The 72,089-nt window shown below is 40.7% G+C and overlaps 3 protein-coding genes across 12 annotated transcripts; 2 read left to right on the forward strand and 1 right to left on the reverse strand.

Moving 5' to 3' along the window:
- Nucleotides 1-9,011: 9,011 nt before the first annotated feature.
- On the forward strand, nt 9,012-25,943 carry LOC131227106 (uncharacterized). 5 transcript variants are annotated; one of them, XR_009162071.1, is made up of 5 exons: nt 9,012-9,962; nt 10,912-11,664; nt 11,828-13,337; nt 13,453-13,576; nt 13,663-13,928. XR_009162071.1 is itself a non-coding variant. In XM_058222816.1 (5 exons), exons 1-5 carry the CDS (start codon nt 11,738-11,740, stop codon nt 25,879-25,881), a joined length of 651 nt encoding a protein of 216 aa, XP_058078799.1. In that variant the 5' UTR covers nt 11,671-11,737; the 3' UTR covers nt 25,882-25,943. The 5 variants fall into 5 exon arrangements, 4 of the variants coding, with proteins under 4 accessions (XP_058078799.1, XP_058078801.1, XP_058078798.1 ...); XM_058222816.1 differs by lacking the exons at nt 9,012-9,962; nt 10,912-11,664 and adding an exon at nt 25,806-25,943 and having other exon boundaries at nt 11,671-12,052; nt 13,236-13,349; nt 13,487-13,576; nt 13,667-13,722; XM_058222818.1 differs by lacking the exons at nt 9,012-9,962; nt 10,912-11,664 and adding an exon at nt 25,806-25,943 and having other exon boundaries at nt 11,671-12,052; nt 13,236-13,337; nt 13,442-13,576; nt 13,663-13,722.
- A 2,738-nt stretch (nt 25,944-28,681) lies between these two features.
- On the reverse strand, nt 28,682-40,260 carry LOC131227105 (uncharacterized). Of its 3 annotated transcripts, XM_058222813.1 has the most exons (3): nt 40,107-40,260; nt 29,936-30,076; nt 28,682-29,686 (listed from the first exon to the last, which is right to left on the reverse strand). In XM_058222813.1, exons 2-3 carry the CDS (start codon nt 30,062-30,064, stop codon nt 28,763-28,765), a joined length of 1,053 nt encoding a protein of 350 aa, XP_058078796.1. In that variant the 5' UTR covers nt 30,065-30,076; nt 40,107-40,260; the 3' UTR covers nt 28,682-28,762. The 3 variants fall into 3 exon arrangements, with proteins under 3 accessions (XP_058078796.1, XP_058078797.1, XP_058078795.1); XM_058222814.1 differs by lacking the exon at nt 29,936-30,076 and having other exon boundaries at nt 40,107-40,257; XM_058222812.1 differs by lacking the exon at nt 40,107-40,260 and having other exon boundaries at nt 29,936-30,176.
- A 7,072-nt stretch (nt 40,261-47,332) lies between these two features.
- Nucleotides 47,333-67,229, forward strand: LOC131227320 (F-box protein At4g00893-like). Of its 4 annotated transcripts, none has more exons than XM_058223098.1 (2): nt 47,333-47,592; nt 65,837-67,229. In XM_058223098.1, the coding sequence occupies exons 1-2, from the start codon at nt 47,348-47,350 to the stop codon at nt 67,149-67,151; spliced, it is 1,560 nt and encodes a 519-aa protein (XP_058079081.1). In that variant the 5' UTR covers nt 47,333-47,347; the 3' UTR covers nt 67,152-67,229. The 4 variants fall into 4 exon arrangements, with proteins under 4 accessions (XP_058079081.1, XP_058079082.1, XP_058079083.1 ...); XM_058223099.1 differs by lacking the exon at nt 47,333-47,592 and adding an exon at nt 47,629-47,876; XM_058223100.1 differs by lacking the exon at nt 47,333-47,592 and adding an exon at nt 56,270-57,146.
- Nucleotides 67,230-72,089: the final 4,860 nt, after the last annotated feature.

Raw genomic sequence — 72,089 nt, forward strand, 5'->3', positions numbered from 1 at the left:
TCCACAAAGAGAGTTGCGCTGATGTAAGTGTTTGTCTCTGTCTTTGGTATACCCAAGTAGGTCCTCTAATGTCCCCATCAACTCTCCCCGACTGAGAAGAATTCGTCACTGTCAAAATAAAGTTATGGTAACACTTGAGGAGGTCAGAATCAATGCGCTGGAACTCTGCTTCTGTAATCTAAGAGTTGTTTGACTCCCGCTTGTTCTTCCACTTCACAAGGTATTTCCGAAATCCTCAATGGAGGGTAGAGACCGTTTGGTAGTCTAGAACATCGTCAATATCTTCTTTCCGACCAGGTAGTGATGGAAGAGAAGGCAATGGGTGGGAAGTCTGGTAAAGGCCACGGGTTGGGGATGGGGTCAGGGACAGCATCATCTGGGATAGGAGAAAGGTTTGCAGGAAGGCTATAAAATGAATGTGGTCTGTCACAAGGCAGAAGGTCCTCTACATTGAATGTTGCACTAATGCACATCTCAAATAGAAGATTCACCATATACACATTATGGCCCACTATTGTCAAAATTTTATATGGACTTGCAATGCGAGTATGCAATTTCCTCATGGTTCCCTGTGGGAATCATTCGGGCCTAATGACGACCATGATGTAGTCACCCACATAAAACTCCTTAGACCTACAATGTGAATCTATAAAGATTTTATAATGTTGATTACTATCATGAATGCGCTTCTTGATCTCACTATGCAAGTCATGAATATGATGTGCAAATGCTTTTGCAGACTCAGATGGCTTGTGTGAAATGGATATGGGTATGAAATCTATGTGTTCTAGACTTGTACCCAAATACTATCTGATGCATGACATGAAATTCAAATATGATGTGCAAGATTTTCAGACTTAAGATCACATTAGTTCATAAATAATTACATAAATTTCATATCCCACACAAAAGTTCAAACATTTAATTAAGGGAAATCTATGAGGGTCCAGGCCTACACATGTTAGGGTTGGATCAATAAAAATTATGAACCAAACGATACTCAAAGGGAAGCAAATTCATCCACACATGCACAACAATCTGCCCCTAATCCAAGGGATTAGCAAGTTTCAGTTCAGAGAACCCTAGGATTAGGAAAAGGGGCAAACAAATTAAGAATAATGCAAGCTAGGGTTAAGGTTATGGAAAATAAGTACGAGAGGGATGAAAGGGGTGGAAAATCTGGACTTGGTGATAGTCCACACGTGCAAACAACAGGCTAAGCTTGACGCACGAGCGAGGGGGCCCCAAATCTGAAAACCGCCTCATTGGCTCTGGTTGGCCAGGGGAGGGCTTCAAAAACTCCAAGTTTCGTGTCGATCGGATGCATTGTCTGTGCGTGGTGCTCCGCCAAAGTTTCAGCCATCCTATAGGGCCAGATTCTAGATTTCTGCGGTAAAGAGGAAAATTGCTACAATAAAGAACGGATTTGGATTGTAGATGATTGTAAGAGATGAGAAGTATGGATGATAGAAGATGGAGGCGAATTGGGATAGATGTGGCTTCACGTCACGGTAATCAACCCTTCGAGGAAGGGAGGGTTTCACACCCAATTGGATTTTCACACCTCAGAGGCTCAAAGGAGTAGGAAAAATGCAAGAATTTTTTATTAATTTTCATTAAGAAAAAAAGCCTACAAGAGGTGCCTATTTATAAGAAAACCCTATACCCCAAAACTCGAGCCATGTGCACGACCTATTACTTAGCGATGAAATAAGCACAAATAATAACTAATCAAAGTAATATAAACCGTCTATGATATTCTAAATAACATTAATAAGCAAAACCTAAAAATATGAGACTGATCATATTAGCAGGCCACGATCATGAGAACCCATAATGGGCTTTATTTTATTATCGGGCCCACTCCAACGAGCTAAAACTCAATCTTCAAACAGGGAGCCCTCCCTGGATGTCGTCATCGATCCAGATCAATGATGAGGCCCTCCTCCTTGCGTACGTTCGTAGGCGGGCGGCGTGCGTGTGTGTGTGCGCGTGATGTCCCCATCAACTCTCCTCAGTTACAAGGATTTCGCCACTAGTAAAACAAAACTCCTGAACCGCTCAAAGATATCAAGATCAAATCTCTAAAACTCCTCCTCAATGAGCCACGTGCTGTCTGAAGCTAGGCGTGACTTCCATTTAACCAAGTACTTCTGAAACCCGCCATCCGACATTGAAACTATTTGATGGTATAGACTATCCTTTATCTCCTCTCTGGGTATGGGAAGGGTAGGTATGGGAGGTAGAGGCTGGAAAGATGGGTCGGAAGAGGGCCATGGATTAAGGGAAAGGTTTGGAGAATCGAGATGGTTAGGCGGTAGGCCGGACAATGTATCAGTGGTCCCCTGAAATGCAACTAGATCCTCTACATTGAATGTGGTACTAATTCTCATGGAAGGTGGAAGATCTACCACATACGCGTGGAGACCGTTTCGTTTTATAATTTTGAATAGTCCAGCGCTACGCGCATGTAATTTATGAATGGCTCCCCGAGGGTACCACTCTGGCCTGATGCAGACCATCACAGAGTCTCTTACATTGAATTCCTTGAAAAGTTTATGTTAGCATGCAGAAAGTGTGTAATGGTCATTACTAGTCATGATCTTCTGCATGATTTCTTGATGTCATGAATGAATGTGATACGCAAAAGACTCTGCAGACTTTGGCTGCCTATGGGATAGTGACATAGGGACAAGATCAATAGGTTTCATAGGTTTCTAGCCAGTGGCAACTTCAAAAGGACTTAGACCTCTGGACCTATCTACAAAACTATCAAACGTAAACTCGACTATAGGTAGTATGGTGTTCTACATCCTGGTGTGTTGTACAACCCTCATAGGGGAAAACTCATCTGGTAGATCATCAGGAAAGATATCACGAACCTCATCCACTACCAGAATGGCCTCAGTGGGTAACTATACCCTAGCCTCTGGTGGACTCTCACTAGCCACAAGGCCATACATGTCGTACCACTCAAAAAGGTGGCCTATGTCTGCCTACCAATCTCGAAAAATTTTAAGGTCCAAGTGGCCATCAAACGTGGGGGCATCTACTCTAACTCCTTTGAGAAGTTACGCATCGGGGTCATAGTGGTCTTGATGTACCTCACGGGGTGGGTGCACGAGTGCGCACCCATAACCGATTCCTTAGCCACCTCTCTTCCTTGGTTTATCCTCCTGACCACCTACCTGAGATTGGGCATCTTCCCCCATGGTGGAGTTTGCCCTAACGGAGGTCTCTAGTTGGGTAATGCGCACATCAAGCTGCTCAAAGTGTTAGTCCATACGTTGTTCCAAGCGCTTACCTAAAGACTCAACCTGCTGGGTCAACTTGTTCACTGATTCTTGTAATTGCTCCATGTTAGTATAGGGTGCAAGCCAAAACCACGACCCGTACGTGTGGGTATACAACTACTAACTCCACTTAAGGACCTTCTACTATGAGTATATGCAACTAAATAGGACTAAATGATCCTATGCGACTCTATATGAGGAAAACTACACAACGCTACCAAAATTTAGCAATATAGTTGTCAAAATATAAGAAAGTTTTTTTCTTTTTTTTTTTTTAAGAAGCAACCTAGTTTCTAAAAACGAAAAAGGAAAGTTTCTAAAAATAAATTAGAAAAGTTTCTAAAAAAATAAATTAGGAAAGTTTCTGAAAAAAAGCAACCTAGTTTCTAAAAATGAAAAAGGAAAGTTTCTAAAAACAAATTAGGAAAGTTTCTGCAAAAGCAACCTAGTTTCTAAGAAAAGAAAAAGGAAAGTTTCTAAAAATAGAAAGTAAGTTAGTTTCTAAAAAAAAAAAAAGGAAAGTAAAGTGGTTTTTAAAAAAGAAAAAGGAAAGCAAATTAGTTTCTAAAAATAGATTAAGAAGGTTTCTAAAAAATTAGTTTCTAAAAACAGAAAAGGAAAGTTTCTAAACCTATAAATAGAAAAAGCTAAGTTAATTTCTAAAATAATTCAAATAAGGGGATAACATAAAATTTCAGCAGCTTATGTCAGGGTTTATGGACCTCTAAACAGCCATATATGATGAGAATTAATGCGTAATGGACATAAACAAGTAAACCCTAAACATGTAATGCATTCCCCTATAAGAACACTAAGCTCTGATACCAAATTTTACGCAGGACATGAAATTCAAATATGATGTGCAAGATTTTCAAACTTAAGATCACATTAGTTTATAAACAATTACACAAATTCCATATCCCACAAAAAAGTTCAAACATTTAATCAAGGGGAATATATGCGGGTCCAGGCACACACATGTTAGGGTTGGATCAATAAAAATTATAAACCAAACGATACTCAAAGGGAAGTAAATTCATCCACACATGCACAACAATCTGTCCCTAATCCAAGGGTTAGCAGGTTTCAGTTCAGAGAACCCTAGGATTAGGAAAAGGGGCAAATAAATTAAGAATAATGCAAGCTAGGGTTAGGGTTATGGAAAATAAGTACGAGAGGGATGGAAGGGGTGGAAAATCTGGACCTGGCGATAGTCCACACGCGTGAAGAATGAGCCAGGCCTGACGCACGTGCGTAGGGGCCTGGCCGCACGTGCGAGGGGGCCCCGAATCCTGAAATCGCTTCATTGGGTCTGGTCGGCCAGGAGAGGGTTTCGAAACTCTCGAGTTTCGTGTCAATCGGATGCGCGGTCTGTGCGTAGTGCTCCGCTGAAGTTTCAACCCTCCCGTAGGGCCAGATTCTGGATTTCTGCTGTAAAGAGGAAAATTGCTGCAATAAAGAACGAATTTGAATCATAAATAATTGTAAGAGATGAGAAGTATGGATGGTAGAAGATGGAGGCGGATCGGGATAGATGTGGCTTCGCACCACGGTAGTCAGCCTTTCGAGGAATGGAGGGTTTGACACCCAATTGGATTTCCACAACTCAGAGGCTCAGAGGAGTAGGAAAAATGCAATAATTTTTTTATTAATCTTCATTGAGAAAAAAGTCCTACAAGGGGTGCCAACCCTATACCCCAAAACTCGTGTCATCTGCGCAACCTATTACTTGGCGATGAAGTAAACACAAATAATAACTAATCAAAGTAATTTAAACCATCCATGATATTCTAAATAACATTAATAAGCAAAACCTAAAATATGAGACTAATCAGACTAGCGGGCCACGATCATGGGAACCCATGATGGGCTTTATTTGACTATCGGGCGCACTCCAACGAACCAAAACTCAGTCTTCTAACTGGGGATCCCTCCCCAGATGTCGTCATTGATCCAGATCGACGGTGGGGCCCTCCTTCTCCTTGCATACGTGCATAGGAGGGCGGCATGCGTGTGCGTGTGCGTGTGCGCGTAATGTCCCCATCACTATCTCAAATGGACTCATTCCTGTGGACCTATTAATGGAATTGTTGTATGCAAACTCGATTACGGGTAAAACTGCATCCTTGGTCCCAATATGGTATCCCACCAGACATCGTAAAAGATTCCCTAAGCTTTTATTAACAATATTTATCTAACCATCAATCTAAAGATGGTATGCCGAAGAGAACTGCAACTTAGTTCACATCATGTGCCATAGAGTTTTCCAAAAAACAACTTATGAACCGCATATCTCGATCTGACAAAGTGGTCTTAGACAAACAATGCAAACGAACTACTTCCCTAAAGAATATTTTAGCCACATTACTGGCATTAAACGTTTTAGAACATGGGAGAGTCATTTTCAAAAAACGGTCAATAACTACGAAAATGGAATCGTGCTTTTTAATCGTCTTGGGGAGCCCAGGCATGAAATCCATGCTAATATCGACCTATGGCGCGTGAGGGATTGGCAAAGGATAAATAAACCAATGTTCTGCTTCATCCGCTTTGCGAGCTGACAAGTCCTACATTGCTATATAATGTTAGCCACATATCTCTTTAGACTTAGCTAATAAAAGTGATCATCTACAATGGTAATAGTCTTGTCAGGCCCAAAATGACCGATTATGTAAGGTGAGAAGAAATCAATTGTATTTCTGTATATCTCATACGGAGGAGAGAAACCTCTCTTATAGCCATAGTACAAACTATGGGATGTCCTAGATGTTGATGCCATAGGGCTGAAGAGGCCGAAGAAGAACGTAAAGCAGTGAACGCGGCTGCGGCTTGTGGTAGAAAGTGATAAAGGCCACCTTGCTCTTTACCCAGTCCAATCGTCGTCTTCGTAAGTAGATCCTAAAATATGCAAAAGTCAAGATAAAATGTGACAGAGCAGTTTAAAGAGCAAGTTAATTGGCTAACAGATAAAAGGTTGAAACGAAATGAAGAAATAAACAAAACATTTTTAAGTGAGAGATGGTGTGAGATGGACGGTGCCTATATGGGAAACCGGTGCAAGTTGGCCGATGGGTAAGGTGACTGAAGAGACTTTGGGAGAGTGGGAAGTGGTGGAAAATAGAGAGGAAGAATGAGACATATGAGTGGTTGCCCCGGTGTCAATGACCCATGAAGAAGGAGGAGAAGAAATGGTAGAGGAAGAGGAGATACCTGCAAGGTAATTAGCTGCAGGCTGTGTAGGAACTTTATCAAGTAGATTCAAGATTTGGCGGTACTAATCTAGAGTAAAAGTGGGGGGGAAACACGGCGTGGTTGAAAGAGCCTGGATTGTCAGGAGCGGATGTTTTGGGGGGTCTTGTCGGAGTAGTGCCATGGAGACGATGACCCGGAGGATAACCATGGAGTGCATGGCATCTATCTTTTGTATGACCAACCCATCTGCAATGGGCACAAGTGAGGGGAGATTGGCGCCGACCATGAGTGTCATTAGAAGAGATTTGTCCAGAGTTGCGAGAGAGGCCCATGGATAGAGCAACTAGTGTTGTTGCATCATCAGATGACTGGATGGGAGTGCAGATCTCACGTTGTTTTTCCTCTTGAAGAATGAGGGATTGTACCATGTTGACAGTAGGGAGAGGATTCATTAAAATTAACTGACCCGGATTGCTAAATAGCTTTCATTGAGTCCCATGAGGAACTGCATAAGATGCTCTTGATTTTGATGAGGAATGATATCCTTGGCAACGCCACAAGTGCACACGGGGAGAGTAGTAAAAAAAGATAGTTCATCCAAATATGTCTTCAATCAAGAAAAATAGATTACAAGGGAAGTTTGTCCTTGTGTGTGGGATCAAATGGATCATTGCAGTTGAAAGAGGCGGGGGCCGTTGCTTTGAGAAAATTGGTCTCACAGATCTGTCCACACGTCATGAGCATATTCCATGTAGATGACCGAATTGGACAATTCCTTGGTGAGGGCATTGAGGATCCAAGAAAGGACCATATTATTGCAACGAGTCCAAGATGCAAAGTCAGGAGAGAAGGTGGATGGTTGTGGATAAGATCCATCAATAAAACAGAGCTTGTTCTTGGCACTTAACGCAACGACCATGGCGCGACTCCAAGTGGCATAATTGTCACCATTGAGTTGTTGGGAGACAAGTTCAATACTTGGTTGATCAGAATGGTGAAGGTGCAGTGGATTGGAAGAATCATGAATTGCTTGAACATTGGTGGAATTGGATTTGGGGTCAGGTGAAGTAGCCGATGAAGTAGCCAGTTGGGACTAATCTGAAAGAGGGACACCAAATTTCTATGCATCTACGAAGCACAAAAAAATAGGCAAAAAATAAGGCAGTCTTCCGTGATGCAAATGAAGTAGGTAGACAGCCCCTATGACAATTGAAGAGGCTGGGATGTGCGTCTCACAGTAGGGGCACGGGTGTTGTCGCACAGCAGCGGTGGGAGGTGCACGGCCTGATGTGCACTGTCAATGGTGTATCAACGGGGTAGTGAAATGATGGTGGTGGTGGGTCTTGATGGTGGAGACAATAATTACAACAGTAACAGAGGAGACAGAAACAGAAACAAAGGAGAGTGCTCTTTGATACCATGTAAGGTGAGAAGAAATCAATTGTATTTCTATATATCTCATGCAGAGGAGAGAAGCCTCTCTTATAGGCATAGTACAACCTATTGCTAGCTGTATTTACAAGGAAAAACCTATAATAGGATATTTACAACTGTACAATCGAATAAGGGAAAATCCTACAATAGGAGATTTACAACGGTACAATCTAATAAGTTATCCCTCTAGCATAAAGCTCTTATATAAGAAAGTTACGGATGGATGTACAGATTTGAGATAGCACAAAGCCTCATGGTAAGAGAATAAGACAAACTCCTACGGTAATAGATAATATTGTCAATGGCGCAAAGATTGCACCACCGTATAAAATTCATTGTCATAGGTATAATACTTTTGTTTAAATTCATTTAGTTTTTTGCTAAGAAAGTGACATGGTACTCTTCTTAACTAAGCACTCCACCTATATTTACACCAGACGTATCACAAGAGGTATCAAAAGCCTTGAAAAATTCTGGAAGTCGCATGATATGAGCTTGAGTCATCTTAATCTTGAACTCCTTGAATGCCCTAAAGGCTATTTTAGTCCATTGGAATCCTCCTTTTTTAATGTAATCGACAATACGAGTCAGGATGGAACTAAACCCTCTAATGAATCGTTTATAAAATATGGCTAAGCTGTGGAAGCTATACACCTCATGAATATTACCCGGCTCAGGCAAAATTAACTATGACTTTGACTTTCTCAGGATTCATAGACATGCCCTTAGATGACACAATAAAACCTAAGAATATCGACACTATTGGAAGAAAAAAAAAAAAAACCACTTCTTGAGGTTAGCATATAACTTCTCTGTCCTAAGGATCTCACATACTTGTCTTAGATGGTGGAGGTGTTGTTCCCTAGGTCATGCTATAAATAAGGCTATAAATAAGGATGTTATCAAAGTACAACTAGGAACTTCCCCAGCACCTGAATCATTACTCGCATAAATGTACTTAGGCCATTCACTATAAGAAAATGCCCGTTTACCGGCGGCCATCTCAAACTGCCGATAATAATGGGAATCACCAGCAGCCACCACAAAACGCCCCTGATTTTAAAAAAGGGCACCGGTAAAAGTTCAAAACAGCACGCGCCATGCCCTTTCATTTCTTCCCCTCTCCTTCGCGGTCTCACTTCTCCCTCTCCCTTCCTCGATCTCTCTCCCGTTTTGCTTATCCCTCTCCCTTAGTCGATCTGATCTCTCCCATACGTCTCACTTCTCCCTCTCCCTTCCTCAATCTCTCCCCTGTCTTGCTTCTCCCTCTCCCTTCTTGATCTCTCCCTCGTGCTCTCTCGATCTCTCTCCAACAGTTGAAGAGAAAGGAAGAAAATTAGAGGAAGTCAAAGGTACTCTCTCTATCTCTCTCACTTCCCCTTTTGATGGCCAGAAATTGGGCAGCAGCCATATCCGCCGCTGTCCATGGCGGCCAATATGTGTATGTTAATTGTTTGATGAAATGCTTCAACCAAGAATATTCTTGGAAAAAATGGATTGTTGTTGTTTTGTTTTCTCAACCATCTGTTTGTGGATCACTGATGAAATGGTTAGGATATTTCATCTTGGGAGAATCTGTGGAGCATGGTCCATTTATGGTGGTTCCCACCAGGCACCAGATCAGGCAGCCTGAATCAGTGAACCATGTGCCCCATGTGTGACCCACTCCATATCTGATGAAGACCATACAATGCATATTCCATCATTGGAACTTTCGTTTTTGTGAACATGTGTTGCATCTGACCAAGCCAGAGAAGTGTTCTCCCAATGCATATTCCATCATTGGAACTTTGGGAATATGTGTTGCATTTGACCGAGCTAGAGAGTTGGTCACCCAATGCAACGTATCAAGCAACAAGGATTTTCTCATCAAATTTGGGTGTAAGAAAGGCCCAACGCTTCTACAATCTTGTCTTGCTTCCACGGGTTAGAGAAGACATTCAAACGAACAAAAGGCTTCATTTTGCCCTCTATCAAGCATTGATGAAGTCTCTTTACAAGCCAGCAGCCTTCTTCAAGGGGATTTTGCTACCACTATGTGAGGTATGGCTTTCAATACAATTTGAGCTACAAATTTTTGATATGTTCATCAAATGAATTGATAATCTGAGGGAGCAATCATATGTGTGCATCCTAAAATTAAATCATGGTTTGTTATTGGATCACAGGTTTTCCAGCCTATCTTTAAGCTTCTCATTGTGGGTAAGGCTCTGTTTGGTAGCGGGACTAAAAGTAAATTGTTGTAGGAACGTTTCCTGCCAGTCTCTGTTATTGGCCTTTTCCCATGGGAATTGTAATTTTGAATAAGTTCAGAAATCTTGGAATTTAAGAGCATTATAGTTTGAACACAAAATGACCAAACAAAAGATGGAAAAGGTTTAATCATTATAGTTCCAACACTAATAATTGCTCTAAGGGAGCATTTTTTCCTTTTGGGCAATGCTCATGTGTCTTCTTGTTTGTAGTTTTGGGTGCTATCTCGATGCCTCTTTAATGAAGCTTGTTGTTATCTTTCAAAAAAAAAAGGGTAGAAAGGTTTAATAATTGCTCTTGGCAGGCCATGTTCCTACTGTAATTTAGTTTTAGCCCTACCATGCATTGCCTAAACAAAAGCCATTGTGGGCTTCTATCCTTCAATCCTTCAGCTCATGGGTGTGAATTTGGTGGTTCTATGCTTGTCATGAGCAGTGGGGTTTTGCTGGGCAGTATCCTATCAAATTCCATGGTTTTAAGTTGTAGTGCGGAATTGCAGGCCAGTAACAGCCCCAAGGATCTCTTCTGATTTTGACTGATTCATAGAGTTTGGTTGTTATCATAAAATGAAATGGCCCCATAAATTATTTGTATGGGCTGCTCAGATGTCAGACACTCTTTCAGTGATTCATATATTGCAGCATCTTTTTGTTTCCGAATTGATGCAGGTGGAGTCGATTTCTTTCTTTTTTTCTTTCTTCTTACTTGGTTTCTTTCTTTTCTTTTCTTTTTTTATTAGTTGAGTGCAGATGATGTCCATTGGTCATTCTATGCATTAGTGGCTATCTGAATCCATTGCTTGGGATAGTTTATTTTGCAGTGGATTCATTGATGGAGACTAGGTGCAGGTCAGTGGTAGCTTGAATTTTCTCCAATTTTTTGTGCATTCATGGTCTTCTGATGTTGGTATGGTGATATGGTGATGTCTTAGATATGGGCAATTTGTCTAACTTTGAGCAGTCAAAAGCAGGCCACTCATTTATGCATTGTCAATTTGCAGACTTCATGTGAGAAGCTTTTCCAATGTCCTTGGCATAGGTTTACATACAGGGCTAGCAGCATGTGAAAAAAATGTACCATTGCATATGGCCACTGTCAAATCCAAGTGGCTTGAGGCAGACAGAGAATGGTAAGAGTTTCAAGCTTTGATTGTCATTACCAGCTTTGGAAAAATCCAAGAAAGGAAGATAAGTTCTTATTCATGAAAGAATCTATTTGATGTGTCAGAGACTTCTTCAAGTCGAACCTAATCCATGCGTTTTTTCAAGCCATCTTTGCACACGCAAGGAAACATGTTTAAAAAAAAAAAAATTAATTAAATTAAATACATGCAATGTGTGTGTGTGAGCAGGTTGGGTCTTTTTTAACAAGATCATTGGGTGCAAGAAGTGCTGAAAGTAGAGGAGAATGGTTCATCATTTCCTAAAATTGGAAAGAAGTTTCCTTCACTACGTGGTGCTCTTGGTACCAAAGCTACAATGGATGCCACAGTGTAAGATTGCTTATTTAATGCACCTTTTTAAATTAAAAGGTGAATCCTTAAATGTTTGGTTTGGCACTTTACAATGATTTTGGTTCAACCTGCAGGACAGAACAGTCATCTAATGTTGTCTATATTAGTCAAGCACTTGGATCACAAAAATGTCAATAAACAGCCCAGCATGCAGATCAATGTAGTCAACGGTACCACAAATCTAGCTCAGCACTCAAGGCTGGAGCCTTCTGTAGCTATAGTTGGTGCAATAAATGACCTGATGAGATACTCGCACAAATGCTTCCTGTACTCCATTGAATTACCAAAATTGGGAGATGCCATAAATGAGCAGAGGGCTGCTCTGCATTCTGCTCTAGAGAAGTACCTTGTACAACTAGCAAATAAGGTGTGCTAATCTTCTCTACTCTTCATATATCAATAAAAACTGCAATCTCCTTTTTATGTGTTTCCAAAACTAAAAGGAGCATCTTGGAATCTTGTAACCCATTTCCTGTTGTGGTGTTTAGGAACCAAGGAAGCTGTATCAGGCATTTTGGGCATTTTGGGATCCTTAGTAATAATTCCAAAAAAAAGAAAAGTTGTGATGCTCTAGCAGAGTGTAATGGATGTCACCTTGTCAGATTTAATTATTCTGAAATATTCCATGGGATTCCTGTGGTAATAACTGTCAAAAGCATCTAGACCAATCAAACATGGGAAAGATATTTGTCTTGGATTGTTAATGTCAAAATTCAAAAATGGCAGAATCGATCATCTGTATAAAAAGGTAAGGCTAGGGTGTTTGCTCTTGGTACATGCATGTGGCTCTCATAATCTACCAATACACTCACACTGACACCAAAAATCACTGTCCTCCAATTACTTCTCCTTTCACCTGAAGTCCCATTTGGTAATCTAGTAGAGTGTGATTTGTTTGTTGTAGAAGTATTATAAACTGATGTTTGATTAAATGGTTCTATTTTTTTTTAGGTGTTGGGCTTGATACCTTTTCTAATTGTAGCAATAATATGTTTAGGGGACCTGTGGATATTCTTCATTTGGATGCTCATCCAGATATCTATCATGCCTTTGAAGGAAACAATTATTCGCATGCTTCCCCTTTTGCAAGAATAATGGAGGGTGGTTATGCCCGGCAACTTCTACAAGTAAAGTTGTTTTCTTGTATTTCTTTGTACTTCACCATTTAGCATATAGATTGTGGAACCACAATATGTTTACTTAGCAGCAACCATGTCTGAAAAAATATATGATTATTATTATTATTATTTGTTTCTCTGTTGCTTTCTCATAATTCAATGCCTCAGTTTCAGCATATCCTATCATGTCAAATGTCTCTTCATCCACATTGACTTTCTCTTCTTTAACAATCTTACATACATGTAATTTTTATATGTACTTTTTAATTGTGGGTATTATATCCGTATCCATGGCCATGATATGTTATTAGTGTTATATCCAGCAACCTTGGGGGCTTTGAAGGTTCTGCTTGTTGTAGGTGTAAATGTGGTAAAGGATGAATTTTGTGATGTACATTTGGCTTAATTACAAATTTAAATTCATGTTTTCAGCTAGAAAAAGGTGTAGATGGGCTATTTGATAGTTTTGCTAGATTGGATTCACATGTCTCTAGTGTGGGACAGACTGCTGCCAAAATTGGAGATCATCTGCAGGTGAAACTGATTCTTTATGAGAATGGTATTAAAAAATGGTCACATAATGATTGTTTAATGTCACACATAGATAATATCATAATACATTAAGAAAGCCTTCTAAGGTTTCTTGCAGGAGTAGGATCACAAGTCCTACAGGCCTACATCACAAGCCTTCCAAGGTTTCTGGGGACCGAGAAGCTACCCTTGTTCAAGCACTTGAAGAACAGAGGCAGACTCTTAGTAGAACAGAGCAGCAGGTATTTATTTGATCCTGATTCTTGGCGTGTAATTTCTCTAAGTAACAAAAAAAAAAATTGATTCATTTGTTGGTTTGTTGTTGTAGGCAGTTTTTAGAGAGGACGTGCTTCGAAGAGACATTGATGATCTTCAAAAGCGCTTTCAAGTCTGTTCTATTTTCTCTGATTTTCCATCTTAGTACTTTCTTTTGCATTCGTTTATGACACTCAATTGAGTCTATTCATGGTAACAACTCTCTTCCTCGGAGTCATTGTTGCTAGTTTTTAAATGAAAGATTTGGGCAAGGCATAATTAATTTGAGGGGAAAAGAAAAAAGAAAAAAGAGTAATCATGGTTTCATTTATTTATTTATTTATTTATATTTTTTTTTTAATCTCAATCTCACCGGATTGAAAATATACTTAAAAATTTACCAACATTCTAATAGTAAACCTATAAGCACTCTTTTTATCTTAACATGAACTATGGGTCATATATAACCTTTGCATAAGGAACAAGCATTTAGATCCTAGGGTTCACTCAAGTTACCTTTATATGGCAACCAAAAGTTCTACAATTCCATGAGCCCACCTTGCAAGCCTACTATCACATTTACATAAAGTGCCTCCAAGATGTATGGAAATACCCACCACTCATTATCTCTTGTTCTTGTGTTTGTTGAGGGCCCAATCCCAGGGTTCAATCCCAAATAAGGCTCGCTTGGAAACACACCCCAAATTGTTGGTTTAGAGCTAACCAATAGGTGCCAAAGAGCCCACTCAGTGGCTTGGTTTTCGGTGAGTTGATGAACCATGTCCATCAAATAGCTATTGGGCTAAAAAACTCGTGCGTCATCCTAGTGGAGGGCCTCCAGATTGAGGTGGCAATGGAATGGGTTGGAGGGCCTCCAGATTGGGGTGGCAATGGAATGGGTTGGCCCCTGTGTTAACCATGCTTACCCACTTGAAAAGCAGGGGTTGAACCCTACTCACCCAACTTGCCCATATGGGTTATTATGGGCTGGGCCAAATAACACAATCCAACCCAAATCTCAAAACAAACTACTAGAAGACAAGCAGTGAATGAGTCCGCCATTTGGACTGGTTTGGGAGTAATTGTTGCCCCTTCTTACCTTCTTAACATGAGTTGGTTTATGCTGGTCTGGTTCGGATTGCATATGCAAACATGATAACTTTCAAGGTAGCAATCTTTCTATATAAAACTCTACTCTCCTTTATGAATTGGATGCTTTTGTTTTCTGTCTTAGATTTTTTTTTTCCCAAATAGGAAAAATAGAATCGTAACGTTATAAACAAACCTCGATTCTGACTCTCATAAAAGATCTCTCTCTCTCTCTCTCTCTCTCTCTCTCTCTCTCTCTCTCTCTCTCTCTCTCTATAAGTTTTTATTCTATTTTATTTTTATTTTTTTATGGTGGTATATGAAGGACCGAGTGCATGAGTGGTGTAAAAATAGGCAATGGCTTAGATGAGTTGATTTATCAAGGCAGCAATGGCAACAGACATCATTCTTATAATTTCATTTTTTTGATAGGTTATTGCAGCTTCTTCTTCTTTTTCCCTTTTGTTTGTTTGTTTTAGGTTGTTGCAGCTTCATCTTCCAATGAATCAATCACCGTAGATTGGATTGGCTAGTTAGAGGTCGGATCTCTACGCTCTCTTCTTCAATTTCCTTACCTCTATTCCTTGCAAATGGATGCTTGTTGGGTCAGAAATGAGACATGGCCTATCACGACCCTAAATCTAGTGTTGGTAATCCATGATTACTATACACCAAATTTTGGTTGACAGTCTCTGGAGAACTCCGATTTTGGGACTTCCAACTATCACATACTAAGTCCCATAAGCGGGGCTCCACGAGGAGGATTTCTAACAAACACGTATTATTTCTCAAAATTTCATCATATTCAACATATATTACTGTGTACAACTGAGCACATCAAGGCAAAATCAAAACATAAACCATGTCATATTTACTATACCTGATGTACATATTCAGGGTATTACAAAAAAATATATACACTGATATGTACAAAACAAAAAGGACAACTGGAGTCTGTAGCCTCTACTCCTGCAGCTCCCTACTCTCACCTGTAAAAAAAAAAATAGAAAGGAAAGCTTGAGATACTAAGCCTAGTGAGTGCGTATGTGCAGTGAAAATGCATGTTTCATGTCATGCTCATATAATGCACAGGAATGCACAGGCTTTCTGGATCGATAACAATAAAATAAAGATACAATGCCTTATGCCACTTTTTATGTTCCAAATCATTTTTTATATACAGAGGTGGGACTTCTACCCACTTGTAACATACATACTCTTTTAACGTTTCCATAACTTTCCACATTTTCCAATTGGATCACTAAGGTCTGAAACAGAGGTGGGACTCGCATATGATTACTACCCACTTGTATAGACTTTTCCACCGTGGTCAATTACAAAGGTGGGACTACATAGTTCACGGGTCGAACTAGTCTAACCCACTTGTATTGAACCTCACTATCTGCATAACAGCGAGAAGTCATAAGTCGCCTGGCAAAACGATAGCGGACAATTTACGAGCTCGTCACACACAACCTATCTTTGCTTGCCCATAAGCAGGTCAGGTCAAACCTCTCAACCAATCGACACGGGTCGGTGGGAGTCACTGCCTACTCTCAATGCTCTGTTCTTCCACCCGGTCTAGGCATTGGCTGCTCTTAATGGTACCAATCGGGGTTTAGAGACTTTCACCTACGGACCCACTAATCATGTCATGTTGAATTACATATTTTCGATGTGGTGTCCAACTCATGTCATAACAAAGTATGTTTCATCGCATTTACAATCACCGTATGCATGTATGCATGAGTCCACACACAAGCATAATAGATCATGTTTTTCAAAACAAGCAAAGGATAACCTTCCTCATATGGTCTCCTCATGAATTTTAAGTTTCTCATAGGGGTCTCATGTAATGCATCCTGTATCTAGACGGTTCACATACTAATCATAGACACATTGTCTGTCGCAATACAACCCACTTGATCACCATACCATGATATGAATCATTCACTCTCAATCATACAATGATACATCAACTATGAACCATGCATATGATATGCACAGGACTTAACCAATCTAAATTCAATCCGGGATTCATTCCACTATAAGACTTCATGCCACAAGCATACTTTTTCTTAAGAATTAACTACATCAAAAGGAGGAATGATAATTCTTTTAAACGTTTTGTCAAACAGGTAGCGGGCGGACTTTGTTAGGGACAGCGAGAAACCGATGGCAATTCGTATGAGTTTAAACAAAACTAACTCATCTCTATCATCCAACCTTCCATTAATAAACTCACTAACTAAATCAGAAAATTCCAACAATAACCTTCAGAAAATCCGGCAGTAACCTAACCCTAGATTAGGAAATTCAGCAATCACCTAACCAAAATTTCAGCAATAATCTAAGCTTAAAACAGAAATTCCAGCAATCACCTAACCCTAAATGAAAATCCAGCGATAACCTAACCCTAAAACAGAAATTCCAGCAATAAGTTAACTTTAAAACAGAAATTCCAGCAATCACCTAACCCTAAATGAAAATTTAGCGATAACCTAACCCTAAAACAGAAAATCCAACAATAATCTAACATTAAAACAGAAATTTCAGCAATCATCTAACCCTAAATGAAAATCCAGCGATAACCTAACCCTAAAACAGAAAATCCAGCAATAATCTAACCTTAAAACAGAAATTCCAGCAATAAGGTTTTCAAGAAAACCCCAACATACACATATGCATGCTCCTAATCTATGCACTCACCTGTAACTATCAGAGGTTTGGTTCTCAACCTCAGCTTCTATTTCTTTTTTCTTCTTCTTCTTCTTCTTCTCAACTTCACACTCAATAAGAAAGAAAGTAATGGAAATGGGATATTGAAAGAGTATTTTTATGTTTTTATGTTTATGTTTATGTGTGGGAGGTGTTTTGTGATGGTTTTAAGAAGTGTAAGCTTATGGTAACCATATAATAATGTTATTTAAGTAATTTGAACTAACATATTCCATGGATTTTAAAAACATCGAGATTATTTGAGTTATCTTATCAAATTCTACATGTGCATATCTATGCATAACTTACAATCCGAGTGTCCTATTGACATGCCGTTTTCGCCATTAACTTCGTACTCGACTACGATCACAATGATTAGGCTCTCGGACCTAATGGATTTTGAAAACTCGATGGTGGGGCTCTGCCAAATAAAATAAGGACATAATTGTCATTTCTCAGGTTGTTTCATTTTAAGTCTGTATCTTAAAATTCGGACATCGGGTTAAAATACGGCTTGCGGCTCGATAACAGAACAACATTATGATCAAGTCAAAATATTCTTGTGGCCAATGGACCTACAGCCAACGGCGATCCAGTGTACGAACCAGATTTCGAGGCCTCGGGTCTTACAACTCTCCCCTCCTTAAAAAAATTCGTCCTCGAAATTTCAAAACCTATTCATAACAATACAATACAACAGTAACCATATCATATTTATACGTCCCTAGGAATCAAATAGATAAGGGTAACGACTGCATATCTCTGCTTCCCGTTCCCAGGTTGCTTCTTCTACAAAATGATAACCCCATTGAACTTTAGCTAAGGGAATGACTTTAGTATGAAGAACTTGTTCTTTTCTATCTACGATACAAATTGGCTGCTCGATATAGGTTGCATCTTCCCAAATTACTAAGGATTGCCAGTCAATAACGGGTGCTCTTATCTTCGGATCACATTTACGAAACATCGAGACGTGAAAAACATTATGAACTCCAGATAATTGGGGTGGCAAAGCGAGACGATAAGCTACGGTGCCAACTCATTCAACAATATCAAAGGGCCCTATAAACCTCGGGGCTAACTTTCCCTTAACACCAAATCGTACTGCACCTTTTACTAGTGAAACTTGGAGATATACACGGTCTCCCTCGACAAACTCTAAGGGTCTATGCCGGTGATCTGCAAAACTCTTCTGCTGACTTTGAGCTATAAGCATACGTTGTCGAATAAGATCAATCTTTTCTGACATTTTCTGGACAACATCAGGACCTAAAAGACATCGCTCACCAATCTCAGTCCAACAACTTGGGACCTTCAAGGTCTACCATATAACGCCTCATAGGGTGACATGCTAATAGTAGCCTGAAAACTATTATTATACGCAAATTCTGTTAACGGCAAGTGGTCGTCCCAACTATCAAAGTAATCTAAGGCACATGATCTAAGCATGTCCTCGAGAATCTGGTTAACTCTTTCGGACTGCCCATCTGTTTGTGGATGATATGTTGTGCTAAATCTTAAAGTTGTCCCCATTGCTTTTTGAAAACTCTTCCAAAACTTTGATGTAAACCTCGGATCTCGGTCAAATACAATCGAAACAGGTACACCATGTAATCTAACAATTTCATTTATAAACAAAGTTGCGAGTCAATCTTTAAACCAAGAAATACAAATAGGAAGAAAGTGGGCTATCTTTGTTAAACGATCTACAATAACCCATATAGCATCATGTCGATGTAAGGTTCTTAGTAAACCCACATTGAGATCCATAGTTACATATTCCCACTTCCATACTTGTATCTCTAAAGGTTGAAATTCTCATGCAGGCTTTTGGTGCTCTGCCTTTACTCGTTTGCAAACGTCACACTCTGACACATGCCTAGCAACTTCACGTTTCATTCCAGTCCACCAAAATTGCATTTTCATGTCATTATACATCTTCGTAGATCCTAGGTGGATAGTAAACTGAGTGCAATGTGCCTCATCCATAAGGGCTTTCTTCAATTCTGAGATATCTAGAACATATAATCTACCCTGAAACCGAAGTCTACCATCCAAACCTATCTGCCACTCTGGTTGACTTTTCCCTATTATCACATCTTTACAAAACAACGCCATTGATCAATCTGTTGGGCTTCTATTACTTGGGATATCAAAGAGGGTTGAATCATCAAGTTTGCTAATTGTGCAATTGAGGACTGTAAAGTCATCTCAAAAGCAAATTCAGCTATATCTTCTACCATTTTCCACTCTTGCATCATCAATTGTGCCACTTGAGCCTGTGGCTGACGACTTAAAGCATCCGCCACCACATTAGCTTTTCCTGGGTTGTACTGAAGATAAAAATCATAGTCTTTCATCGATTCCATCCAACGTTTCTACCTCATATTCAACTCGGCTCGGGAAAAAAGGTATTTCAGGCTCTTATGATCTGAAAAGAGTTCGAATCCAACCCCATACAAGTAATGCCTCCATACTTTAAGGGCAAAAACTACTGCCACTAACTATAGGTCGCGTGCGGGATAATTCTGTCATGAGGCCTAAGTTGACGAGATGCATGTCCTACGACCTTGCCCTGTTGCATTAGGACACACCCCAAACCTATAAGCGAGGCATCTGTATAAACATCGAATCCCTCACTCCCATGCATCGTAAGCCGAGTTTTTAGTTCCGCGAGTGCCCGCTCATAGGCTCCACTCCAAACAAACATTGCATCCTTTCGAGTCAATCGAGTCAATAGGACAGCTATACGAGAAAATCCTTTAACAAAACGTTTGTAATACGCTTTTGGACCTAAGAAACTCCGAATCTCATATGCATTCTTCGGTTGTTTCCATTGCACAGCTGCTTCAACCTTAGCTGGATCAACTGAAACTCCATTCTTCGACACTGTGTGCCCCAAAATTTTTACTTCTTCCTGCCAAAACTCACATTTTTCCTATTTAGCAAATAGCTGGTGAGCACGAAGGGTTTACAACGTCATCTCTAAGTGACACTCATGATCTTCCTTTGTCTTTGAATATATTAAAATATCATCAATAAAAACAACAATAAACTGGTCCAAATAAGGATGGAATACCTCATTCATCAACTGCATAAATACTGCAAGTGCATTAGTCAGAGCAAATAACAAAACCTGAAATTCAAATTGTCCATAACGAGTCACAAAAGCTGTCTTCGGAATATCCTCCACCCAAACCCGAATCTGATGGTACCCGATCATAAATCTATCTTCGAGAAATACTGCGCACCACTCAACTGATCGAATAAATCATCTATTCTTGGAAGCAGATACTTGTTTCTAATCATAACCTTATCAAGTCCTCTATAATCAACATACAACCGTAACGAACCATCCTTCTTTTTAACAAAAAGCACAGGCACTCCCCAAGGTGAAGTACTCGGGCGAATAAACTCCAAACGACGTAATTCATCTATCTGTCTTTGCAACTCACGCAACTCTAACGGTGACATACGATAAGGGGCTCTGGATATAGGGGCAGTGTCAAGGATAAGATCTATTCGAAATTTTGTACGTCTAACAGGTGGCAAACCTGAAATTTCCTGAAAAACATTTGGAAAATCATGTACTACCAGTAACTGTTTAATACATACACCTTTGGACTCTTTATGAATACAGAACATCAAAATCTCTATAAACTTATCTTTAGGATTAGCCACAAACTGAAATTGAGGTTGGTCAGGTATAGAAAATGTGATTGTCTTAGCTGTACAGTCCAACATTGCATGGTACTTGGATAACCAGTCCATTCCCAAAATCACATCATACTCTAACAACACCAAAACATAACAATCAATTGGAAGGGCATACTCTGCTATATAAACAGGACAGTCGTGGCATATAGAACTTAACACCATTCTTTTCCCTAAAGGAGTCAAGAGCTCTAATTCCTTGGTCATCGATATTCTCGGCAATTCCAACGACTGACAAAAGTTATTTGCTATAAATGAATGTGATGCACCAGAATAAAAAAGGACACGTGCAAAAAGGGATGATACTACAAGTATACTTTCTATGACTCCTCCCTTAGTCTGAGAATCTCTCTTTTGGATTGCATAAACACAAGGTTGTGTCTGAAGGGGTAAGGGTTGTCTACCTTCCTGTCGCTGTGACTGTTGTTGAGACTATTGTTGTTGGGGCCTATATTGTGTCCTATATGGTGGCCTTTATTGATGGGGCTGTTGATGTCTAAGTGGTTGATATGGCTACTGTTTTTACGGATTAAGACAATTCTTTTTACGGTGCCCTATACCACCACAATTATAACATGCTCTGAAAAACTGTCGCTAAGGAACATACAGTAATACTGGGGATCTAACATCAGGTCTAGCTAAAAACTGTCATTGAGGAACAAATGGTGATACTAGGGGTCTTACATCAGGTCTGGCTGCATTATCATATCTAACTATAGGCCTCTTTGGGGATGAAAAAGGCTGAAAACTACTACCACTCTCTGAAATAAATCTCATTTTCCTTTGCTGATTAGAAGTAGATGGATGCGTACTTTGTTGTTGGTTCTAATCAGACTTAAAAATTTGTGTCTTCGCTACTACTCCCTCAAGAGTCGACAACTCAAACCCTCTAACTCGAGATCGTAAACTAGGACGCAAACCATCCTCAAATTTCCTCACCTTCAAATCATCATTGGCTACTAAATGTGGAGCAAAACGAGATAATTCTATAAAACGAGCCTCATAGTGAGTAACAGACATCTCACCCTAAACTAAAGACTCAAATTCATGTGCTTTCTGATGACGAACAGCTATGAGGAAAAACTTACGATCGAACTGGTCTTTAAATGCTTCCCATGTCCACACAAATTTTGGATCTACTGAATGAACAATTGACTTCCACCATTGTTCTGCCTCTCCTTGCAACTGATAAGTCGCTAAGGTAACACATTGCTTGGAAGTACAACCCATAACTTGAAAAAGTTTCTTTATTTCTAACTTCCATAACTCAACTGCCATAGGATCTGGCTTGCCAAAAAAATAAGGTGGATCTAGACATCTAAAATCCATAAAAAGAGCATTGGCCCGCTCCTGCGCTAATGTCTCGGGAGTATAACTCGATCACTGCTTTTGATTAGCCACTATAGTTGACAGTCTGCAACAGTTGTTGAATTGTGTTGCAGGAACAGGTATAACTGGATCTGGAACAGATTTTGATTTAGATTTTGACTTAGACTTGGGTTACACTGGAGGAGTCTGAACAGGATTCTTTCTAGACGGCATCCTGTAGATAAAACACCAAAATTGCATAAAAAGAACAGGTAAACCTATACAATATACACAATAGTAAATAACCATACAACTCCTCTACTTCACAAAGCATGAACCTAACAACTCTAACACAACAACATATAGTAAATACATTATATGATTTATGCAGAGATTTCCCAGATCATGCTTTGATACCATTTTCTGTCACAATCCTAAATCTAGTGTTGGTAATCCATGATTACTATACACCAAATTTTGGTTGACAGCCTCTGTAGAACTCCGATTTTGAGACTTCCAACTATCACATACTAAGTCCAATAAGCGGGGCTCCACAAGGAGGATTTCTGACAAACACGTATCGTTTCTCAAAATTTCATCATATTTAACATATATTACTGTGTACAACTGAGCACTTCAAGGTAAAACCAAAACATAAACCATGTCATATTTACTATACCTAATGTACATATTCAGGGTATTACAAAAATATATATACACTGATATGTACATAACAAAAAGGACAACTGGACTCTGTAGCCTCTACTCCTGCAGCTCCCTACTCTCACCTGTAAAAAAAAAAATAGAAAGGAAAGCTTGAGCTACTAAGCCCAGTGAGTGCATGTGTGTGCAGTGAAATGCATGTTTCATGTCATGCTCATATAATGCACAGGAATGCACAGACTTTCTGGATCGATAACAATAAAATAAAGATACAATGCATTATGACACTTTTTATGTTTCAAATCATTTTTTATATACAGAGGTGGGACTTCTGCCCACTTGTAACATATATACTCTTTCAACGTTTCCACAACTTTCCACATTTTCCAATTGGATCACTAAGGTCTGAAACAGAGGTGGGACTCGCATATGATTAATACCCACTTGTATAGACTTTTCCACCGTGGTCAACTACAGAGGTGGGACTACATAGTTCACGGGCCGAACTAGTCTAACCCACTTGTGTTGAACCTCACTATCTGCCTAACAGCGAGAAGTCACAAGTCACCTGGTAAAACGATAACGAACAATTTACAAGCTTGTCACACACAACCTATCTTTGCTTGCCCATAAGCAAGTCAGGTCAAACCTCTCAACCAATCAACACGCGTCGATGGGAGTCGCTGCCTACTTTGGTATTTCAGCATTCCAACGCTCTGTTCTTCCACCCGGTCTAGGCATTGGTTGCTCCCAATGGTACCAATCAGGGTTTAGGGACTTTCACCCACGGACCCTCTAATCATGTCCTGTTGAATTACACATTTTCGGTGTAGTGTCTAACTCATGTCATAACAAAGTATGCTTCATCGCATTTACAATCACCGTATGCATGTATGCATAAGTCCACACACAGGCACAATAGATCATGTTTTTCAAGACAAGCAAAGGATGACCTTCCTCATGTGGTCTCCTCATGAATTTTAAGTTTCTCATAAGGGGTCTCATGTAATGCATCATATATCTAGACGGTTCACATATTAATCATAGACACATCGTTTGTCGCAACACAACCTACTATGATCACCATACCATGATATGAATCATTCACTCTCAATCATACAATGATACATCAACTATGAACCATGCATATGATATGCACATGACTTAGCCAGTCTAAATTCAATCCGGGATTCATTCCATTATAAGACTTCATGCCACAAGCATGCTTTTTGTCAAGAATTAACTACATCAAAAGGAGGAAGGATAATTCTTTTAAACGTTTTGTCAAACAGGTAGCGGTCGGACTTTGTAAGGGACAGCGAGAAACCGATGGCAATTCGTATGAATTTAAAGAAAACTAACCCATTTCTATCATCCAACCTTCCATTAATAAACTCACTACCTAAATCAGAAAAATCCAGTAATAACCTTCAGAAAATCCGGCAATAACCTAACCCTAGATTAGGAAATTCAGCAATCACCTAACCGAAATTCCAGTAATAATCTAACCTTAAAACAGAAATTCCAGCAATCACCTAACCCTAAATGAAAATCCAGCGATAACCTAACCCTAAAATAGAAATTCCAGCAATAAGCTAACCTTAAAACAGAAATTCCAGCAATCACCTAACCCTAAATGAAAATTCAGCGATAACCTCACCCTAAAACAGAAAATCCAGCAATAATATAACCTTAAAACAGAAATTCCAGCAATTACCTAACCCTAAATGAAAATCCAGCGATAACCTAACCATAAAACAGAAAGCCCAGCAATAATCTAACCTTAAAACAGAAATTCCAGCAATAGGCTTTTCAAGGAAACTCCAACGTACACATATGCGTGCTCCTAATCTATGCACTCACCTGTAACTATCAGAGGTTTGGTTCTCAACCTCAACTTCTATTTCCTTTTTCTTCTTAACTTCACACTCAACAAGAAAGAAAGTGTTGGAAATGGGATATTGAAAGAGTGTTTTTATGTTTTTATGTTTATGTTTATGTTTGGGAGGTGTTTTGTGATGATTTTAAGAAGTGCAAGCTTATGGTAACCATATAACAATGTTATTTAAGTAATTTGAACTAACGTATTCCAAGGATTTTAAAAGCATCGAGGTCATTTGAGTTATTTTATCAAATTCTACATGTGCATATTTATGCATAACTTACAATCCGGGTGTCCTCTTGACATGCCGTTTTTGCCATTAATTCCGTAACTCGACTATGGTCACAACGGTTAGGCTCTCGGACCTAACGGATTTTGAAAACTCGATGGTGGGGCTCCGCCAGATAAAATAAGGACATAATTGTCATTTCTCAAATTGTTTCATTTTAAGTCCGTATCTTAAAATTCGGACATCGGGTTGAAATACAGCTTGCTGCTCGATAACAGAACAACATTATGATCAAGTCAAAATATTCTCGAAGCTAATGGACCTATAGCCAACGGCTATCTAGTGTACGAACCAGATTTCATGGCCTCGGGTCTTACATGGCCTTGAAATTTTAAGCCCCAGTTCATGTAAGTGGGCCATTAAAAGTCATGGGATATGCCCCCATGTAAGTTTTGGATTGGAATTTGACCCTGATGCTTATAGTGAATGGGCTCCTCCTTTCATTAACTTGTATGGGAAGGAACGCATTCTTATTGGGCATTGAATGTCATATGAAATGCTATCCAAATCACATGAAATGTAATTAATTTATTTTTATTATTTTGTTTTGCAGGTTGCAGGAGGAGACAAATGATGGCTGGATGGAGGAATTTTTTTTTTATGTATTCAGAACATTTTCAACACATTAATGTAAATATTATATGTTTTTCATTGTAAAGTAATACAATTTATTTAGTATTCATTTTTAATTGTATTATGCAACATTTTTTAGGTTCTAAATATTTAAAAACAATACAAGTTTCAATTAAATATAAACAATCAAATGGATTAAGAAAAAAATTAACTCGTGGTCAGCACCTTTATAGGTGGTCAACAGTTTTTACTGGTGCATATTTAAAGATTTTCCATGGGGTACGTCGGCGTTTCATGACATTTGAATTATGCTTGGCTTGTCAGGAGCCTTTTACTGATACCTTGATAGATTTGTACCGACATATACCAGCGATTTGAAATTTCTAAATGACGCTTCGGCATGCCTTTTTCGGCATTTCTGCATATCTTTCCCAGTGTTTTGGCTACCTTATTGTAGCGGTCAAAAATACTTTTACTGGCGCTTTGATATGTTTAAACGATGTTTCACCAAGCCTTTATGGACGTTTCTACACATCTTTTCTCGGCGTTGTGGCAACCTTTTGCGGTGCTTTTTTCATCTTATACTGGAGTTTTTTCATCTTTTACCAACGTTTCTTACAGCTTTTACCGACGTTTCTCACAACTTTTACCGGTGCTTCTTACAGCTTTTTGGCGGCGCTTTTATAGTTTTTAGCGGCAGTCATCAGAAGCGCCGGTAAAGGATAATAAGTGCTGGTAAAAATCTCTATTTTAGCGACAGCCATAAAAAATGCCGGTAAAAAGGTACGATCGCCGATAAAAGATATAGCGACGGCCCCCCTTAGCGGCTTGTGTACGACCGCCAATAATTCCTTTACTAGAGGTTTTTTGGACTTTTAGGAGCATTTTTGGCTGTTAATAATGCCCAATTTTTTTTATAGTCATGTCCAACATATCATTAAAACGTAATATAGGAAATCGATACTTAATGATAATCTTGTTGATGGATCCACTAGCCACACACATACGCCACGTGTCATCTTTCTTGGACGTTAGAAGGGCGGGCACGACACATGAGCACTTGCTTTCCTGAATAAACTCTTTCTTAAGATTTAGTTTGGAATTTAAGTTTCAATGTAATTGAACAAGTACTTTAAGGGTGATGACTAAGTAGTGATAGTATGGTGTGATTATTTATTTCAATTAAATTTTAAGTTCAATGGTGATTTTTAACTACGTTGGGTGTGAATGTTTAATTGAATTTAAATGAAAATAGGTGTGTAATAAAAAATAAATGAATTAGATCACATGCTTAGAATTTGGGTCTTGAGTAGCCGTACTGCGTGACATAGGCCACTCAAAACTTATGTCACCCTTCAAGGACAGGACATGATGTGCAAAAGTGTTAGCGATTAGGACCACTGACCCAAAGTGTTAGCGATTAGGACCACTGATCTGATGGGTCAGTGAGTAGATGCCCTATAGCGGAAAATGTGTAGTGATTTTAGTTCAATTAAGGTTTTTTCCCCATTTGAATGTAGAACATTGTTTTTGTGATTTTGCTCAATTGGTTATCAACCTTCCATTTAATATCCACCTTCAAGTATGTGACACTAATCTTTGATGTAGAACATTCATTATGTTAGGCCCCACCTTGGCCCTATCTTCAATGTGGAACGTTCATTGAGTGGGGCCTATCTTCAATGTGGACCAACCAACTAGATGATATTTGTGTGGTTCCTTCATCCAGGTTGCATGACCTCATCTACTGGTTGCAAGGCAAATAAACATTCAGACGGCCCCCAAGAAGTTCTTAATGGTGAGCATTCAATCATTGCCGTCTCCTATGGTGTGGGCCATTTAGATTTAGTTATGTTGGAATTTTGAGCCCATGTCTTAAAATTAAAATGAGCTTTCAAATTGTTCGAAAGGAGTGGATATAAAGAATCCACTGAAGCTACAGCTGCCAGGAGGGACTCGGTCCTAGCAAGAGCTCTCTAGACCACACCACGAGAAACGGTAGGGATTGAAAGCCTATCACTGAAAGCTTCTTGGGGGCCATTTCTCCGGTGGGCCCTAGGAAGGTTTCATCAGTGGCATCATTATCACCACTGCTTCTAGTGTGACCCACTTCAGCCATAGATCTTCCTACTTTTTGGAGTCTATGCCTTATAATGATCTTATAAAATTGTTAGACAACATGGATAGAACACATACATCACGGTGGGCTCCATAGAGCCTTTGCTAGGACCAAGCCCATCTTTACAGTGGTAGGAAAGGACTATCCTGATTTGTGCCCACCTTGGTATGAGCCATCCATCATGTGAGGCCCCCTTTGATATGAGTCGTCCATCAATCATATGAGGCCCCTTTGATACCAATCATCAATCATGATTGTCCATCATGTGGACCCAACCTTAATATCCACCACCAACGTGGAGCCCACATTTAACGCGAGTTGTCCATCATGCAGGCCTTGGATGTGGGCCATTCATCATTAGGGGCCGACCTTTGATGTGGACCATCCATTTGTAGGCCCAGCTTGAAGTGGGTCGTCCATCATGTGGGCGCTCCTTTGATGTTGACAGTCCATGTAGGGCCCCCAGCTTCAATGTGAGCCATCCATCATGAAGGGCTCACCTTGATGAGGACCAGTCATTGTTGGGGGCCGACCTTTGATGTGGACTGTCCATTATGTAAGGCCCACATTGATTTGGGCCATCCATAATGTGGGGCTACCAACTTGTGGAACCCACCTGTAATGTGAGCCACCTTCAATGTAGATCATGCGGAACGACCTTTGAGGGAGAGAGAGAGAGAGAGAGAGAGAGAGAGAGAGAGAGAGAGAGAGAGAGTGGGTGGAAGGTATTAATAATAATATTAATAATAATAAAGATCGAAACTCTACTGTATTCTAAACAACGTAAGGTGAGTGAGTTTGTCATAAAAACATAGGTTTTAGACTGCAGGCATTACCCAAAAAGGTTCAAACCAAGGTGAACGAACGTTTGGACAAGGCACTTTCGCAGAAATAGTCCCTCTATCTAAGTGAAATACATATAAATTTGTATCACCTGGCTTCATAAAATAAATGCAATCCCTTTTCAATCCTGAATCCGATGCAGAGCAAGATATAGAATAGTCCCTGCCCAAGAACAGCACACGATCACCTAAAGTATCAACCTTTACCCAAGCCATTCTATCAAAATCCATCTTGCAAACCTCAACTCTTGGAACCCGTGGTACAAGTGGAAGCACACCCTGCCGAACTAGAAAGATATCGCCGTGAGATTCCACCAGAGTATCTCTTGTTCCTACAACCAATCGTGGCCACTCCGGCTCCTTTAATTCTTCCAACCATGTTACCGGATGATCAGCATTCACATCAATAATTCCAAGCTTACCAAAACCATAAGTATATAATTTTCCATTGCAGGAGACCAATTGCCGAAAGGAAGCTTCCTTTTTCGGAATTCTATACTTCAATTTGATCCATTTGTCATCGCCCGGATGACAATATATAAAAAAATCAGTTGAAAAAACAATGCATAAAATCACACAATCAGGATCAGTTGGAGGCGATGAGAGAACACACAGATTAAAACTATAGCTTTCACTCAAACATGGTAACTGGATTTTCTGCAATGAGACTGAGTTGAGAAGAAAAAGGTCGTCACTAGTTTTATTCAGCATCACCAACCAGCCATAGCAAGAGGCAAAACACTCTGATCGGCGCATCTCAGGTATGTTTCTCACATAGTAATTCCCCTCAGATACATTGAAGAAGGTTTTGGTTCTTTCCCGTTTTCCATGAGAAAAGACAAGCCACGGGGCTGCTCCATAGGGAGGCATGCGGGACTTCTTGGCTTCCATCTTCATTACCTGCATAAAATTGCCAAGAAAAACAATGTTACTCGGTTTTTTCATCATTAGACCATTGACTGCTAGAGTTTCAACCCATAGTTTAAAATCTTGAAAGAACTCAACCCAACCAGAGAAGGGATGGCTCGACTGAAATACTCGTTTGCATCGAGTGTCTCGATGAGTCTTGTACAAAACTCAGTTAAGTGAAGTCAATTTGGAAAATTCGACTGAGTCGAGTTCTTGTTCAAAGTAGCAGGATCTGCATACCGGACAAGGCAGATTGGGTTGGACAAATAGATCTGCAACTGGATGGTGTGGTTCTTCTCTTTCACTCTTACTTCCTCTTTTCTTTCTCTCTCTTCTTTTCATCCTTCTTCTCTTTTCTCTTCTTTCCATCGAAGTATAGTGCTGCAAAAGTAATGGATACAAAGAGAGTTGCTTTTTACTCTGGCACGCTGTTATAGTTAATACATTGACACTCATATAAATTGCATCAAATCACGCTTTCTTTCAACCTAAATCAGACATTTTTTTGAACTACGAACAGTACTAATGTCTTTTCTAAATTAGAATTGTTGGCTATTATTCAGTTAAGTGGTGAACTAATATCCTCAAATCTATTATTCATGGAAACACATCAATATAATTTTTGGCTGATGGTACATTTAAATTGAGGATCAAAATATGGACATTTCAAATTAAACTAGTGCATGTGTTCAGATATCATACTGTAGAGCACAAAAGTTTTTCTGTGAAAGTAACACCAGACGACAGAATGTTCGCCTATGACATTTTGTGAGCATACACAATAAATTTTTTGTGCTGGTGTTTCATTTAGGTGGAAGACCCGAGCTGTGAAAATGGTGGAAAACACTGGAATTTCTGCAGGAAAAACTTTATAAGAAATAAACACATGCCTGCTACACCAGTCTTTTAGAGGATCGTACATGTAAATGGAGGTTTAATACTTAATGGAGGTTCAACAGATGATGGAAGCTCAATCTACAGACAAGCAGCAATTAAAGATTGTGTATTCCACATTTTGTGGTTAAATGAGAGTTGTGGTCCAAGTTGATCATTATCATCTTCTTCGTATGTGTTCCAAGCTGGACATGATCTATATATCCATGCTCTAGCTTGAGGTGGTGTAAGAAATACATGTGGTCGTGTGTTGCTATACATGTACTCCTTTGGAGCATTATATGTTATTCTCAAGTTAATATATGTGTGTCTTTTTGGCTAAGACAACAACTTGTTGCCCTAACACTTATCTCCTTTCTTCGTTCCTTCTTCCTTCTCTTCTTCTCCTCCCTTCAATATCTCCACTTTCTACCACTCCATCTCTTCTTTGAGTTCTATCTTTCCTCTTATTTCTCTTGTTTTGTCTCTTATTTCTTGTGTGTGACTGCTATCCTCAAGATCGACTCTGTTGGACACTTCTTTTTCCAAAAGGTAATCATCATTAATACAAAGACAATGCAGCAATACATCAACAAACTAGGCAAACTTGGGCATTCAAGTCTTAACCCAATGTCTAGGACAATTGATATGGTTGTTGGTTGAGGAGAAATCCAAGCAAGATAATCTTGCATAAATTACAAAAAGCAGTTGAAAGAAGATGAATTTAAATTGCACCAGAAAACGAGAGCTACATGGCCCAATGAGGGCGATAAGAATATGAAGTTCTTTCACGGTATATGGAGTGCCAGGGTCAGTAATGTGGTGGCAGATGGGAGAAGGGTGGAGGCAAAGTCAAAGGTGCCTGGAGTTGTCGTCCAATTCTGTAAGGACCTCCTTTGAAGTGAAGAATGGGTGTGACTGAGGCTAGATGACATTGCTCTTAATGTTATTCCTGAAGAAAAGGCTTCTTGTCTTGATCGTCAGGCCTTTAAGGAGAGAGTAAAGGCGGGCAGTGGATGCTTTGGGAAGAGACAAGGCGCCAGCACCAGCGCCAAACGACTTTCTGATGGCTATCTTCTAGGTGTTTTGGGAGGTAGACAAAGGTGACGTCTAGACCTTCATCATAGAGCTTTTCAAGAACGGGAGATGCATCGAAGTTGGGTGCCATCTTTTATTGCCTTAATCCCTGAGAAGGAAGGGGCCGAATGCTTGAAGGATTTTAGGCAGATAGTTTGGTACGAGGGCCCTATAAGATTCTAGCTAACATTTTGGTGAGCAGGTTTCAGTTGGTACTTGTGTTTGTCAATTCTAATGTTCAAAGCACCTTTGTAGTAAGGAGATAGGTTTTGGATAGTGCCTTAATTGCCCATTAATGTATCAACTTGCACAATCGAGATGTCGAAAAAGACATCATTTACAAGCTAATATTGAAAAAACTTATGATCATGTGGACTGGGATTTTTTGAATTACGTGCTTAGCAAGATAGAGGGTGGCCAATGATGGAATGGATGGATTCAAGAATGCATCATTCAATAGGGTAGGATCTTCTCCTTCGACGTATCTTGGTCTTCCATTATGCACTAGTAAGCCAGTGGAGAACTTGTAGTCGAAAGAAAGTTTTCTCGATGGAAATGTCAACACTTGACGTCAATCAAGGCAATTCTATCAAACTTACCACTATATTTCATGTGCTTATTTAAGTGCCCAAAGGTAGTGCTCGAAAGCTTGGAGAAACTTAGGCATGATTTTATATGGCAAAGAGCTACTTCCATTTGACAAAGTGGAAAGACGCGTGCAAGCCATTTGAGGAAGGGGTGCAAGAATAAAGAAGTTGGAACCCATTAACTTTGGGTTAATAGAAAAATGGTTATGGAAATTCAGGTTGAAAGAGATATGCTTATTGAAAGAGATGATAGTTCGCAAGTATGGTGCAAAGGAAGGCGGCTGGTAAACAAGGGACTAATGTAAGGGCATTTTCACACTGGGCTCGAGTGGGATCACCTGTGGGATGCAAGGGCACACTCGGGGTGAGTGACCGATGTGATTTGGGGCCCACGAAGAGGGGTTCGGCCGAGGTCATAAACCCATGAGATGTAGGGCCTGGGCTATGAGATAAAGGGATTAATTCGTCATACTTTAACAGTTTGAGCTTTTAGAGCAAATGGTTAATTGTCCTACATCAAATTGGTATTAGAGCGGGTGGTCTCGTGTTCAAGATTCCTCACAGGGGGTGATTAATGCAGGGGCATTTTCGCACTGGGCTCGAGTGGGGTCGCTAGTGGGATGGAGGGGCACACTTGGGGTGGGTGACCCATGTGATTTGGGGCCCACGGGGGAGGTCTCGTGTTCGAGACTCCTCACCAGGGGTGATTAATGCGCATTTCACACTGGGCTCGAGTGGGGTAGCCCGTGGGATGCGGGGACACACTCGGGGTGGGCGGCCCATGTGATTTGGGGCCCACGAAGGGGGTTCGGCCGAGGTCCTAAACCCATGAGATGTGAGGCCTGGGCTATGAGATAAAGGGATTAATTCGCCATACTCTAACAGTTTGAGCTTTTAGAGCAAGTGGTTAATTGTCCTGCATCAGGGGCACTTCTCTTTATAGAGCTTTAACGATGTGGAAATAGATTTTCAAGTTGGGAAACAGTTTCATAGAAGGGATTGGTATTTTCTTTATGTGATGGGACAAGGATTCAATTTTGAGATGACATATGGTTGAGGGAGACGATGCTCCATGGAGATCCCAAGGTTAGCCAGCTTGTCCCTGGTGGCGAATTTAACTATAGTCAGGTGTTACTCAGTTACACGCAGAGAGGTGGTGTACACTCCTTAGTGCAGGAGGAATTTGTAAGAATCGGAGGCGGGTGAGTTCATCAACTTGCTGAAGTGGCTCAATGGCATCAACCCCTCTTTGGGTGAATGGGATTCGTTCACATAGAACAAATAAAAATTAAATCAGTTCTCGGTTAGATCATTTTATAGGTCGAACCTTGGTTCTTCCCAAGCTTTCATCACGCCTCCTTTGTTTTGCATTACGGGGCTCCTCCCGAGGTTACAGTGGTGGCATGGTTGGTAGGTAGTACACACAAAGGTGCTCACTATTGATAACTCGAAAAGAGGAGGGCGGTGATCACCAATGTTTGTATTTTGTGTATATAGAGAGAGGTGTTAGTAAATCATATCTTCATCCACTACCCTTTTGTTGGTGAGTTGTGCAAGAGGTTTTAAACAATCTTCGGAACATCATTGGTCATGCCAGGTTCGATAGAAAGCTTCTTTCTTGCCTGACATGGATGTGAGATCGGAAAAAGAGGCAGGATGCTTTGGAGACTAGCCCTTTTGGCCAGCATTAGGGTCCTACGGGAAGAGAGGAACAATCGGAATGAGCTAGCTATGTAGGTCTTCAGGAGGGTTAATTGAACGCATTAGAGTGGGCCTCTAATTTAAAGGGTTTTGTTGAGTGCCCTCTATTACCCATCTCGTGGGATGGTTTGTAAGTGTGCAAGTTGTTTTGGGTTCTTCCATTAAAAAAACAAAAAAAAAACAAAAAAAAAAAAAAAAAAAAAAAAACATTACCTTTCAAAAAGAATAAATAAATAAATATTTTCCTAAACTGATTCACTTGAAAACTTCGAAGCTTCGACTACCTGCTGACTAAGAGAATTAGCCCAACCTAATAGAGTTATGAAGAGACATACTCTTTAACAACATCAACAGAAGAGATGAACATCCTAAAGGTTTCACCCATTCTAAGGACAAAGGACGATGTATACACCATATGGTTGCAGGGGTAGTCCTTCCTAGAATGATAGAAAACCTTCTAGAAGACCTGAAGGATCCTTAGGTAAGGATCCCTTTTTAAGGAATATTTCAAAAACCATGCTATAGTGAATGATTTGACCCAATTAGACAGAATCAACAGTGTAGCCCCAAAGAAGCTTAACTGGCATTCTGCAAATGAAGATCCTTTATATTGTGGACATGATTTTTTCTTACTGATTGAGAAACCCTATGGAGTTATAAAGATATAAACTCTCTAACACCTTCCTAGAGTGATTAGATAGATAGCCTAAAGGTTTCATCCATTCCAAGGACAATGCATATCAGTCCCTCTCAAATAATGTTTTAGAAACCTTGGCAGAGTAGATGACTAAACCCAACTAGACAGAACCAAATGTCTAGCCCCAAATTTATTTTTACATTTCTTTTCAATTGAACCCACTTGACTATTTGTTCACTTTAAGGGGGCATTTGGATCGTAAGTTACTTTAGATAAGGCATAAGCAGCTTATCTTGGATTCTACTTATGTAGCAGGTAAGTACGTTTGGTAAACAACATACAAAAAATAGAAAAGCATGTTTGGTTTATGACATCACAAGTACTTATCCCTCAAGTCTATCTGGTCCTCTCACATCCACCATCTATCATGTGGGGCCAACCTTTGATGTGGACCATTCATTATGTGGGCCCCACCTTTGATGTGGGTTGTCCATCATGTGGGGCCCACCTTGGATGTGGGTCATTCATCATTGGGGGACGGCATTTAATGTGCACAATCCATTATGTAGGGCCCACCTTTGATGTTGGTCATCCATCATGTGGGCTCACCATCAATGTTATTGTCCATGTGGGGCCACCTTCAATATCCACCAGCCATCATGTGGAGCCCACCTTTGATGTGGATTGTCCATAATATGGGCCCCACCTCCATTGTGGGCCGTCCATTATGTGAGGCCCACCTTGGATATGGGCCACACATCATTTGGGCCAACCTTTGATGTGGATCGTCCATCATGCGGGGTCTACCTTGATGTGGATCATCCATCATGTGGGGTTCACCATTATTAATTGCCCACCATGCAGAGCCCACCTTTGATGTGGATTGTCCATCATGTGGGCCCCACCTTCAATGTGGGTTGCCCATCATGCGGGGCTCGCCTTGGATGCAAGCCATTCATCATTAGTGGCCGACCTTTGATGTGGACTGTTCATCATAACCTTGATGTGGGCCATCCATCATGCGAGGCCCAACTTCAATGTCCATTGCCCATCATGTGGAGCTCACCTTTGATGTGGACTATCCATCGTGTGGGCCCCACCTTTGAAGTGGGTCATCTATTAAACCCGCCCATTTTGGATGTGGGCTATTTATCATTAGGGGCCAACCTTTGATTTGAACCATCCATTATGTCAGCCCACGTTAACATTGGGCGATCCATCATGTAGGGCCCACCTTTCATGTGGACCACCCATCATGTGAGACCCACCTTCAATGTGGATAGTCCATCATGTGGGGCATCCTTTGATATGGACCATGTATGTGTGGATAAGTAGCTTTAAGCACTTAAATTGCTTTTGCAATCATGTTTACCAAACTAACTTAAGAGAAAAAGTAACTCAATAATTTAACACAAGTATATAAAAAAATAAAATAAAATAAAAATAAAAAAGTAACTTATTTGGGGGTATCCAAACGAACTTATTTGGGGGTATCCAAACGAGGCCCTAAATCGCCAATTCAAAGCTTTAGTCCTATTTTAAATTCATAACACAATCTCCAAAATGATGAGAGTTAGTAACAAGATAACTGACACCAACAGAGGAGATTTACATGTTGGAGTCCATGCTTTTTTTATACACACCCTCACACCCCACACACCACAATAGATACTCAAACCCATGACCTTAGTGTTGAACTCTTGTGAGTCTACCACAACCATGAGTAGGGACCTGATGCTTTTTGTGTTAAGTTGCTTAAGTTTTATTATTTTTGTTCAAATATTCAACATTCAAAAATGATTGCCTCTCTGTCATACAAGGACAACTATAGCAAAAACAAATGTTAGAGAGTTCTTAGCGACGGTTTGTTTTACTTTGCACAAAGATGGTTTTGAATGCATTTGTGGGTGGGCAAGGAAAACAAGAGCAGTTTTCTAGGTGCTCATCGGCATTTTAGATAGATTCTTAATTTTGCAATGAAGGAACATTCTGTGGGGATTTCTCAAGGTGCTCTAATGAAACACAATTTTAAATCTCAATCCCTTAAAACATTGGACACTTCTTGGAGTCCACATCCATTTCAATTTAAAATGTTTGGAAATTCTATGTTTGGCTAAGATGGCCGAGTTTTAGAAAAAAGGTATCAAGGTGTTTGGCTAGGAGGGATTCAAGCTCTCCCAAAAGGCATAAAATTATCAAAAAGGAATTAAAGACAGTGTAAAAAGGTTTAAAAGAATGGAGGAATGGAGAGAGATCCTAAGGGCCTATTTGGCCAGTTGCATTAGGTGGGATTAAGGTGGATGGAATTGTAAAAGTTACAATAAATGCATGTGTAAGGTATTGTCCCTGGATTGGGTTTATTTGGAATGTATGCATTAAAAAATAAATCCCAAGATTTACTTTCAAATTGCATTTGGATTGAACCTGGATGAAGCAAAAATCCATCATCCGTGGGATTAGTAATCCCATCTCACACTTTCCAACACAAGGCTCATTTTCCAAAGCCTACAAAGTTAATTTTAATCCCATCTCACACTCCTTCCAACCATGCCATTCCGAATTTCAAAGTGGGATTAGTAACGCAATCCCATTTAATACAACTTAATACCATTGTCCAAACAGGCCCTAAGAGATCCCTAATAGTTGGATACATGGGGAGATTAGATGCATGTATAGAGAAGAATAAAAGATTGTGTTGTAGGACTTCCGTGATATAACTAGAATAGAGGAAATCCCTTGGACACGAAGATTGAGACCCCTTTAATTACGAGATGGGAAACACAAGAGAAGAGGACAATAGTGTACTTTTCTCCACCAAATTGCAAATGCGAGGAGGGTAAATGCAGTAAAGAATGTCAAAGTGGGAGAGAATCTAGTTGAAGAGAGAGGAAATCAACAAACAATCGAGTACCACATGCAGCTTTATAGGGAGGGAGCTAACTTTGACCCCATTCCATCTAAGTGAGTGGATCAATTTGAAAGAGATTTCAATGAAGGATTCTCATTCGCATTCTTCCATCAATATTGCAAAGTGGTGAAAGGTGATACATTGAATAAATTACATGATGAGGCCTGATGGATCAAAAGTGTTAGTGTTATGTTCATCATGCTTATCATTAAATAGAGAAAGTGGAGGTTAAAGACATCTGCCTTATTAGTCTTGCGGGGACTCTTAACAAGATAGCTGCAAAGGGGTTAAAATTATAATTATGAAAGTTTTTCTTAATTATCTCAGTTTTTCCTATTATTCTTGCCGGGATTCTTCCCATGATTGTAGCAAAAGCAAAAGAAGGCTGACTGAGGGTATCTCACCTTTTCAGGTCAATGCATACATTATGGGGAGAAAGTGTTGAGCCAAACATCTTGTGCAAGATTGACAAAAAAGGCTTATAGCCACATAAAGTGGGAGTTCATTCTTTATCTCGAGGATGGCTTTCATCTTTCAAGAAAGGATGAAGAAAGATGGATGAAAGAATGCATTTCCACTGCTTCTATCTCAATTTTAGCCATTGGAATTGTAACAATGTTCATCCAAAAATCCATGGGTCTTCGGCAAGGTAAGCATTTGCATTCTGTTTCATTCACTAATGTGAGAAGGGTTTTAATATTATGCTCACAAGAGTTTTAATAGTATGCTCATAGGGGTCAAAGTTTACAGCCTCTGTAAGGCTATGAAAGACCACATATAATATGCTGGATGAAAGCATATTAAGTATCACCATATGAAAGATGCCACCAGGCATGAAGAGACTAGTTGGCAGCTACCAAAGAAAGAAAGAAAGAAATGTTAGCCAATCCTCTAATGTAAGTTATTCGAGATTTATTTAACATGCAATGGGACTATGATCTTTATGTAGATAAGTAACCAAGAGTACGTTCTCCTCTCATTTTGATCCAATCGCCCCACATCCCACATGCACACGCTCCACATGTGTGAACAAGAAAAGACCCACCACCATCCTTTTCTAGCCCATCTCTAGTTTCCTTCTCTTTTACGTCTCTGTACTAGAAATTTGTTTTTTCTTTCATATCTCTATGTTATTGCTTAGATTTTTCTCACTTAAGTGCTTTCTTATTTTAGAGATTCTATGTTAAGAAATAAGCTTATTTAACATGAGGCATGAAGAGATTGTAGTTGGTCAGCTACCAAAGAAAGAAAGAAATGTTAGCCATTCCTCTAACAAAAGTTATTGGGGATGGTCTATTTAACATGCAATAGGACTTTGCTCTTTATGTAGATAACTAAGCAAACGCTTTCCTCTAATTTCCGTGTGAGATAAGCAACTATGTGTGCGCAAACACTAAGGGCTTGTTTGGATACTACACAATAAGTAATTTAACTTATATAAGTTAATAAGTTGCCTTTTAACTTACGTTAGTTTGGTAAACACCATTGTAAAAGTAACATATGTGATTATTCCTATAGTTTTATTTTTTGCTTTTCAAACTTTTACCTCTCTATCTCTCTATATAAGTAACATATGTGATTATCTCTACAAGTTTTTATTTATTTATTTAAGTCTCTCTCTCTCCATGTGATAGATGGTCCATAACAAAGAAGGCCCCACATGATGGATGGTCTGCATCAAAGGTGGGGACCACACGATGGACGGTTGACGTTAAAGGTAGGCCCTGCGTTATGGATGACCCACATCAAGGTGAGCTCTTGTAATGGATTGTCCACACGATGGACGGTCCAAATCAACGGTGGGATCCACATGAGGGGTGGTGGATATTGAAGGTGGCCCCGCATGATAGATGACTCACACCAAGGTAGGCCCCACACAATGGATAGTCCACATCAAAGGTCACCCCCTAATGATGAATGGCCCACATCCAAGGTGGGCCTGCATGATGGACAGCTCAAATGGAAGGTGGGCCCACAAGATAGACCATCCACATCAAAGATGGGCTCCACGTGATGTACAATAACATTGATGGTGGGTCCCACATGATAGATGACCCATTCAAGGTGGGCCTGACAAGAGGACAGTTCATGTCGAATGTCGGTCACTAATGATGAATGACCCACATCCAAGGTCCATCCTGTTTGATGGACGGCCCACTTCAAAGTTGGGCCCTGCGATGGATAACCCACTTCGAAGTTGGGCCCTGCATGAAGAACGGCCCACATCCAAAGTAACCTCACCTACAACAGAATTAAAAAATAAACTCTAACATGTAGGAGCCGCATTGTGATGCTAATACATGGTCAGTTAATAAAATTAGAGTTTCTTGATCTTCACGGATAATGTAACTTTCTTGATTGGTAGCAGCACAGACAAAACAATGTGGGATTCTGTATAAGTATTACTTCAAACGAAATTAAATTATACTTGTATATCAATAGGCTTTCTAGATAACACCCAATTGAAACCTGAATTTATCAGTACTATCGGTCTACGGATTGTATCGGTGATAAGACGATAGAAGGCGATATTTTCAAGTACGATACCGATATCCACGATAATATGCGAGAGCTTTTTCTTAAAAAATAAATTTTTTAAAAATCGGAAAAATAAAAATAAAATCATACCTGTTCTTCCTCTCCTCCTCCTCTCTCTCTCTACGGCTGCACTGCAACTTGTCTTTATATACTCTGAAATAGACTCCGAAGCGGATTTCCTTTCGAAAGCCTTTTCGCAGGAGTTCCTGCGCTGGAATGCCAAGTGGAGCCCACTGTGATGTTTGTGGGGAATCCACCCCGTCCATCCGTTTTTTGAGTTCATTTTAGTACGTTCAATGAAAAATAATGCGGATACAAAACTGATGTGGGCCACACGAAAGGGAAAATTGGGGAAAGAAATGCCTACCGTTGAAACCTTCGTTGTATCCACCTCGATGTTTATATGCCATCCAAGCCGTTTATAAGGTTATTCCCACTGGGATTAAGTGAAAACACAAAAAACATTAGCCTGATATAGAACTTTTGTGTCCATATGAACGTTTCAACGGTGATAACTGAATCCCCGCTGTTTCCTCTCGTGTGGCCTACTTGGGTTTTGGATCTGCCTTGTTTTTAATTATTACACTAAAATGTGCTTTCAAAACGGATGGACGGGGTAGATTTCTCACGAACATCACGGTGGGCCCCACGTAACTTTCCAGCGCTGTACTTGTTGAAAGGCTTTCACGGTAAATCCGCGGGATACGGATTGGCTGCTACCCTGCCACTAGCCATTAGCCGATGGTCGGTGCTCCGTGGGCCCCAACATGATTTATATATTTCATCCATGCCGTCCATCTATTTTTATAGATAACTTTATAGTATGAGCCCAAAAATTATTTATATACCAATCTCAAGTGGACCACATTACAGGAAACAGTGTTTATTGAACGCCGAACATTAAAAACTTTTAGGAGGCCATAAAAGTTTCATAAAAGTTTTGGATCAAGCTGATATATGTTTATTTTCCCCTTCATTTAGGTATGTTTGACCTAATTAACATATTGGATGTCAAATAAACAGTACAGTGGGCCTTTGGAGGATTTTAATGGTGGATATCCAATCACTATTGTTTTCATGTGGTGTGGTCCACTTGAGATTTATATCCGTCTCATTTTTTCTATTAAGCACTAAAATGATCTGTAAAAATTGATGAACGGCGTGGATAAAATGCGTACTTCATAGTGGGGCCCGCAGAGCACCGAGCTAGTGGCAGGGAGTAGCTAATCAGTTTCCAAATCTGGCTCCGCGTCCTGGGAAGAGTACTGTATTGAATAAACTCGACCACCGTTATTATTATGTACGTGTGTTATCCAAGCCGTCTGTACACCTAATTTAGGCTCAAATGGACCACATGCAAAAAAACAAAAGAAGTAGGAATTGAACATCTGATGCTACTTATTGGGGGCGTTCATCCATGCCTTTGTAACTAGAGCTGGGCATCGGACTGAGTCGGATCAGATTGGGTCCAACTCGGTTCGGTCGGAAAGCTACCTAGGCTGACCCAAACCCGATCCGATCCGGGACCGAGCCTGGGATATTTGACCCGAACCGATCCATTGCATGATTGGCCTGACCCAAACCGAGTCCGACTCGGTCAGGGAAATCGAGTCGGATTGGATTGGGTTAGAATCGATTTTTTTAACGGTGAAAATCATTATCTTCGCTGCTATTTTCGGTGTGGTCCATTTTGAGCTTTAGATATGATTCATTTTTTTTTCCAAATACTTTAAAATAATCACGAAAAATGGATAAACGGTATGGATATAATAAATACATCATCGTGGGGCCCACGTAATATGGATCTCATTTGAGACGTTCGTACAACTCGGAGATCAAGAAGTACAATGGCATGTGACGCTAGAGCTGGGCATTCTTGACCCGATTCGGTGGATCCGACCCGATTAAAATCGAACCGACGGTCTGGATCAGTGCGGATCGAGTAAGATCAATCAGATCCGACCGTCTTTCGGATCGATGTCGGATCGTGGTCCATCCGGACCGAACCGACCCAAAACTCGAACCAAATGAATCTGACCCGAACCGATCCTACCCGATCCGGAACGAGTATTTCCTGTATATATAACTTTTAAGTTTTTTATCCTAATACTTTTACCGCTCTTTCTTTTTTATCCTACCCATCGAACGAATTTTTACCCTCTTTCTTTCTGACCCTATCCGTTGAACGATCATCTCTTCTTCTAACCCCAGAGCAACAAGTCTGGCCGTCCCTCGATCCTCTCTTCTTCTAACCCCACAGCAACGAGTCCGGCCGTCACTGATTCGAAGAAGACGGGTATGCTTTTTTGTTTTTTTTTTTTTATTTCTTTTCCCCAAGTCCATAACCGAACGATTCTAAACCCTAACCTAAGTCAGATAATCAGATCTACTAGCTTGGAAGTTAGAACCATCATCGGGTTCATCTGGTGCAGAAATCAACCCTATCTGCTCCTCAAATGGGCCACACATGAGAATAATGTGTAGCCATTGATGAATAGAAAAATGTAAATGTGGTCCACCTGATGATTAGATATGGAATATTTATTTCTAAGGAGATCATCATGTTAGTGCCAACCTATTGGATGGTTTGGATGCTGTACAAACATGAAAGGGTGAAAGTTATCTGCTAGTTGTACCGTAACTTACGGTCCAACCCGCTGGAGTTAAGACCTGCTATATATGTAATTATCAGAAATTGGATTACGCACTGAGTTACACCTATACGCTTTTATCGTACTAAGTAAATTCAGTTGGGCCCACTGTGAATGTTTGTGGTTTATCCACACCATCCATAAATTTTTCCTACTAATTTTAAGGGTTGATCCTAAATTTGAAGTAAATCCAAAGCTCAAGTGGACCATACCACAAGAAACAGTGTGGAATAATGACTTCCACCGTTGAAACCTTCCGAAGGCCCACAGTAATGTTTATTTGTCATCCAACACATTGGTAAGATTACAAAAACATGGATAAAGAGAAACCACAAACATCAGCTTGATCCAAAACTTCCGTGGCCTCCAAGAAATTTTCGACGGTAGAGGTTCAATCACACTGTTTCCTGTGGTGTGGTCCACTTGAGATTTTTATATGCTTCCGTTTTGGGCTCAAGTCCTAAAATTATCTGTTAATACTGATGAACGGAGTGGATAAAAAACATAAATAACGGTGGACCCCACAGAGGTTACTCAGTACGCAATCGGCTTCCAACCTGTTAGTAGCTAATCCGCGTCCCTCACGCCAGCTGCACAGCTGACAAGCTGTACGTGTCGTGCGAAGACGAGCACGTACGCGCCTCGAGCTCCGAGTTGTATGAACAGCTCAAATGAGATCAAAGGTACATGGCCCCGCCATGATGTATATTTTGTATCCACGCCGTCTATCCATTTGGAGAGATCATTTTAGGGCAAGATCCAAAGAATGAGTTAAATCCAAAGCTCCAGTGGACCCCAGCAGAGAAAACAGTGGGACAGTGACGCCCACCGTTAAAAACTTCTAAAAGTCACAAGAGTGTTAGATCAACCTGATATTTGTGTTTTCCCTTCTTTCATGTCCTTTAAAACTCTTGAACAGGTTGGATTTCAAATAAACATTATGATGGGCCGTAGGATAGTTTCAACGGTGGGAATCACTCTCCCCACTGTTTTCTGTGGTGGGGTCCACTACAAATTTTTATTTGCTTCATTCTATGGTTCATATTAGATATCTCAAAATGGATGGACGGTGTGGATACAACACATACATCATAGTGGGCCCACAGAATTTGGTGACGTCACTTTAGTAGTCTAATCCGCGGCCCACCCGTTTGTACAATTCGGAGCTCGAGGAGCGTCAGTGCTCGTCTTCGCACGACACGTCCCTAGAGCTGCTTATAGCTGGTGTCAGCTAAGCAGTACGTTGTTTTTTGTTTTTTGTTTTTTTTTTCTTTTGTTAATTTGCTAGTACACCCGATTGATAGCATTGTACTTGAACTTGAAGCTTCTTCGGGAAGCTATGAGACGTGGTCACGTGAAGCTTCTTCATAAAGCTATAAGTAGAGCTTCTTCAGGGAGCTAGTGTGAGCTTTTGTGAGGGCCATCTTGAATTTTTTGGTTCATCTGCACCGTCCATTAATTTTTCCATATCATTTTAGGGGTTGATACTAAATTTTAAGTATATCGCACCATAGGAAACAATGAGAATAATGATTCTCGTACCGTTGAAAAAATGAATGATCCGAACCTTTCCCAATCTGATCCGACTCGGGTTTCCTAACCGGGTCGAACACGGATCGGTTCTAAGTCAGCAGAGTTCGGATCTGTTCGAGTCCGATGACCTGGATCCGGTACCGGTTCTGATCGAGTTCGGGTCACACCCTACAAATTTCGAATCAAGTCGAGTTGGACCGAATTCGATCCAACTCGGTCCGATGCCCAGCTCTATGTGACGCGCACAACACGCTAGCAGCTGTTACGTGCACGTATGAAAGTGTCGTGCATGGTGTAATGTTAGCAAGTTCTGCGGGTCTCATCATGGGGTATGTGTTATATCCAAACCGTCCATACATTTGGCGAGCTCGTTTTAAGACTTGAGATGAAAAATAAGACAAATCTAACTATCAAGTGGACCACACTTAAAAAAGTTGTGGTGATTGAACGTCAACCATTGAAACCCTTTTAGGATCAATTTGAAATTTGTTTTTCCTCTTAATTCAGGCCTTTGTGACCTTATGAACAGATTGGATGGAAAATAAACGTTATGGTAGGCCCTACGAATTGTTTAACGGTGAAAATCATTCTCAGTAGTTATTTGCGGTGTGGTCCAGATGATCTTTGGATATGATTCATTTTTTGGATAATGCTCTATTATAATCTCTAAAAATATATGAACGGTGTAGATATGATAAATACATCACCGTGGGGCCATATAACTTTGTTCTCACCGTTCGTACAACTCGGAGCTTAAGGAGCGTCAGCGCTCGTCTTCGCACGACACATACCTATAGCTAGCTACTGCTATATAGCTTTGTGTGGTACACGGGCAAATTCTCTTATTGTACCGAGTAAACTCTGTTAGGGCCCACCCTGAATGCATGTGGTTTATCCACACCGTTCATTCATTTTTCCATATCATTTTAGTGGTTGAACCCAAAATTGATGAATATCCAAAGCTCAAGTGGACCATACCATAGGAAAAAGTAGAAATATCGATATGAACCACTCCGGATCGAGCCAGATCAAATTGGTCTGGTTCCATTCGGATCGGGTTTTCGGATTGGATTGGTCCGGATTAACCACGACCTGATCTTGATTATTAAATGGTCGGATCTGAAGGGCCCCTACTCGATCCGCACCGATCCAGGCCGTCGGTTCAGTTCGGAACAGATCGGATCGGGTCTAATCGGGTCGGATCTACCGGATCGGGTCAGATGTGCCTAGGTCTATTTGTAACTTTATAAACTGACTAGATGACAAATAAACCTCACTGTAATGTAGACGCAGTTATTCTATTGTGTTCCTTTGGTGTGGTCTACCTAAGCTTTGAATGTACTTCAATTTTGGGCTCATACCCTTTCCTTTGGTGTAGTCCACTTGAACTTTGGATATACTTTACTCGTGCCCTTTCCTTTGGTGTATTCCACTTGAACTTTGGACATACTTTAATTTTGAGCTCATGTCCTAAACTCGATTGCTGAAAATAGATGGGCCGTGAGGGACGTAGAGTTTACTCAGTAGTATGCTATGAGGGTACTTAGTTAATCATGTGCAATTAGTTAGTGTAACATATTCTATAGGCCCCACATTGATATATGTGTTTTATCCATGCCATCCATTCACTTTTTTTGCTCATTTTAAAGCATGATCCAAAAATAGGCAGATTAAAATCTCAGGTGGACCACACCATAAAAAACAATAGATTAGATATTTACTTAGTGTTTTATCCCTAAACGGATTGGCTACTCCATGCCACCATCCAATGACTGGTGGTCGGTGCTATGTGGGCCAACCATGATGTATGTGTTTCATCAATGTGGTCGATCTATTTTTATAGATCATTTTAGGGTATGAGAACAAAAACGAGGTATATCCCAATCTCAAGTGGACCACATCATAGGAACCAGTGTTGAATAAATGATTGACCATTAAAAACTTTTTGAGGGCTATAAAAGTTTTGGATAAGCTGATCTTTGTTTTGTTCCCTTAATCTAGGTCTGCAGGACTTAATCAACAGATTGGATGTGAAATGAACAGTACAATGGGCCTTAGTAGGATTTTAATGGTGGATATCCTAATCACTACTATTTTCCTCTAACGTAGTCCACTGATATTTATATCCATCTCATTTTTTGGATCAAGACATGAAGAATGTAAAAATGATAAAAAAGGTATATATAAAACAAATACATCATGGTGGGCCCACGGAGAACCGACCATCAGCTACGGGCTACGGCAGGATGCGGATTCCCTGCAAAAGCATTTCGCATGAAGTTCCTGCACTAGGAACCCAGGTGGGGTACTAAAGGAAAAGGTGGTTGGGGAAATTCCTACCCTTGAAACCTTCGTGGGTTCATCAATGATGTTTACATGCCATCCATACCACTAATAACGTCATTAATACTAGGATTAGTTGAAAAACAAATATTGGCATGAATAAAGACTTCTTTTGGCCCACGAATATTTCAACTGTGGACATTCAATTATCACATTTTTGGCCGACTTGAGTATTGGATACGGTTGATTTTTTGTCTCATATCTTGAAATGAACTTACAAAATGGATGGACAGGCAGGATTTTTCACAAACATCACAGTGGGGCCCACCTGACTTCCCATCGCAGGAACTTCAGGAAATCCGCGTCCGCTGCGGCAGGGAAAGTAGCCATTCCGTTTCCCTCTCGGAGGAACCGGACGCGGCTTTCCTGATAAAGCCTTTCGAAGGTAAGTTCCTGCGAAAAGAAGCAGGGTGGGGACCACATCTATGTTTTTGAGAAATCTACCCCGTACATCCGTTTTACGAGATCATTTTAGAAAGTCCGACAAAAAATGAGGAGGATCCAACACTCAGGTGGGCCATAAAAGAGGAAACAGTGGGAATTTATTGATAACCGTTGAAGCATTCTTATGGCCATGAACGTCCTAAAATTTTTGTATCAACCTATAACTTTGGTATTTTCACTTCATCCCATTGGGAATGACCTTGTAAACGGTTTGGATAGCATATAAACATCAAGGTGGGACCCAGGAAGGTTTCAACGGTAGAAATTTCTTTCATCAATTTTCCCTCTCGTGTGACCCACTTGAGAGTTTATCCAACTCACTTTTTTTTTCAAACGATCTAAAATTATCTCTTAAAACGGATGGCCGGGGTGGATTTCTCAAAAAACATCTGGGTGGGCCCCACCCATTATCCTTGCGCACGAAATTCCTGCGAAAGGCTTTCGCCTCGTCCGGAGGGACCGAAGGAGAATAAGAAAGAGCGAGAGAGACATACACTTGCAGAGGGACCGAAGAAGATAGAGAGAGAGAGTCACACACTTGAAGAGGGACCGAAGAAGAGTGAGAGACACACACTTGCAGAGAGAAAGACAAGAAGAAAGAAAAAGTATGACTTTTTTAATCGATTTTTCTGTGTTTTTTTTTTTTTTTTTTTTTTGTTTTGGAAATCGGTTGTGGAGCCGCCGCCATTATGCCGTTACAGTCCGTTACGGTGCATCGTAACGGACAGTTACGATCCGTTTTTTCAGGGTGGCCCATTACAACCGTTTTGGAAAACCTTGCACATGGATTATCTGCTACAAATCACGAAAATTATATTATCGGTGAAGTGCAGGAAACCCTAACTTCATCAACTGACCACGTTTTAGCATCACAATGCAGCTGCTACATGTTAGAGTTTATTTTTGAAGTCTGATGTAGGCTAGTGTTATTTTTGTTTAGTGTTTGCTCACACATACTTGATTTCATCTGTTTTACTTCTGTCTTCTATCAAGTCTCACTCGGAAATGTAATGCAGCTAGATTTAAGAAGAAACTAAGATTCAACGCACTGGATTGAAATTTGAGCCACAAAAGAGAAAATAATGCAAGACTGAGCATGATCAACAATCACTTCCCCCCTTCAACAACTACCATAGAGAGACAATAATTTTCTCAAAGAGAATATCATTCAATTGTATCTTATTCCATAGGTCTAAGCTCTATTTATAACGAGTGCTTACAATCTTCAACATAGTCTATGAAATCTAAAAATAGGATTCCTAGCTAGTCAAGATCTCCAAAATGGAAAAATAAAATAAAAAATTTAAACAAGAAATTGATATAAGCTTATTTCCTAGCATAGAATCTCTAAAATAAGAAAACACTTATGTAAGAAAAATTTAAAATTACTTATTTCCTAATATCATAGAGATATGAAAGAAAAGGAAATTCCTAATATAAAGATATTTGAGATCCACATGCTCGGATTTCGGTCCACCCTTCCACTTGATAAGAAACTTCTAATAATCTCCTTGCGTGCGGGAACTATTTAATCATCCAACACATCTTCAATGATTTTTTTCGAGTTGGTGCGACACCTCGGGTATTTGGATAGCTTGTACTTCCGTGCTTTGGTCTTCATGATGTCCAAGGTAAAATGTAAGGTCTTCCACATTAAAAATGGGACTTATTTTCAGGTGAAAGTTCAATTAGATATGCATTATCACCTTGCTTCTTCAAAATACGATAAGGACTTGCCTATTCGGAGTGGAGCTTCATATAAGAGCCTACTGAAACCTCTCAAGTTTGAGCCATATGAATGACTATCTCCTTCTTGTATAACAAGCTCTCATAAGGAACTTTTAGGAAGACACAACCTCACACCATAGAATAAGTACCCATTGTGTAGACTAAATTGTGAGTACTCAATACTTGAGTCAACAATATATGTTGAAAATATCTTCCCAAAATCATCATCTGCTTCATAGTCTCTTTTAAGTTCCTCAAACCCAACAACGGAAACTGATAAGGTAGATAATAAATGTGATTTTTAACTAAGGGCATCTACTACCTTATTTTCGATGTTGGCCTAATGTTTTAGGTTGAATGTGAACTCCTAAATATAAGCACTACACTTAGCGTGTTATGTGCTAAACTTCTTCTAAGAATTCAAATAATGTAACACCTTGTGATCAGAATAGAGCACAAACTCTTGATTAATGAGGTGATGACGCCAATGTTTGAAGGCTTGAACAATAGCATAAAACTCCTAAATATAAGCACTGCACTTAGCATGTTATTTGCTCAACTTCTTCTGAGAATTCAAATAATGTAACACCTTGTGATCAGAATAGAGCACAAACTCTTGATTAATGAGGTGATGATGCCAATGTTTCAAGGCTTGAACAATAGCATAAAATTCCACGCCGTATGTAGAATACTTCTTTTGTGCCTCATTGAGTTTTTTGCTGAAAAAGGCCACTAGATGCCCTTCCTAGTTGATGACACTGTGAGATGGATCATAGGCAACTTCGAGCACATTTTCAAAATCAGGAAGTCTAAAAACTGGAACTTTTGTAATTTTCCACTTGCTTTCTTGAAATGCCTTTGTTGCTACTTTGGTCCACTCAAATGGATTGGCCTTCATACATTTAGTCATTGGCGTCACAATGGAACTAAAGTTCTGAATAAACTTCCATTAAAATGTCGCTAGCCCATGAAACCACAAACCTCATGCATGTTTGTGGGAGTAGGACGATAGCCTTCACGCCTTTTGATGAAACGACGAACCCTAGAAAGACTATGTTGGAACTCATAAAGGTACACTTCAAATTGGTATAGAGTTTCTCGGGGCGTAATTCTCTCATCAATTGGCAAAGATGATCCAAATAATCTTCTCGTGAATGGCTATAGATGACGATATCATCAAAGTATACAATGATAAACTTGCCTATGAATAGCCGCGGAATTTGTGTCATCACTTGCATGAACGTACTAGGTGCCTTTGTTAAGCCGCAAGACATTACTAGCCATTCATACAATCCATCGTTTGTCTAGAAAGTGGTTTTCCATTTAATCTTTAGGATGAATTCTTATTAGTTGGTACCAGCTTCGTAAATCAATCTTTGAAAAGATTGTAGCATTTGCCATCATGTCCAGCATGTCATATAGGTGTGGAATAGGAAAACAGTACTTTGTTGTTATCTTGTCGATGACACGGTTGTCAACACGCACCTGTGAGTTGCCATCCTTCGTTGGTGTCGACAACGCTGACACAACACACGGGTTGAGGCTATCACGAATGAAACCCCCAGTTAGTAATTCCTCCATGAAGCTTTGCATGCTCTGTCGGGGTTCATTTGGTTTGCTGGAAGATTTGGTAATGGTGCTCCAGGTACCAAATCAATTGCATGTTGAATGTTAGGTATGTGCGGAAGCTCACTTTGTAGTTCATTAGGGACTAAATCCTAGAATTGGGACAGAGCATACATACTCCCCGTTCCAGAATTTTCTCCATGGATTAGGCCATAGGACGTGCCAGGTTGCAGATGCGCTGTGCAGCCACCAGTAGAGGGACGGATGGATGCATAGCCCTCACCTCGAGGACTACGGACACGGATTGCGTACTGACGCTATCAATAACTAGTAGGTACTGGGCACAATGTTGTCAAATTGCTTAAGCGATTGTATGCGATCAACACGGTGTTATTGCTTTTGCGATCGCACAATCGCATAAGTGATCGCACCGTGTTTCTTTTTTTTCTTTTCTTATTCTTCTTCTTCTTCTTTTTGAAAATTCAAAAAAAAAAATCATAAAACGTCGAAAAAATGAAAAATTTTGGGAAAATCTTTTTTTTTTTTTTCTCTCGTAAAGACTTCACTACTCCCATCAATTTTCAAACTAATTTGTGAATGTTTGCAAGTATATTACCTATATTATCTAAGCTATTAATAACTAAAAATTACCATCACCATCGTCATCATCAACGTTAGAGTCATCTCTTTCTTCAACGTACACTTCATCTTCTTCCATTTCTTTATCATTTGTCCGTACAAGTTGCTCGTTCATTTATAATGGTTGAGCATTTTCTTGTACTTCTTCAATTTAATATCATTGTCTTCTCCTTTTTTTGGAGAATTAACGATATTTCATTGAAAGAAAACAAAAGTACAAGAGAAAAAATAGGGAAAACTAAAAGGAAAGCAATGGAAAGGCTATGCTAAGATAGCGTTAACCATTAAGCAACAAAAAAGTAAAGTCCACTTCCCTTAAGGAGGCGTTGTACGTGGCCCATTCAATCACCGGATTGAGAGCTTTATAAGAAACTTTCTCCACGGAAGAGGTGTTTCGAAAACATCTATCATTTCTTTTAAGCCAAACTGACCACCAAATGGCGAGGATGGACATTCCCCAAATTTGCATTCTTTCCTTCCCTATCCTGATTCCGTGCCACGCTTTGAGCAGCAGATCGACTGACCCTAAAATGCACCATTGGATATTGAACCTTCTGGCAAACACTGTCCAGATGGAAGAGATAAAAGGGCAATGGATGAGAAGGTGATCGATTGACTCAGCATCCTTCTGGCAGCATAGACAAATGTTGGGCAGAACCATCCCTCTTTTCCTCAGATTGTCGATTGTCAGAATCCTCTTATTGGCAACTAACCATGCAAAGGCTACAATTTTGGGAGGAGCTGTGTAGGACCAAACATGAATTTGGGGGGGGGGGGGGGGGGGGGGAATATAGGAATTTGAAGGGGGGCGAGATTACTGTAGAGCGATTTGATTGAAAACCGCGAAGACTTATCATTCTCCAAATTATTCTATCCGCGGTGAGGGGATTTGGATCAGCTTTATAAATGCATTCCAGCAGCTTGGCGTAGTCGGGGATCTCCCAGTCTTTGAGATGTCTTCTACAAAAGATGTCCCAAACCAACCTTCCTTTTAAGGAGAAACATTCAACCATGGAGATGTCTGAGTTGGGAGCCAATCTGAATATAGACGGAAAAACATCTTTGAGGTGGCTGTCTCCAACCCAAAGATCCTTTCAAAATCTGATCCTGTTGCCATTTCCAAGCTCATACCCGACCCCATTAAGGACCTCTTTTTAAAGGAGAATAATATTCTTCCAGATGGTCTAAGCCCTGTGCTTTGACGACAGATTCGTCCACCAACCCCCGAGCGAACTACCGTATTTGCATTTGATAATCAAGTTCCACAGACTGCCATCTTCTGAGCCTAACCTCCATATCCATTTCCCGAGCAAAGCCTTATTCATATGCCTGAGATCCTTGACGCTTGCTCCACCCTCTTAGTGGTGCTTACAGACTTGCTTCCAATTCATGAGATGAAATCTCTTCGAGTCCTCATTGCCGTGCCATAGAAAGTCGCGTCTCAGCTTGTCGATGGCTGAGAGAATGTTGCTTGGGCATTTAAAAAGGGACATGAAATACACAGGAAGATTTGAGAGGGCAGACTTTATAAGGGTCAGACGACCTCCCAGAGAAAGGAAGCGTCATTGCCACTTGGCGAGAAATTTCTCAAATCTAAGAATCAGTTTATTCCAAGCCGATTTAGAAGGCGCGCCTAGTCCCAGCGGAAGACCCACATATGAATTCGGGAAAGAATCAGCGCGACAACCAAACCAGGTAGCAAAAGCCTACATCTCTTCTTCATTCAGATTGACCCTGAATATCTTGGACTTTGCCATGTTGACTCTCAGGCCCGAGACCACCTCAAAGCAACGAATGGCTGTGCAAAGGTTGTCTATTTTGCTGGCGGAAGCCTCTAAAAAGATGAGGGTGTCATCTGCGAACTGCACATGCGAGATCTGATCGAGCTTTCCTTTGATGCTGATGCAAGAGAGAATGCCTTCTTGCTGACCTTTATGAAGCATCCTGGAAAGGGCCTTAGCTACTATAAGAAAGAGGAAAGGGGATAAAGGATCCCCCTGCCTGATGCCTCTATGACTCTTAAAATAGCCTTTTGGCAAACCATTAAGAAGAAAGGAGAAGAGGGGAGAACAAATGCATTTAGCAATCCATCTGCATCATCTGTCTCCGAAACCCATCTGCTTCAGCATGTAGAGGAGAAACTCCCGGTCAACATGATCATAATCTTTCTCGACATCCAGACTGCAGAAGATGCTTTTTGAGCCCGACCGGGAAGAAGAGTGAAGATATTCATTGGCCATCAAGGCGCAGTCGATGATTTGTCTGCCCGGGATGAATGCACGTTGATTGGGGGAAATCACTGACCCGATCACCTTCTTAAGACGGGTGGCTAAAACCTTCGTAAGAATTTTGTATGGTCCTCCGATCAGACTGATGGGACGAAAATCGCTGAATGAAGTCGCACTCGCAACCTTTAGAAGGAGAGCTATGAAGGAGGATCCTATATCCTTGGAGATTCTGCTTCTAATGTGGAATTTAGACAAGAACTTCAGCACGTCCGCTTTAATGGTATCCCAGAAATGCTGGAAAAAATGAATCGGGAAGCCATCAGGGTCGGGAGCTTTATCCCCTTGAAGCGAGTCGATAGCAGCTTTAACTTCATCTTCAGAGAAAGGCAATTCCAGAAAACGCGCCTCGTCAGGGGCTAGAGTGTTCACCTGAAGATTGTCGAGGCGAGGTCTAACCCATGATCCGCCATTTAGCAGAGAACTGAAATAGGAAATTGCCTCTGTTTCGATCAACGACTGGTCTTAAGTGCAGGAGCCATTGATGACAATGCTGCTTATCTTGTTTGTGCTCGCATGAAGAGAAGCTAATCTGTGAAAGAATTTCGAGTTTTTATCACCTTCTTTGATCCATTTAGCATAGGACCTTTGCCTCTAGGAAATTTCATTCTCACGAACTCTAGCTGAGAGGCTCTGAATAAGTTGAATTCTTCTGGCAAGACATTCAGCTGTCATCAGAGATTTTTCGACTTTCGAGTCGATCTCTTGAATTTCTGATAAAATTGCTTCTGTTTCTCCTTCTAGCATTCCATTTCGATTGCTTCCACTGTCTTAGATTTATTTTGAGGGACCTGAGTTTTGAACTGAGAGAGTGGCCTGCGAAACCTTTTGCCTGAAAGCCTTTCCACCACTCGGAGACCATATTATGAAAACCTAGGATTTCGATCCAGGAGATGTCGAACTTAAACGGTTTTGGGCCCCAGTTGGGATCTTCACCAGAAAGGAGAATCGGCCAATGATCAGATGTTGTGCGCGGGAGAACGATCTGAGAGGCAGTGGGAAAGTGATCCATCCACTCGGGAGAGCAGGAATCGGTCGAGCCTTGATAGAGAGGGGTTGAGGTGGCCATTGTTCCATGTGAGCCTCGCCCCAAGCAGGGGAAGATCCATGAGGTCATTGTCGTCAATCCACCCAGAGAAGGCTTTCATCGCTGGGGAGAGTCTAGAGCCGGAAGATTTTTCGTCTGCATATCTGACTGAGTTGAAATCTCCAGCGAAGCAGCAGGGATCGGAAAATCTCTTTCTGGAAGCCGACAGCTCATCCCAGAAATAGTTTCTTTCAGCATTGACCGTCGGGCCGTAAGATGAGAATGGGAGGTGCCCGATGACCTTTCTTTCAGGACGACTACTAGCGAATATCTCCCCGACTAGCTCTGCTGGAGATCCCAACGCGCGATGATCCATGCAACCAGAATGCCACTAGCTGAACCGACTGCGTCAAGAGAAGCCCATTTAACGTCCTTCTCCTTTCAGAGGCAGCGCATCAAGCGGTCGTTGAACTTCTGCAACTTAGTCTCCTGAAGACAAATTATTTGGGGCTTGCTTCTCCTGTAAGAGTCCTTTATCAGCTGTCTTTTTAGCTTAGATCCAGCGCCCCTAACATTCCAAGATAGGATCTTCATGGGATAACTGAGCTGCCCCGGGAAGTCTGACACCCTACTTCAAAGGTCATGGAAGCTGAAGGACCCGAGAATGATTCAAGCCTCTTGAGTTCTCTGGAGCTGCACGATTTGGATAGCCGCTTTCTGGGAGATCTGGATGGAGAGATGGGCCTTCCACGAGACTCCACGCAGTGGAATAAAGCGATGAAATCTTCCGGACAATCTCCGAAAGACGGACCTAAAGACTTGCCAACGTGACCCATCGCGTCCCTTATCCATTTCTTCTTATGGATAGTGTCAACTAGTTCGACCGTGCTTACTTTGTCGAGCTTCTTCAAATCAGTAGCGTCTTCTTGAACTCCTGAAGAACCGACTCTGATTTGGAGGGGTTCCGCCTCGATAATTTCCACTTCCGGGTCATCTTGAAAGAGACTGAGGAGATTATGGTCAGACCATTCTGAATGAATAGAGGGGTGTGGGGATGTATGGGAGGAAGAGTTGGATTGGAATTCCAAACAGTCGTCGTCTGCCGACATCCCATTAGAGTAGGAGTTGAAGGGAACCAGAAGGTTGCTTTGCTCCTTGGGGGAAGACTGACGTTGGACCTCGGCATAGTGGATCGGTCGGGATGGAAGGGTAGGGGGAATAATCTGCTGATGTGCGAAGCGAGGGAGTAGAATGATGGAATTGTCGCGACGATGGGCCAAGCCTAAAGGGATGTTGAGATCGTGAGGGGGGGATGGAAAGGGAATCAAGACGGGCCCGAAGAGACAGTGCAAGAACTGGGGAGTCGAGGCGCGACCGACTGGAGTTAGAGCTCGCCCTGGAATTAGGCTCGGAATCCTCCCTGGGATGGGCTATGGGATCCGACAACACATCTGCCACAAGAAGAGGTTCGGATCCGAACCAGAGATAGTCAGCGGACCAAGGTCAGATGAGCCGCTAGCTGGAGCCTGCTTGGACAGCTTGGTAGGCTCGGCATACGGCTCGGAAATGACCCTACTTATATCCTTCGCTTGAAGCCTTGAAGGCCCTGGCTGTCATGCATGAGAGTGGGATACCGCGTCTGGCCTCTTGGGAACCGAAGAGGGACGTGTCGTCCTCTCCGTGTGCCAGCGATCTCGGTGTGCGGCTCGAGGAGACATGTCTACGTTCGAGATGCAACCACGTGTCCCTCTCTGCATCTCCGGATGCGATTCGGTCTCAGGATACGGAGCAACGCCTTAGACTGATGGGCTACGTGGCACGAGGCGACGAGAGGTCTCGACATTTGTGACGCCCGACTCGAGAGGATAGCCACGTGTCGTCCGGGAGGGAGGGCGCATGGCAGACATGATGATGCTATCTGCTTGAGGAATGGATAGGCGTTCTGTAATCCGCGGTAACATTGGACTCGTGCTCCTTCCATCGTCGGACCTGGTTCTGCCACTGCCAGAGCCTCTCGCGACTGCCATAGATTGCCCCATCTCAGAGATGTTGAATCTGGCGCCTCCACTTGTACAGGCATAGAGAATACTCTGTTGTCCGCCATCACCGAAATGTGCTGAGGTAAAAGCTTCAATTTATGCTTTCTGATCCTTATCCTCAAGACGACCATTTCTTCTCCACTTCTGGTTTTCGGATCGACTTCTATGAAGGAACCTAGCAGAGATGCCACTGAAATGAAGAAGTCTTTTGTCCAGAGTTCAAGGGGGATCCCCCAGACGAGAGTCCATACGTCTTCCGTCCCGAAAGGGGAGAATTCGTCCCATCGCAAGACTCTGGAGATCAGTCCATCCTTGAAGAACGACCCTGCAATGATCAAGATATCGAGATTCACTCCTGGGTTACCTTTGATCCAGAGCTCGTTGAATCCTATGGGCTTGATGGAGTACATATCGGGTTGGATTCTGCTGCATTTATCGATCCAGTATTTAGCCTGAGAGATGGTTGTGCCTTCTTTGGTGATGAGAACGATAGAATCTTTCAGCTCGTCCTTCGATTTGAGCAGCGCATCCTGGTTGAAAGAAATCATGAATGGCGACTTCGGGGGAGTAGGGGTTTTGGTGCCAGCCTTTTGCTCTTTCTTGGGACGATTCCTCATCTTGCCAGTTTTGCTTTGCGTTGCCGATACTTGCGGGAGTAGAAGGACATCTCTGAACAATTGGTTCTCTGACTGCATCGATGGCTCTAATTCTACAGAGGCTTGAGGGGGGGTTATCTTCTGCTTCTCCAGCTGGTTCACAAGGGTAGATGGTTTGGGTTGAACGGGAGCACGATCGTGGCCATATTTCGCCCTCTGCACCAGCATCTTATTGCCCCCAAAGCTGTCTCCATTCAACATTTGAATCACATTGTAAAGGTCCTCTTCGGAACTCTTTCTGATCAGGGCGAAACCTTTGTGTTGCCCGGTGATCCGATCTCTTGTCATTACAACATCCATAACTAGTCCTGCTCGGCCAAAAACACGAGAAATGTTGATCGGTAGCCATCCTTCAGGGTAACCTCTTGCATAGAGGGTGGGATAACTCTCTAATGATCTGAACTTCTTTTGTCCCCTTTCCTTTTCTTTACCTTTTTTACCTACAACCTCTGTCCATGAATACGGATCGAGACAATCACTTGATTTCGAAGGATTTTCCGGCTGCATTTTCGGTGGATGAGAGGTCGTCGTCTTCATTATGAGAGGTCGTCGTCTTCATCGCCGCTCATCAGTTTTGTTAGGCCTCATGCTACTGCTTGCCCCTCCAACTCATCTTCTCTGCCATTGAGATTGAGAACTTTCGTCAGGTGCCGATCCATAAGCGGAATCTTTGACTTGGGCCCATGTAAGGGACTCACCAGCAAAGACTGGATCCTCTATCTTCACAAACCACTCACCATCTGCCTCTAAATCATCTAGGCCGATAGGATCATAGAATACAAGCTTTTCTCACATAGCTTGGAGTCCTCGCAGCTTTTGGTTATACCTGATGAAGGTCAGGTCGTTGAGTTTCTTTGTTCAAGATGATTTCTTTTTCTTTTTTCGTGTGAATTTATATGCCATTAACATTTATAATATGTAATATTAGCAATTTAGCATTGAAAATTGAAACTAGAAGTAAATTATAAAACTTTAAGTTGTAATTCCTAAAACTTATCAACTCGAATATACTCCAGTTGCGCTCGCAACCGCTCGAAAACCACATAAGGCCAAGAATTCTCATGACCAACTTTTGTAGTACCAGATCCCTCATAGTCGGGTCAACTCCATACATAGACCACCAGTCAACTGTGCAAATATGTTTAAGTTAGACACTTTCTCACTTAGACCTCTTGCGTTGTATGTTGTAGAACTTCATAGAATAGATTGCATACTTGGCAATTTCATACTTCTATGCCTAATAACAATCTCTCTTGACCAAATTATTGCACTCTTTAGGTAGAAGTCCAACTCTCGAGAAATTTTATCATGTTCTTCTTTGTTTGTAACCATTCCTAAACTGTCTAAAAATTTGACCATCTGAAACGCGACTGCCACAATCCAATCGATGGACGCAAAGAATACGAAGACTTGATTAAGGATTTAAGTAACCGAATACAAAAGGGGATGTCATTTAGCTGCCCATCTAGCATTTATAATATTTAGGATGGGCTGGTAATTACGTTCTTTGTAGTTGAAGTTTCCATTATTTTGTTTCTAGCCCTCTCCATTACATCATAAATATAGCCCATGGGTGGCTTTTCATCATTGTCCACCAATTGCAACATACTTTACTAAAGGTTCAGATGATTTTAAGGCCTTTACCACTTTAGCCTAAAATTGGGCCGAAAGAATGGTTTGTTGGACTAACTTTCCTTCGGCCTTTTTTTACCATGGTCCATTATTCCAATCAGCCGACACTACAAAGGACCTAAGTTTAGCTTTCTTTGAATGTAATCTTTTTAGTGTTAAGAAAGCTGTTGTGAATCGGGTGATGGCTGTACGAAGCAAGTTGCACCTAAGGTGGTTTCTCATGTGAGTGAGAAGAAGGGCATGCTTGTATATAAAAACCGTGATTCTCCTAGCCCTAGCTATTACTTTAAGATATAACCTACCTATATTTTCTAACATTAAATCGACACAATGTGCCGCGCATGGTGTCCAAGATAAACGTCGCCTTTTCTTCATAAATTGGCGTACGACAACTGCATGACTAGGTGCTTTGTCCGCGATAACTTGGACAACATATTGCTCTCGCACCTCTTCAACTACTCTATCTAATAATTTAAATAAATAATCGGCCGTGTGGGAATGGGCCGATGCATCCATGGACTTTAAAAACATTGTACTAGTTGGACAATTTACAAGGAAATTAATCAATGTCTGATTGGATTTTAGGTTTGCTCCCTATAGGTGAGGGTTCGATTCCCCTCCTTGGCTTTACCCGATACATGTGGTTGTGGGTGATTGCATGTATCCGCAGGGATTAGTCTCACTTCAAAAAAGAGGTGGGGACATCATGTGTCTTCAAAATAAAAAAATAAAAAAAATGTCTGACTGGATTTATCAGTCTATCGATTGGGCATTAATGAACAACCATATATTTTTCCAACTTTCTTTGTATTCGGATATAAAGCTTCTAGTAGACTCCACCTTTTTTAGATAACTCTCCCTCACTTCATGATAGGAAGGCGGTTTCAAGCCATGTCCAAAATGACATATAGCTTCAACCATAACTTTAAAACTCATCATTTTCACAGTGTTAAAAGCTACACTAGCTTGGTACAACTACTTCACAATGTACTGAATCGTGGTTTTTCTATCATTCTTCTTATACTGGTTTTCTAAACTGGCTTGGGCAGGTCCCTTACCCCTTTGGTTAACCACATCTTTCGGATGTGGTCCACACCACCTATCCATATTCCCATGTCCACCATCTCTTTTGGCGGCCAGTCTAGATCACCCTATGGATGTAGGTGGTGTAGATTCATCCAAATCTACTACATTCATTGATATCCTCATAAGCTTCTCTCTCCATAAATTCTTCTTGCATAACCATTGTATCATGTCTTTTCCAAGCATGCTTATCCATATACTCCATGAGTTTCCTACGGATCTCTGGAGTAATATTGGGACATACTCTTTCATTTGCTCCCAATGTGCGCACAAGGTGTTGTTTATGCTGGCCAATACCACCGGAACTTACGAATCCGCATAGGTCACACACTACTTAAGACTTTTTGTTGGCACTTCAATAGTGCCCATACTTCCAACCTGGGTCATTTGAATTTGGCTTTAAAGTAGAAGATTGAGAAGAAGACATGATGACACTATGTAGTAGCCTAATAGGGTAGGGTAGTTGACCGTAGTATGTGTATGGGACTAACAATGGAGTGTGTATTAGAAATTTAGAATTTAGACTAGAGTCTATTAATCTAAGTAGTAAGTACTAAATAAATTAGTAGTGGTAACTAGTAAGTAGTAATAGGCAAGTGCTAACTACTAAGTAATTAGTAAATACTACTAAGTACTAAATAAAGTAAATAGTTTAAAATATTGAGAGAGAGAGAGAGAGAGAGAGAGAGAGAGAGAGAGAGAGAGAGAGAGAGAGTCTTGTGACTCTTGAGTCCTTGGAAGTTGAAAGTTGTTGTTGAATTTTTGAAAGTGTTGAAAGTGAGTCTTGACTCTTGATTCTTCAAAGTTGAAAATGATCACACTCTTGAGTCTTGAATCTTGAATCCTAGAAACTACAAGCTACAAGCTATAAATAAACAAGAAACTAAAAATAATTAAACTAGAAACTTCAAACTTGAAATAATTGGAAGTTGAAAGTTGAAATAAACTAGAAGTCTAGAATCTAGAAACTACAAAGTACAAAGTAGATAAAAGAAAGTACAAGTCTACAAATTACAATGAAAATATGAAACAAAATAAAAGTCTTTGTTAGGAGACTTGAGTGTGTGATTGTCACTTGAGAGTTGAGACTTGACTATTAAGTGTTGACCAGTGTTCGAAATATCGGTATCGTGTTACGTATCGTACCCTTGGGATACGGATACGTATCAGTTATCACATGGGATATATCGGTTGCATCACGTAATGTATCGTTGTTGTTGGAAACATGGGGAAATTGGTCGAATTTTTCAATGAAACTTCAGCGATTGTTAAAAGAGACATCAACACACATTTATAAATCAAAACATTACAAAAAATAAGTGCACATAAATAGGTTTTCTTTGCATGGACTCCTAATCCATGCATTGTTTAACTGAATTGATGCAAGTATATTCAAAGTCTATTCATATAGTTTATAAATGTAAGAAGACGTGTGGAAACACAAACAATACATTTAAAAGCAAAAGAAGAATCACTAGATCAGGTTATACACATGTTTGATTTTACATTTGGACACAAGGATTGCAACCGATTTGCAAGCAAGTGGGAAATTTTGATTCTTTAAAATTTTTTTTTTTTTCCTCAACTCAGCCCATCTCCTCCAAATCTCGAAATTGAAGCTCCCAATCCATGATTTTTCATGCAAAACATGAAAAACCATGGATTTGCAACAATTTGACATTGATTTAACATGATTTATAGAAAAAAGGGATGGAAAATCGAAAATGCTCACCAGATTGAACATGTGAGATATATCGCACTACTTGTGAGTTTCGTATCGCACAAGTGGGATACAAGATATATCGTGGGATATATCGGCCGATATTGTCGATATTTAAAACACTGGTGTTGACTATTTAGTTGTTGAGACTTGAGAGTCTCTTCTTAAGTTGAGTCTTACCCTTGAGTCTTAACTCTTGAATCTTGATAAATGATAATTCTAAAAAGAAATCAAGAACAATGGATCACACAAACACAAGTTAGAAACTTACAATAGAGATTAGAAATTAAAAAACTTTCTATTCTTAGAATGGAGATTAAAAATTAGAATAATAAGAGAATAGAATTATAGAAGAGATAAGAAAGAGAGATAGAGTGAATAGCATAGAGTGATTCAATCCTTGATTCTTCAACTTCTTGCTTCTTGAGTCCTTGACTTGATCTTGAATAGTAAAGAAAAGACTAAGAGATTAAGAGAGTGAATGAGGGCTTTAGAATGATGTATGAGAGTAGGAGAGTGTTTTAGGATGTTTATGTTGCAAATGGAAGAGGGGGAAGTGCCTTTTTATATGGTATGCGATCTCATACCATCCATATGGCATATGCGACCATCGCAAATGCCATATGGATTGCATAATCACTTATGCGATCGCTTTTGATAACATTGACTGGACTGTGCTATGTGGGACCCACCATGATGAATGTGTTTTATCCACGTCGTGCATCCATTTTTCTAGGTTATTTGACAGCATGAGCCAAAAAATGAGGTAGATCCAAATCTCATGTGGACCACACTAGAGGAAACAATGGTGATTGAACGGCCAACATTAAAAACTTCTTGGGGGCCACAAGAGTTTTGGATGAAGCTGATATTCTTGTTTTCCTTTCATCTAGGTCCATATGACCTAATCAACAAGTTGGATGGAAATAAATATTATAGTGGGCCCTATGAAGTTTTTAATGGTGGACATTCAATCATCACTGTTTTCTTGTGGTGTGGTCCACTTGAGATTTGGATCTGCCTAATTTTTGTGCTCATGCCATTATCTGGAAAAATAGATGGATGACATGGATTAAAAAATACATCATTGTGGGGCCCATAGAGTATTGTCCAGTAGCCACCTCGCTACCTGCAACGTCAGTAAACAATCCGCATCCAAGGGCTATTGCATCTTACCACCAACTACTGCTCCTGCACTTTTCAGGCCATATGTTACGCTTTATCTACACTATTGAGCAGAACAATCACAAAATCTCTTTGAATATTGAATTGTAATCCATTGCAACAAGGCACCACTTTATGTTTTCCGGTCTCTGTTAGGCAGCAACGAATAATTAAATCTTAATAACGTTGTGTGTATTCTTCCATAGTCATTTTGTCTTGCTGAAGCGTGAGTTCGTGGAAAGATGAAGTCTCATAATCTAGTAGCAGAAACTTCTATTTTAATCTCACATTCATTTCCTCTCAATTGTTTATGGGAGTAAAGACATATCTTTGCTAGTCATCTTAGACAGCGTACCACCAGCTTTGAGTCGCGCCTTTTTAAGTCTCAGGGTAGCAAAACATAACTTGACGGCTTCTTCCATTTCATACGAATGAAAATAATGCTCTATTGACTTTATCCAATCATTGAACACCTTGGCATCCAAATTACCATCATAATCGAAAATCTCAATCTTAACATGCTTGGTGCAAACATTCCGTCCTCATTCAGGATAATTTGGATAGTCACGTTGGAGATTGTTCATTTCTCGTCCTAGGTGGCGCATAGCCATTTTGTTGGACCCTGTAGCCAGGCTCATGTTCTTCTTTGTGAAAATCACTATTTCGGCCAAGATACCCCGAGTCAACATTTTCAGATTCCAAATCTCCCTCAAGGCCATCCTTAAATGGTTGACGGTTTGGATTGATTCCCCTTCTTGCTTCTTCAAGAACAGTAGCCCGTCCTTCCGAATTATTTGCTTTCGCCGTGAAACAAGTCTTCATATTGTCCAATCGTTTCGTGATCAAATCGACTCTTGTTGCAATGTCAATACACTCACATCTCCCATCTTGAGGTTTTGTAGCCATCCCACGATTGCAAGTCATCCATCTTCTAGTGCTCATGTGATAGCAGGTTTATGCAAAGTATGTGAGATTTTTTTATTTTTTATTTTGGAATGGAAAAAAGGTTTTAGGAAGGTGGGTTGATAGGGTATGGGTTGTTTACTAGTGGAATTTGGTATAAAGATGAGGTGATGGTTTAGGTGAGATGGAGGGTATCTATGGTCCGTCGTGAAAGGGCTGAATTAATAGGTTGGTTTAGGGAATTAAGAAGAGATTTGGGTTTGGATTGATTCCCCTTCTTGCTTCTTCAAGAACAGTAGCCCGTCCTTCCGAAGTATTTGCTTTCGCCGTGAAACAAGTCTTCATATTGTCCAATCGTTTCGTGATCAAATCGACTGCTTGTTGCAATGTCAATACACTCTCATCTCCCATCTTGAGGTTTTGTAGCCATCCCACGATTGCAAGTCATCCATCTTCTAGTGCTCATGTGATAGCAGGTTTATGCAAAGTATGTGAGATTTTTTTATTTTTTATTTTGGAATGGAAAAAAGGTTTTAGGAAGGTGGGTTGATAGGGTATGGGTTGTTTACTAGTGGAATTTGGAATAAAGATGAGGTGATGGTTTAGGTGAGATGGAGAGTATCTATGGTCTGTCGTGAAAGGGCTGAATTAATAGGTTGGTTTAGGGAATTAAGAAGAGATTTGGGATGAATATTTGGACAAAAATTGTGAAAATAAGATGGCAAAGAGAAGAGACAAAAAAAAGTGAAAGAGAAAAATCCCAAGCACAGATCTTACTCTGACACCGATTTAATGCAAAGTAGATTAAGGAAGAAACTAATTGCAATAGGATTCAACATACTGGATTGAAGTTTGAACCACAGAACAGAAAAGAATGTAAGACTAAGAGCTAGCCAAGATCTCCAAAATAGAAAAAAATAAAATCTTTAAACAAGGAAATCTAAATAAGCTTATTTCCTAACATAGAATCTCTAAAATAAGAAAACACATAAGCAAGAAAAATCTAAGTAATAACATAGAGATATGAAAGAAAAATAAATTTCTAGTACAGAGATATGAAAGAAAAGGAAACTAGATATGGGCTAGAAAAGGAAAGTGGGCCTTTTCTTGTGCACACGTGTGGAGCGTGTACATGTGAGATGTGGGGTGATTGGATCAAAATGAGAGGAGAGTACTCTTGGCTACTTATCGACATAAAGACCATAGTCCCATTGCATGTTAAATAGATCTCCAATCACTTCTGTTAGAGGATTGGCTAACATTTCTTTCTTTCTTTGGTAGCTGCCAGCTAGAATCTCTTCATGCCTGGTGGCTTCTTTCATACTGTAATACTTACCTCAATATGCTTTCATCCAGCATTTATATGTGATCTTTCATTGCCTTCCGGAGAGCATAAACTTCTATCCTTGTAAGCATCCTATTAATTTAAGACCCTTCTCACATTGGTGAATAAAACAGAATGCAAATGGTTACCTAGCTGAAGAGCCATGGATTTTTGGAAGAACGTGACTGCAATTCCAATGGCTAAAATTGAGACAAAAGCAATGGAAATGCATTCTTTCACTCATCCTCTCCATCCTTGAAAGAGGAAAGTTGTCCTTGAGATAAAGAATGAACTCCTACTTTTTGTCATAAGCCTTTTTGGTCAATCTCGCATAAGGTGCTTCACTCGACACTTGACTACACAGAATGTATGCATTCTCTGACATACACTTACACAGCATTCTAACGCCTTTGGTACAATCAGGGGAAGAGTTTCAGCAAGATTAATAGTAAAAGCTGAGATAATGAAAGAAAGAAAGAAAAAAAAAAAACTTCCATAATCTGAATTTTAACCCTTTCTCAGCTAAAGTTCCAGCTTTGTACTTGATGATCGGTGTTCGATTCTGACAAGATGAGCCTGTGGTTTGGTACTGTAGACCTCTGGGCTGTTGTGTTGCACCGTAGATGGACTTTCCTAAAATTTCTTCCACATGATGATCTTATCCTTTTAATTTGTGGCCTATAAATCGACAGTTAAGGAGAAATGCAACAATTTGTCCACATTCGACTTAAAAAACCAAGACAAGCTGCTTGACAATCTGATCCGGGAGATTTTTGGGGCATGGTCTATCCATAGTGGAATGCAACGTCCCAATGGTCTGTCCAATCAGATTATGTGTTTCACTTGTTAGAAGTTAAAACTGCATATACTGTGCTGCGATTTTGGTCACATGTCATATAATTCCTCCCTTTGTTGGCTTGATCAACTGTATGGAACTATTTTTTCTAAAGCTGAAGCTGAAATGGTCATTGCTCATATTTATTGAGAAGAGGGTTTTTTTTTTTTTTTTTTCCCGCATTTGCTTTAGGTGTAATTCTTAATTTATTTGATAATAATTGCCATGTTACGGTGTCCCTCTTACAGTTTAAGCCATATGAAGAGATCCAGCAATAAGGAGCGCAGAAGGATGAGAAGAAATGATGAGAAGAAAGAAGCTGAACAAGTTCAAAAAGAAACGACGCCAAAGGACTTGGAAGAGATCCAACAAGAAAATACCAACCTAGGTGATATGGAAGACTTCTTTGAAATAACTACATCCAAAAAGACAGAAATTGTTGAATATAGACCTTGGCCATACCTTCCAATAGATATTCTAGAGTTGATCGCATTGCGTCTCTTTCGATCTGATTTTGTTCATCTGACCTCCTCCTGTAAAAGTTGGCGATCGATTGCTCCACTGAGCCTGATCACAGAACGGCATCTCTCATTGCTCACTAGCCGTGGCTTGCCATTTCTCAGAAATCACTCGCCATGGCTCATGTATTTCAGGAAAGACGATGGCATGTGCAACTTCTTGGATCCTTTGTACAATGAGAGATATTTCATCAATATCCCAGAGCTCTCTGGTTCAACAAATTGTTTTTGCAAGGATGGTTGGGTATTCATGCATAGAGGCAACCACTCTGTGTTCCTTTTCAATCCCTTTATCAAAGCAAGGATTGAACTCCCGGATATGAATTATGACCAATTCAATTGCATCACCTTCTCATCCACACCGACTTCTTCAGATTCCATAATTATTGCTCTTGAATATTATGGTACTACTCTTCACATATACATTTGTCGTCGTGGGGACACGTCTTGGACTGACTACCATTTGCGTGGTAATTTGCCATTTGCGATGTCTTACTCAAATCCGGTTTTCAAGGATGAGGTTTTCTATGTCTTGGGACATAATGGGGTACTGGGGGTCTTTGATCCAAAGCAAATCACTTGGACTATTCTTGCGAAGCCCAAGCCACTGAAATTCTGCAACTGTCACTCAGTGCCCGAATGTAAGTGGGAATATTATTTGGTAGAATCGAGAGGGGAGCTATTAATGGTGGTCATCGGTTTTCTTGGGACTTCAATTTATGTTTTTAGACTGGAACCTTCAGAGATGGAATGGGTGAAGATGGAAACCTTGGAAGATAGAATGCTATTTGTAAGTCTCTGGACTTCTCTCTCCTCGACAGCGTTGGTGAAAGGGATGGAAAATAAGATACATTTTCCTGTAGTCAGCGGTGAAGATTGTGTTTTCTACTCACTCAAAGACTGCAGATGCTATCCTAATAGAGATTTTTATGAGTGTGATGAATATATCTATAATACCTGGATTGAACCGAGGTGGTTTCAACCTTCAGCTGAAGAGCTTGATTGGAGTCAAACATTAGTAGGACAAGGGTCTCAACAGAGATAATTTTCTTTGAAAATCAGTATTAATTATTTATCTTATTTAAACTATAATTTCCTGGGAGGAAGATGGAAAAATAAAAATCTTTTGCTATTATATTGGCTGTAACAGTCCAGGGTTCAAATTACGACTGTAGCCATGTGAATGGTTTGCATATTATATAGGCCAAATATTTGTAATGGTAAGGTCTAAAAGGTGCCCAGAGCTGCTGATCAGGCCCTTTGTCAGCTTGGAGGGACTGATCTTTAATTGTGTCTATAGTGTTCAAGTCAGGTAGTCCCACATCTAGTGGGTTGTGGTGCATGGATGGCTCTAACAGGTTCTTGTAAATATCCATTTTTTGTATGACATGGCCCAGATGTTGAGAGGACCAACCTGATTTTTGGCAACAGGGTTCTACCTGGAATTCCAACCTAAATAATAGACTAATAAAAGAACTTACGAATGTTTCACATTCAACATATACAAAAGGCCACCTAATGAGTGGATCGTCCATTATGTGGGCCCATGTTAATATAGGTTGTCCATAAAATGGGGCCTGCCTTATATGTGGACCATCCATCATGTGGACCCCACCTTCTACGTGGACAGTCCATCATCTGGGGCTGCCTTTGACATGGAAAGAGGGGTAGAAAAGTGAAAAGTTAAAATAAAAAGACTTACAAACATAAATAGCTTTCAGCACATCAGTTACTTTTATAAACGTGTTTACTAAACTAAAGCGAGGGTGGGATGAAATAAACCAACGGCCATATGCATTGTAGTCATAAGACAAGAAACAGTGGGTATTGAACTCTTGGGGGGTTCAGAGACCTTAGATAGGTTGTATGTGTGTTTTCTATTCATCCTGGTGGGAATGAACTTCAGATCGGTTTGGATGGCATGTAAACATCAAGGTGGGTCACAGTTTCAATAGTAGGCTTTCAATCTACTGGGGTGGGTGGATTCCTTACTTTGGGCCCCACTATATGTATGTGAATTACATCCATGCCGTCCATCCGTTTTGACAGCTCATTTTAGGGCATGATTTCAAAAATGAAGTAGATCCAAATCTTAGGTGGACGACCGCACCATAGGAAACAATGGTGATTGAATACCCACCATCAAAATCTTCTTGGGGCTACTTAGAATGTTTATTTTCCATCCAAACCGTTGATAAGGTCAAAACGACCTGGATGAAGGGGTCACACAAATATCAGCTTGATCTAAAACTTGTGGTCTACAAGAAGTTCTTAATGGTCAGTCACCACGGTTTCTGTGGTGTGGTCCACCTGACAATTTTTGGGATCATGCCACAAAATGAGCTGTCAAAACGGATGGACTGCGTGGATGCAAGGTACATGTCCACGGTCAGGTTTCCACTTGAAACCTTACCCGGGCCCACCATATTGCCAATTTGCCATCCAACCCGTTCATAAGGTCACACAGACATGGATGAAGGGAAAACAAGGGAAAACACATACAAGCGATCCAAAACTTCTGTAGCACCAAAGATGTTTTCAATAGTAGGCATTCAATCCCCACTACTTTCTGTGGTGTGATCCACTTGAGCTTTGTACCTCATTTCTAGAGCCAGGTCCTAAAATGATCTCACAAAATGGATCCACGGTGTGGATATAACACATACATCATGGTAGGGCCCATAAAACTTGTTGACGTTAACAGCTGAAGTGGGTGACCACCCACTTTCCGCTATATCATGCTCTGGTACACCCTATTTGAATCCACCCAAACAATATCAAAATGATTTATACAAAGGAGAATGAAAGGCCGTGCAAATGATGGACGGATAGTATGTCATCGAAAATAATTAGCTACCCTTCATATCCCCTCATTCAACTTCCATTCAACGGATAGGATTTCCCCTCCAAACGGAAAACACTACCTTCATCGGGAGCAGTTTGGGTGGATTCATATAAGACCTACTATTATATATGTGCCTTACATCCACATGCTCCATACATTTTGAAACTTATTTTAGGGCATGATCGCAAAAAATGAAGCAGATCTAAATAGGTGTGTCAATGGGTTGGGTTAGGGCCGGGCCAAGTTATGTTCAAACTCGGCCTGCATTCTTCAACATAAGCCCAAGCCCAGCTTGAACCGATGATGGGCCAAAATAGTACGGCCTGAGTCTAGCCCAAGTTGTTTATGTAAGGTTTGGCCGAGCTTGGCCCAAGCTTAAGCCTGAAATAAAACCTACTATGATGATTATTTCGCAAAAACTATAGTGAAATTTAAATCATAATGAGGAGGATGAAATTTAAATTATGGTGCGGGGACCTCGGCCATGTGCGTTTGTTCCACTCGGGATGATGTGCATCGGTTTGGGCCGGGGCGTAATGTCAGGCATGATTGTGACAGTGCATGAGTGGTCCTCGGTGACGCTTTTGTCCCATGTTGAATGCTTTTGAGAGCAACGCTAGCTACGACCTTGCCTGATGTTGCTGCCTAAGTTTATTCGTGCCCAGCGAGCTTGCCCAATGTTGTGGGAAGATATCGTGGCCGGTTGCGAAACTCTTCGTTTCGGAGGCGATGAGTAACGGTTGGGGCTCGAGCACAGCGTGGGGCATGATTGTCATGGCATGTGAGCGGTGCTCGTTGAGTATGTCTCGGTGGGTTGTTAGTTTTCTTAATGCGGAATATCAATGATTGAGCTATGCATCAGATATGGAGATCAGAATATTGAATACATTGCATACCTGATTGAGACGTCATTGTTGTAGATAGGATGCCGAGGTCTTCCTCTCCTTACACCCTTAGAGAAGTTGTGATGGAGCTGAAACTTCTGTCAGAGGTGTTGGATTGGGGACCTAGCCCTGTTATATTATGCAGAGGGCAGAGGAGTTTGAAACCCATCAAAACTCCTCTCCCTATGGCTCCACACGAATATGATAATCCTAGTTCCTTTAAAACACTGTGTGTGCATCACAGTTATAGCACTCCATCCCTTATACAAAATTTTGAATGTATTACAACTTAGTGGGGCCCACTGGTATTCCCAATCACATTATCCAACCCTTAAGACAATCCAGACCGTTGATCAATAAGGCTCACCTTATAGAATTCTCATATGGGCTCTCTGCTATTCTCTGCAGCCAACCACCCGAGCATGCCCCGTTTCGCTCTTGGCATTGAAAAAAAGAGTCAATGAAGGTCTTCTCACGGGAGTAGATGATCTCATTGCTGATGGCAATGACAATAATATTCAAAAGAAGCTAGTTGTTATGGGAAATCTGAACCGAACCGCATCGAGGTCAACTTCGGCACCAACGAGCAAGGCCTCGGATTGATGAGCATCCAACTCGAGGTGAGCGTCTGACCCAAGGGCTCTTATAGAGCTACGACATCGACCTGGGACTTGGAAGAAGTCGTCAAGCATCCTCAGAGTCCTCTTGTAAGAGCTCTCAGGACAACTCGAAGAGTAGGAGAAGGCATAATGCACCCGTCCAGTGTACCTCCGACTTGATCTTCCCTGCCTTACGCGACAATGATTAGCTCACTCGTGGGCTCGGATCACCGAGCAAGATCTGAGCCGCGAGGTCGGCTTGGATGAGAGCTCGGTCAGCGATGACATTAATGGACTAAATCCGGTAATGCACGACAGGAGTTATGCCTGACCCACGATCTCTGAGTAACGATCAACGACCGCACAGGCATAGCTCTCGCGTAGAGGCGATGACCGTGCCGAGATTATCAGGCATGTTTAGTATGATCCTCTGGTATAAATATGAATCATTTCTACAGGAACAAGTACGCAATATTTGGTACTTTCACCTCACTCCATACTACTGAGACCCCGTTTCTTAGCCTGACTTTGGCATCGAGGGTCACCTGCCCTAGTCAGGGTCTCCTTTGTCTTCTATTTGTACAGGATCAGGGTTCGCTCTGAGCACACAGAGCTCGGTAGAGGATGATCCAGATTTTTGCATTAACACAATTAATATTGGTGGAGACCTATAATCGGGCCCTTCTGATCTTGGAAGAGAAGGAATGACCCTTCATCTTGGAAGAGATGGCAAGATCAGCATTGATGAGTTTAATGGCTGCGAGATTATCATAATTATACGGAGGAGGGAAGAAGATAACAGACGGAAGGAAGAAGAGTACAGATGAACATTTTCCAAAGAGATCATGGCGTTTGGTGAAGCCTACTGAAATTTAATCTCAAAAAGTAAAATTTTCTCAACTCTTTTCCTAAGTCAAAATAATGTGGGCCCACCATGATATATGTCTTAGATCGACGTAGATCCAAAGCTCAAGTGGACAATGGATTCAACAGTGGCCATCATTATCCCAATGCTTCCTGTGGCATGGTCCACTTTAACTTTAGATCTATTTCATTTTTGGGCTCATGCCCTGAAATGATACGTCAAAACGAATGGTTGGCGTGCATAAAACACATACAGTATGGTGGGGTTCCACATTTTTGCCACGTAGACAGGGCAGGCCTCACGCCACCGTACCTGTCAACATCAAACAACAGTAAAATAAAGTAAATAATTATTACTTATGTGCACCCCAATCCCTGGATTTATTATACCGGGAGGTGATCTGTGGGCCTCACAGTGGTGTATATGTTTTATTCATGCCATCCATCTGTTTTGGATCATTATTTCAGGGTAATAGCCCAAAACCGAGGCAGATACAGATCTCAGGTGGACCACACTACAGGAAAACAATGGTGATTGAATGATCACCATTGAAAACTTCCTAAGGGCCAGTAATGTTTATTTTCCATCGAACCTGTTGATTATGTTAAAATGACAGGGATAAAGGGAAAATAAAAATATCTTTTCTTGTGGCATGGTGTGGCTCACCTGAGATTTTGATCTATATCTCTCTTTTTCTTTTTCTTTTTTAATTTTTAATCATGTCTAAAATGTTGTATAAAAATGGACGGACAGCATGCATTAAACCAATACATCGTTATGAGGCCCATGG

The sequence above is a fragment of the Magnolia sinica genome, chromosome 15 (assembly GCF_029962835.1).
Source record: "Magnolia sinica isolate HGM2019 chromosome 15, MsV1, whole genome shotgun sequence".
NCBI lineage: Eukaryota > Viridiplantae > Streptophyta > Magnoliopsida > Magnoliales > Magnoliaceae > Magnolia > Magnolia sinica.

Excerpts from the sequence above, each read along its gene's own strand:
- LOC131227106 (XM_058222815.1), top strand. The coding sequence starts at position 11,738 with ATGATTTTGGTTCAACCTGCAGGACAGAACAGTCATCTAATGTTGTCT. Across the intron at positions 12,053-13,235 it reads TTGTACAACTAGCAAATAAG|CTAGAAAAAGGTGTAGATGG; the intron begins GTGTGCTAATCT and ends TCATGTTTTCAG. Across the intron at positions 13,723-25,805 it reads ATCTTCAAAAGCGCTTTCAA|GTTGCAGGAGGAGACAAATG; the intron begins GTCTGTTCTATT and ends TTTGTTTTGCAG.
- LOC131227105 (XM_058222812.1), bottom strand. The coding sequence starts at position 30,151 with ATGAGTGTCAATGTATTAACTATAACAGCGTGCCAGAGTAAAAAGCAA. Across the intron at positions 29,687-29,935 it reads AACCCAATCTGCCTTGTCCG|GTAATGAAGATGGAAGCCAA; the intron begins GTATGCAGATCC and ends AATTTTATGCAG.
- LOC131227320 (XM_058223098.1), top strand. The coding sequence starts at position 47,348 with ATGGCCGGGGTGGATTTCTCAAAAAACATCTGGGTGGGCCCCACCCAT. Across the intron at positions 47,593-65,836 it reads AAGACAAGAAGAAAGAAAAA|TTTAAGCCATATGAAGAGAT; the intron begins GTATGACTTTTT and ends TCCCTCTTACAG.